This window comes from Heteronotia binoei, chromosome 13, assembly GCF_032191835.1.
Source record: "Heteronotia binoei isolate CCM8104 ecotype False Entrance Well chromosome 13, APGP_CSIRO_Hbin_v1, whole genome shotgun sequence".
In the NCBI taxonomy this organism is placed as follows: Eukaryota; Metazoa; Chordata; class Lepidosauria; order Squamata; family Gekkonidae; genus Heteronotia; species Heteronotia binoei.
The window spans coordinates 44,937,105-45,009,193 of record NC_083235.1 but is presented as its reverse complement, the minus strand read 5'-3'; the positions used below and the strand labels follow the sequence as shown (position 1 = coordinate 45,009,193).

The 72,089-nt window shown below is 42.3% G+C and overlaps 1 protein-coding gene across 1 annotated transcript; it reads right to left on the bottom strand.

Moving 5' to 3' along the window:
• Nucleotides 1–13,549: 13,549 nt before the first annotated feature.
• Nucleotides 13,550–61,125, bottom strand: RACGAP1 (Rac GTPase activating protein 1). Its single transcript, XM_060253555.1, has 17 exons — nt 61,002–61,125; nt 47,265–47,367; nt 45,834–46,036; nt 35,829–35,959; nt 32,894–32,963; nt 32,277–32,330; nt 31,402–31,479; nt 29,857–29,974; nt 25,299–25,426; nt 24,772–24,936; nt 21,215–21,310; nt 20,833–21,031; nt 19,813–19,918; nt 19,526–19,658; nt 19,245–19,380; nt 18,070–18,178; nt 13,550–14,745 (listed from the first exon to the last, which is right to left on the bottom strand). The coding sequence occupies exons 1-17, from the start codon at nt 61,098–61,100 to the stop codon at nt 14,670–14,672; spliced, it is 2,004 nt and encodes a 667-aa protein (XP_060109538.1). The 5' UTR covers nt 61,101–61,125; the 3' UTR covers nt 13,550–14,669.
• Between the last annotated feature and the right edge of the window lie 10,964 nt (nt 61,126–72,089).

The window sequence follows — 72,089 nt, the reverse complement described above, 5'->3', positions numbered from 1 at the left end:
ATAACATGTGCATAGCCAAAGATCTCCAGGCACTAATTATGACAGCCAGATTTGCCTTTCTCCCCCACACCTTCCAAGCGTCTCTGTTTCTTGTTGGTTACTCCTGCTCACCATTGGATTTCTTGTCTTGATGCTGGCTTTGGGGGGAAATGCCTCTGTTAATTCAGACTTTCTTGTTTGCTTCACGTGAGCAAGAGAAATTGGTTCCCTTTTGTGTCCTGAGAGGACTGGTGGTGCAGGGCTCTTAATAAACAGTCTGCCAAAACACTCTGCCCTCTGCCTCTTCAGCACAAGTCTCCATTATCACAATTTTTTCTTTTCATCTTGTTTCCCACTCTCTCTGACCTTGCAGTTTCTCACGATTACTGCTGATTTGAGGCCAAGAGCATTAAATAAGATGTATTTCAGCAATAACAGATCCTATGTTTTAAAAAAAAAAAGCCAGGCAAGAAGATACTGAAACGATAAAGGCAAAGAGAGAACATTTCTGTCTCGGCAATAATAACCTTGTCAATCTTTTTGTCTGGAGCTCAACAGATGGGAAAAATCCCTTCTGTTCACAGCTCTAATGGGCAAGATTTTATTAAAGACATATTTGCAAGGGCTTTCTTTCTCTGTGTGTGTGTTTGCTGGGTTTTTTTTTTTTAAAGAGGGATTTATGAACACCAGATTGGAGCAGAATCAGAGGGTTTATTACAAATGGCTTGAATTTGGTGTTGCATATCCTACTTTTATCCCCAGATCTCATTCCACTGATGGATGAGCTGCAGAGATTAAAAAGAGATTGTTGAGGCAATTATAAGAAAAAAGGCTATGCTGCTGAAAGGAAAGTACCAAGACTTGTGGGATTCCGGCATTTAATTTGAGTCAGGATTCACCTGTGTCATGTCTCATAGATCAGTCTTGGGAAATGTGATGCAGTTCTAAAGAAGAAAATGTGTCCCCAAGCATGTGTCAAGTATCTTTCATTCACTATTGAGTAAGTACAAGACAGGTTGTTTCAGATCCTCAGCTCAGAATGCTATCCACATACATGGACTTGCTGGCCTAGGGGCACAATTCTCACTAGAGCCAGTGTAGTGTACTAGTTAAGTGTGCTGGGCTAGGAGGTTCTGAGTGACCCCAGTTTGAATTCCCGTTCTGCTGTGGTAGCTCACTGGGTGATTTTAGGCCATTCATTCTGAGCTTAACCTGCTTCTCAGGGCTGTTGTGAGGACAGAAACAGAATGATGGGGAAATGACACTGGAAGTCACTTTGAGATCCCCATTGTGGAGAAAAATGGGGTATAAATATGTAAATAAAAAAAAAATAGAAGCCTTGTGTTCAAATTCCCTGAGGTCAGGGAAGATGTTAGGAGCTGTAGCTCAGTGGTAGAACATGAGTTTTGCATCCCATAGATGACAGTCCTTACACCAAGATCCTCCTGTGACACTTAAGAGGAGAAAGCATCCCTGCTTTAAAACACACTGAAATCTTACCTTACAGAGCAGGCTTCAATATGATTTTTTTTTTAAAAAAAATCTCTATCCTTTTTGAGCCATTGAGGTCAATGTAGGTGGGAGATGAGGTTCTACTTCTGAACAGAAACTGTAAAAGGGCACTAAATCCTATACCAACTAGCTTCATTTCAGCAGGTGTCTCCCAGCCAGGGTTTAACTATTTACTTTGTTCTGCCCATCAAGGTACCAGGGTGCTAACTTGGAGAAAATTAAATACTTCAACTGTGAGATAAACTGGGGGAGGGTGCAGTCTTTCTCTCTCTTCATCTGCATGCATGCTCGGGTTTTATAAAAAATATATACCCATCCCCAAATGACATGGGAAGTGGTGGAATAGTGTGAAATTCCCTCCCCCTCTACCCAATAATGGGAATGACTCAGGCAAGCTGTGTGTGAACCTGATTATATAATATGAGAACATTCCCCAAGTCAGTGAGTCAGCATGGTGATTGGACAACACACTGTGCCCAGGAACACCAATCAAGTATGACACCAATCAAGGCTTGGTGGGGAGATGGACTACATGTTCTGGTTGGCTGGTGTTCCTCTCAGGCACATAACTGCTGAGTCACTCTTTCCCTTTGCTGCCTCAGGAAAGAAAAATTTCTGTACACAACAAATTTCATTACACAAGATAAGAAACTTGAATCGGGTTGGGGATTCTCCCAACCTGACTTGAGTTTCAGCTCTGACCATAACCCACCTTCAAAATAACAGTGCGGGGGGGGGGGGGGGGTCGACTGCAGAGCACGGTGTGGCAGAAGGAGGGGACTGAGCCTTCCCTTCCTCACATCCCATGCCACTTTCAACACCATAAAACCCAGGAGTCATGTTTTCAGCTCTGAATTAGCCATTAAGCAAAATAAACACATGCATAGGACACCAAGAGAAGAGGGGCACCACAGAGTCCCCCCCCCCCCCCCCCCGTAGCTATCATGCCATTAACTATTTCACTGCCACACTCAACTTTAGTCAATTTTGTCAAGACTGGATCATGAGGGTATAAATACTGTGAAAAAGAGGAGGGGAGTAGAGTTGCACCCTGGAGAGCCCTGGCATAACAGCCCAACAAAACTAACTCTCTCTTTCCCCCCCCCCCCTCTGTAGCAAAGCTTAAACTTTGAATAAAACTTTGTTTGTCTTAAAGGTCCTTTGTCTCTCTCCCGTGTGATTGAGGAAACTGGGCAAAGTAAGGTCTCACTCTTTTTCTCCCTCCTCAGGGGATGAGGAGAGGGAGGAACCTCAGACAATGGAGGGCAGAGAAGCTTGGCTCAGTAGCTCTGCTGTGCAATTGAGAGAGTCTGGTAAAGCAATTTCTTGATCAATAAATCCTGTGTGATTGCAAGGGGAATCCAAACTTAGGTCTTAAAGGTGCCACTGGACTAAAACTTTGTTCCATTGCTGTAATAGAGCAATGTAGAGTTACTCTGGAGTTACTTTCAGGCATCTGGTTTGTGGCTGTGATGAGAGGTAATAGGTAGGTACAGTCTGTGTCCTCCCCATTTTCTTGTTTACCCCCTTTTTATTATTGTTGAAGCCTGTAGTCCAGCTTAGATTGACATCTCGGAATTCAGCACCATCATTTGCCCTTGAAGCCCCCTGATAAGTACTTAGAGAACCCTTAACACTGACCCACTATGTAGAATTTTGGCAAACCAAATTATTTAGAACTAGGTGGCTTGCTGGGTTTGGAGCAACAACACCAAAACCAGAGGTTAAAGTGATTGCTAAAATCATTCTAAATCAGTTTTGAAACTCACTTCTCCCACGTCTGGCTGAGTTTTCCTATGTTATGGAGCTTAGAGAGACACCTGCTGGTGGGGGATCATATAGCTCCACCAATTGGGAGTGCTCCCTTTTGTTTTCAGAGAAATGGGGTGGGTAAATGGGGCATCTAATCCCCCCCCCCCAGTATTTCCTCTTTTAATTTCCTGAAAGTCCTCACTTTATCCCCCCTTCAGCTTTTCCCTTGGGAGTCTTTCTCTGGGAAAACTCTGTTTCCAGCTACCAGGCTAGGCTGAGCTCAGTTGCATAGAGGGGATCTCCTATGGACTTATGGGAAGAATCTCACTTTCTCCTGTATTCCCCTACACTAATTCCTCTTTGCCTCCTCCTGGCAGTCCCCCATATTCTCACCTTTATCTGCTTCCTTCTCTCCTGCTTATTCACTTACCAACTTACCTTTTATCTGCACCCAATCTGCAGCTTTGTATATTATTTATTTGCTTCATCTATACCCTTCCTCTCCCCACAATCGAGACAGAAAGCAGCTTACATGAGTCTCCTCTCCTCTTTTTTATCTTCACAGCAACCCTATGAGGTAGGCTAGGGTAAGAGTGTTAAACTGTCCTGAGGTTACCCCCTGAGCACTGTGGCAGACTGGGGATCCACACCTGGGTCTCTCATATCCTTCTCTGGAATTCTAACTTCTATACAACATTGACTTTCTTGGAGTGGCTGCTGTTGAACAGTAGCAAGGAGCTGGGCCTAGTTGAGTCATGCAAGTCATGTGATATTGCCCAGTGGTTGCTGCTAGCCCTGGTACTGATGAATCCTTCCTCAAAGACCAAAACAGCTCCAGAAAGGGCCCTTCCCCCTCCCCCTGCTTTTTACTGACAGCAACCAAAGCTTGAAGGCAGGCAATATTGTTGCCGTTGCCTAACTGTAGCTTATGGGGGCAATCGATTTTTTTTTTAACCTTCTGGTGCTACTTGTATTTTTGGAGTTTACCTGCCTTTTTATAGAGTTCAGATGTTTTGGCAAGCCTCACTTTTCTCAAATTTGTAGAAAGATCTGTCTTGTCTGTTCATGGCTTCAGTCTCCAGATGTAAGTAGCTGCAGATGGGGCCATGTTGAAAATTATATATATTGATATGAGTTTGGAACTCTGAGAGCGGAAATAGGTTGCAAATCCTACCTCCTGCCAGATTCTCAGGAGCTTGAGCATACTGACTTTCCCACTGACTCCCATCTGCTCTTGACAATCTAAGTACCCTAGGGCAGTGTTTCTTAACCTGTGGCTGAGGACCCAAAAGTGGGTCACATAGCCTCTGGAAGTGGTTTGCAAGGCAGTCCTAGTGACAGCTCCTGTCCTTTCCATCATCTTCCTTTTCTTCTTGCCACCTTCTCATCTCTCCCATCTTTATGACATGGGGGGGGGGAGCCAACAGTAATGACATTACATTACATTCTTCACTGCCATTGTGGAAGATGTACTGCACCTAGAGCTGCCAATCCTCAGTTGGGGACAGGGGATGCCCTGGTTTGGAGGCCCTCCCCCTGCTTCAGGGTTATCAGACAGCTGGGGGGAAATGTCTGCTGGGCACCCCATTATACCCTATGGAGACCAGTTCCCATAGGTTATAATAGAGAATTGATCTGTGAGTATCAGAGCTCTGGGGTTTTGTTCTGGGTTATTTTTCGATAGAGACACCACATTTTCAGTATAGCATCTGGTGCCTCTCATCAACCCCCCCCCAACCATGTTTCAAGAAAATTGGACCAGAGGGTCCAATTCTATGAGCCTCAAAAGAAGGTGCTTGCATCCTCCATGATTTCCAATGAAGGGAAGGCATTTAAAAGATGCATGGTCTCTTTAAATGTGATGTCCAAAACTCCCTTTGGAGTTCATTTGTGCTTGTCACAACCTTGCTGCTGTCTCCACCCCAGTCTCCTGGCTGCACCCTGAAAGTCCCCAAATATTTCTTGAGTTGGACCTGGCAACCAACCCAAGCTGTTCTGAGCCCTTTGTCCCCTGCAATCTTTGTGTATCTCTTCAACCCAGCACCCTCAAGCATGTATCCTCAAACTCTGACCCTGGCTCAGCTGGCAGAGTAGGAGGAGGCTGGGTTTCACAGTGGGGGAAGCTGGAGCCTTTGTTTGTGGCTTTTCAGAAACATCTGGTTGGGTGCTGTAGAACAGTGGCCCCCAACCTTTTTGGCATTAGGAACCGGTTTCATGGAAGACAATCTTTCCACGGACTGGTGGGGGAGGCGGCACTGGGGTTTTTGTCACCCCGGGCTACCCGCCCCCCCATCCACGCCACATCCCTGTTCCCCATGGGAGGTCTTTAAATGGGGGGGAGACTGGGGCTGTTTCTGCCTCCCCCTCCCATTTAAAGACCCCTGCCAATCAGCTGATAGTCTATAAATGAGGGGTAGGTTAAGATCACAGCAGTGCTGCCCCTTCTGCTGGTCCAGGACCAGGGTGGTTGAATGAGGCAGTTTGGCCTCACTCCGAGGCTGCCTCTTTAGTCCGGGGCTGCTCTGCCTCGCTCCGCGGCCCGTTTGCTAGCAGGTCATGGCCCGGTGGTTGGGGACCCCTGCTGTAGAAAACAGAATGCTGGAATAGATGAATGCCAAGGTCATAGTTTACTTACAGCACCTCCAAAACCTTTGCCAACTCTGGATGGGTCACCATACAAAGAAGGTTGGGAACCTCTGGCCTAGAGCTCTTCAATTCTCATCATATCGGGAAGGGGGGAAGTACTTTGGTTACTTTACGTTTTTTGTATACTTGGAAAGTTCCCCAAGTGTGTATAGACCTTTACCTTGTCTGTGGGTGACCTGCTTCTGCTGTTTATGGTATGGGACCAACCAGTGTACTACTAGATATACTGACTGGCTAGCTTCCCTGCATCAAGAGGGGGAAAGAACTGTGGAAATCTGAGGCTGGTTCTGCAAATACAGTACATGACTAACACAGTAGCTGACACAAGAATAAATTCACCTGCAGTTAAGTATTGTCTCTTTGCCTTAAAAAGAACTGTCCTATTTAGTCCCATCTGTTCTCATAACCTTTTATTTCATCTAAGGCTGGACTCATACAGTACATCTTTTGCATGGAGGCCACCTTCACAAAGATGCTGTAGACACTCTGGGACATATCCTACCAATGGCCAGAGGAACATCCTCCTCTTTAAAGTGTTTTCTTCAATGGCAGGAGGCTAGAAGGTGTCAAACTTCGCTCAATATTGTGATAGGATACAGGCCTCTCTTGAGTTCTTTGTGGTGCCACAGGGAAGATCTCCCAATCTGTGCAGTAAACTGTAATACACAAGCAGCTCATCAGATACTTTGTGGAACAGATTAAACTTTTGGGGGAGAGGAGGGGCCATATCAAGGATGGAGTGAAAAAAGGAACAAGGTGCAAGGCAGGCCCGTAGCTAACCAGGGGCCCATGGGGACCTGGCCCCCTGACAGGGGTTTTGGGGGGCCCTCACCTCCATCCCAGCGCTGCCCCTCTCCCTCCCATTCCTGTGCAATTTAATTTAATTGCACAGGATGGGCACTCAAGAGCAGCCGTTGCCTTGCCTGTCCCACACCATTTAAAGGGCAAGCCAATCATCATATTGGCTGGCTCTAAATAGAAGATATTGAATTTATATCCCATCCTATACTCTGAATCTCAGAGCAGCTCACAATCTCCTTTACCTTCTCCCCCCCCAACAGACACCATGAGGTGGGTGGGGCTGAGAGAGCTCTCCCAGAAGCTGCCCTTTCAAGGACAACTCTGCCAGAGCTATGGCTGATCCAAGGCCACTCCAGCAGCTGCAAGTGGAGGAGTGGTGAATCAAACCTGGTTCTCCCAGATAAGAGTCCACACACTTAACCACTACACCAAACTGGCTCTCACACATGGGGGAGGAAGAGGGGTGGTCCCCAGCTTCCTGCTCTCACCTCCATGGCCTGCTTCCCCCATGGCACCTAGCTATGGGGCTGGTGCAAGGTGATCACATGGCTTAAGATATGTTGATATCTGCATATCTGGATCTAGGACAAGGGTATAGTTACCTTTGAAAGGATCCTTTAGGACTGGTGTGGATTACTTAAGGCAACTGGGCAGGAAAGATTACCAGTTGTTATTGTTTAACAGTTGCTAATTGGGCATTTAGCCTTTGTTCTTGATGAGACAATGGGCTTGAGAAAGCCCCCGTCCCCAGGCACATTTCCTGGTTATTGAAGTATGACTAATCCATGGCATATTTTCAATGCAACCTTGCATTCTGTCTGAAAGGATGTTCTCTAGCAACAGTATACAGCAAAGAATACATGGAAGCAGCAGAGGTTTTCAAGGAACTGACCAGTGAATCCTAATCACATATCCAACTGGGAAATCTCCTTTAATAAGCCTCCTAGAGTATAAGTATCTCCTAGAGGAATTTGAGAATGTGCCAAGGCTGGGACTATTCCTAGAAACTGTATAGGTGTTCCCTGGATGGCAGTGCATCAGTCTCTCACTCCTGGATGGTACACTTCTTGATCAATCAAATCAGTTAGATTCCCCTCCTAGTGAAAGCACCCCTGGAGCTATAGAGGAAAAAGACAGCTTTCCACACCTGCTTGCAGAAGAGAAGAGGAGGAGGAAGAGACTAGATTTATACTCTGCCCTTCACTTGGGAGTCTCAGAGTGGCTTACAATCTCCTTTCCCTTTCCCTCTCCACAACAGACACCCTGTGAGATAGGTGGGGCTGAGAGAGCTCTTTCAAGAACTGCTCTTGAGAGAACAGCTCTGCTGAGAACTTGCGGCTGACCCAAGGTCACACCATCTGTCTGCATATGGAGGAGTGGGGAATCAAACCTGGTTCTCCCAGATTAGAGTCTGCATACTTAACCACTTCACCAAACTGGCTCCTAGGCTCTGACCAATCACTGTGAGGCAATAGTAAGGCATGACTGCTCGCATCTCTGGGACAGCCTCTGCAGGACTATAGACATACAATAGCTGCAACAAGGACATTTTAATTCCAACATGAGGGCCTTCGCTCAGCAAGCATTGTTTATGTGCAATGACTTATTGTATAGCTGTAAGACTAAGTACTTGCCCCCATTTAGGGGGTGAAAATCTCCCAAACAGGAAAGGAAAGGTTCCACGTGCAAGCACCAGTCATTTCCGACTCTGGGGTGACGTTGCTTTCATGTTTTCACAGCAGACTTTTTACAGGGTGGTTTGCCATTGCCTTTCCCAGTCATCTATACTTTCCTCTCAGCAAGCTGGGTACTCATTTTACCGACCTCGGAAGGATGGAAGGCTGAGTCAACCCTGAGCCGGCTACCTGAAAACCCAGCTTCCCACAGAAGGCAAGCCCTAATGGCTTTTTGCCTTGCCCTTAAAAGCCAGCCACTCAAGGGCACCACTTTAAATAGCCCTACTCTTGAGTGGCCATTTCATAGGTACCAGTTTTCAGTAAACAAGTGTTCCAGTATGCCAACTGGACAGCCATCACTGTATCACTAGCATTTTGCTCCCTGTTTTGGAATAGAAACAAATCTGGTACAAAAGCACTAATCTGACATTAGAAGGCTATGCTGATCTTTAAGCCTCAGTTACATAAAACAGCTGGTAAACTTTGCTCTTTTGGTTAAGTAGCTGCCACTTGCTTAGCCACCTAAGGTATTAAACCTAGTAATCTACTACACCAAGAAAGGAGATCACAACCAGCAAGTTATCTTTTGAAGAAGCAAATGTGCATAAAACACGCTGAAGCAGGGTTAGTAACAGAGATCACACCAGCTGTAGCAGAAGCATGTTGGCTGGGTCCAACCTTAGTATTAAATCACCATTCCCTTTTGTGTTTTTATGTAAAGCCAAACTTGCAAATCCTCCAGCTTTGATAAAGCTACAGTCTTTGCAATTAGAGTTGCTCCATTGGCTCTGAAAGCTGTTAGGTATTACTCTTGAAATCTGTGTTCTGACAGGCCTGACATCCTCTTGGAGATTCTGTTGCGTTTGTAGTATTTGAGGACTGCAAAATGCAAGTCAAAATTTGTTACTTATTCATCCAACCCCAGTAAATTAGGTCAAGCTGAGTTTTTGTATAAATTCCTATCTGTAAAGCAGTACAAATTAAAGTTGAAAAGAGATTCTTACAGCTGTAAGGACAGAAATTTCTCCTGTGCTATTTAGCAAGTGTGTTAGGTCACAAAGAAATTCTGTGGATCTTCCTAGCAGCTAAGCCTTAATATCTCCCTGAACATACAGGGATGTCATGTACTCTTACTGTTCACAAGGTGGTGCTAGAAAACAGTATCTGCTTCCTCAAAAACACAGCTTTGCTCAACGACATCAATTTTTTATTCTAGTGAGCCATTTTGGAGGATGGCCTTTTGGTACTCACAGTGTTGGGGAATAAAGAAGCTAGGCAGCCTCTGCTTGCCTTCAGCATCTGTTAGTGTTCTCAGAAGTCTGTTGCTAGTCAACATTTCTTACAGCCACTGACATACTTTCATGAATTTCTCTATACAAGTTATTGCCTGTCACTATATTTTGTGATTAATTCCACAAGTAAATTATACTATGCGAAACAGCACAACTGCACTTTGTCCTGAACCCAGTTGTTCACCCAGTGGCAGATCTACCAAGATGTTTTAAGTGAAAATGTCCCATTTTGGTTTGCAGCATTCATCACCTGAAACATTCTTTGCCATTGGTTTTCTTTCCTGAACACCAACATCCAGTGTGTTACCTAAAAAGGTCTAGTCATGCATTTTTAGTTGTCACGTGTAGACCTTTTACAGCATTTGGTTTTGTTATAAAGCTTTCAGCATTGCAGAACATTCTTAATTTACCATCCCTGTGGGATTATATATCCACATAAATCACCTCCGGGATAGACTACTGTAATTCGCTGTGCTGGCCTACCTTTGCACCTGACCCAGAAGCTCCAACTGATCCAGAATGTGGCTGTGCAAGGTCCTCAGTGCGACCCCTCAACCTGCACATATTCAACCAGAGCTGCACTGGCTTCCATTGGAGCACTATATCTGGTCCAAGGTTCTGACCTTTAAGGTCATTAGCAGTCAGGGACCTACATAACTTCAGGACCGCCTCATTCAAGAACATTGTGCTACAGTAATAAGAAAGTTTTGATGGTCCCCGGCCCACGAGAAACACGGCTATCCTCATCTAGGGTCAGGGCTTTTTCAGCCCTGGCTTCCACCTGGTGAAACTCTCTGCCAGGGAACTGTGCTCTATGGGATTTATTACCTTTCTGTAGGACTGGCATTCTCACTCTTACCTCCTTCCTTTTTCTTATGCCCCCTCTATCCAGGGAGCTGAAAGTATCCACCATCTTGGATATAATACTGTAATGTTAATGAATTGTTTTAATTTTTACTATGAATTGTATTCATTCCTGATGTAAGCTGTGAGCCCTGCCTGCAGGGAAGGGCGGCCTAGTAAATCAGATGTAATAAATAAATCTCTATATAAAAACAAGTGTCCTGACAGATCAACGTCCAGTCCAAACCTCTGGACCTGGAAACCCAAAGTTTAGGGAGTGCATTCCTTCCATGACATCAACACCTCAGGGGAGGGATGGTGGCTCAGTGGTAGAGCATCTGCTTGGTAAGCAGGTCCCAGGTTCAATTCCCGGCATCTCCAACTAAAAGGGTCCAGGCAAATAGGTGTGAAAAACCTTAGCTTGAGACCCTGGAGAGCCGCTGCCAGTCTGAGTAGACAATACTGACTTTGATGGACCGAGGGTCTGATTCAGTATAAGGCAGCTTCATATGTACGAAGGGATTTTTTTTAGAGCGGCAGTCTCAATATGAACAAAGCAATCATGAAACACAAGTACAGAGGCGATTACTTCCTTGGAAGGTCAAGGCTTACTCAGGCATGGGATATGATCTTGATGCAGTTTATGAGGCAGATGGCACTCAAGTTCCAGGTACCGTGACACACAAATGCAAGTATTCCGATGCTCTCAAGAGGGAGGAGCCTGTCAGCATGTGTTGCAGCAATGGTAAGGTGTAGCTCCCCACCCCCCTTCAAACCTCTGCCTGAGTCTCTCTACAGCCTGCTACTGGGCATTCACTCTGAGCATGCCCATTTCTTGGACCATGTTTGTAAGTACAACAGATGCTTCAACATGACATTATTCATGGTCAAGTAGGTTCTACAAGATGGCTTCATACCCACCTTCAAAGTTGAGGGACAGGTGTATCATTTGGAAGTCGGCTGCCAGCACCTCAACACAAAGCCCAATTCCTGCAAATCTATTTCGTTGGCGAGGATGAAAAGGAACTGCACTTGAAGTGCAACAATGTTCCTGACATCAAGCAGGGAGCCAGGGACTGATCAAACAACTGCAGAGGATGCTACACAATGTCAACAGCTACATAAAGGACCTGAAGACTGCCTTGGACATGGTACCTCCATGGGCTCCAGTGATGCTGCTACAGAACCTCAACCCACTCAAACTGCAATGGCACCAGACTGCGAGTGAAGGCATTCTACAAGAACGTCATCGAGGCCACATTGCTCAGCGGCAGTGCTCGGTGGGAGTTGGTGTTCATACCGCTCATATCATAGGATAACCCCTTTGAGTTCAGGAGGCTGCAGTTTCCCCTCAAGGTCTGCTTTGCTATGGCCACCAACAAGTTCCAGGGGTAGATTCTGAAGGTGGCAGGAATTGATGTGGCCTGCTCCAGTGAGCTCATCCAGCAGCCTGGTGATCCTGGCACCTGAGAGCAGAACCACCAATGTGGTCTACAAAGAGGTCCTTCAGTAGAGGGGAAAAAAGGGCTGTATGTATTTTTCACTGCATTTTTAAAACTACAACCTTCTGTTTATATTCAATAAATGTTACATTTAAAAATTAACTTCATGTTTTCTCCATCAACATCCTTTGCAAAAGTTGACCACTATGCTATTGTATTACAAAGTCAATTCCAAAAACAAAACATCCTTACTACAACACAAAAACATTTTATATAGATATAAGTATTATAACTGGACTAAATATTGTCTAAGTAGTGGACTAAGTAGTTAAATGTTGTAGTGAAGCACAGGTTTGATAGTAATAAATAATATAATGGGTACTATACTTGCTCTTTTAATCTTCAGTGCTTTCTAGTACTTCTTTATGGTACCAAAGTTGATATTTTCAATGTGGTCTCTGTAACTTTTAGCTATAGAGCCTGAGTATGTGAAGTTCAGATTTATTTTTTTCTCCTTGTTTAAGCAGCTTGATAGCCCAGCCTAGCCTGATTTTATAAGAGCCTGGAAGCAAAGAGTAGGCCCTGGTTAGTACTTGGATGGAAGACCACCAAGAAAGACTGATGCTTCTGTGCAGCAATGGCAACCCACCTCTGCTCATCTGTTGCCTGGAGCCAGGGCATCACGTTATCTTCTACCCCCGGAAGTTCATCTGCCCTTTTATTGGCTATGCATCAAATTTCAGTAGATTGTTCTAGTATTCAGTAATTTCCTTTCATTTACAAACTTGGTCCCACTGTTCACTATATAGAAATTAATGAATAAGTAATATAAATCCCGGAGTACTATTAGACTGTAATCCTCTCCATTCTGGAAGCTGTCAGTTTCTTTCTACCTTTGGCTGATCCTTCTCAAGTAAACTTAAGGAAATAAAGTTTCACCTTCACTGGTATCACAAGTGAAACCAGAGAACCTCAAGCTCAAAGTAAAATGAAGCATTGTTTATATAAACTAAGAACATATCCCTTTGAATAGGCCTCAAAAAGTCACACTTCACCTTTCTGCATTCTAACTCTCTGCACTTGAAAGTCAGGCTGGATGCTAGATTAATCCTTTGATTTTACATAGTGGTCAGTGTTGGCTAAAGTCCCTTCTCACACCTGAGAGCCACTTTGGTATAGTAGTTAAGAGCAGCAGACTCTAATCTGGAAAGCTGGATTTGATTCCCCACACCTCTGCAAGCAGGTGCTGGGTGGCCTTGGTCAGTCACAGTTCTCTCAAGAGCAGCTCAGAGTTCTCTTAAGCCCCACCTACCTTGCAGGGTGTCTGTTGTGGGGAAGGAAGGGAAGGAGATTGTAAGCCGCTCTGAGACTTCAAGTGAAGGGCAAGGTATAAATCCAAACCTCCTCCTTCTGCTGTGGTACCAATCCAAATCAAGGCCTTGTATGCTTGGGAAATGATTCTAAGCAGTACAATGTATGACTGATGGTACAACATGCAGGTCATGGAAACTCAGTCCTGATTCTTTAAAAAAAATTGCCAAGGTTAGACCCCAGCTTCAAGTATTCTCCATTACCTGCTCCAAAGAAAATAGCACAAAACTGCAGATTTCTTACACCACAGGTGGCTAATATTGCAGTATTAAAAGATTAGGGAAGGATCAAATCATACAGATTAACCAAGAAGTACTACAATATATAGGAAACATTTTAACAAACCATAAACCAACACATATCATGTTAAGATTTACTCTTACAACAAGCCATGTGTTCCAATCTTTAAAAAACTTGTTTTGCGAAATATTGGCAAGGGGCAGCGTTATGGGAAGAATCACTCAGGATGAGTCAGACCATTGTATTTTAAATGTAGTACATTCAACTTTACCAATTAAGAATCCATGTTAAGAACACGCCTATAAAATATAAATTATAAATACAAGAAAAGGTATGATAAGTTTGCTATGGATATAACATTAAGAGCACTTCTACCACAGAACATATTTTTACCAAAATCTAGTTACGTAAGTTCAAAACAACCCAAACTAGGTTCCCAAAAGCTGTAGGTGATGATCATACAAATAAAACACTCTATTTGGTATCATATTTACTCAGTGCCCTCCCGTGCTGCACAAGGGAGAACCTCAGATGTACAGCAATGTGTGCCCGTACGATGGAACACTGGATTTCAATTTTTCACATGATTGAGTTCTGAGTGTACTCACTTTAAAAAGAAATACGTCACTGGTTTCACTAAAAATAGGCTAGCCAAAGCAGTACAAGTGTTGTTTCAGCACGCGCCATTTCCTTGTACCATGGATCGGCACTCATTCCCCCCAGGATTACGGCTGTTGTTTGAAATGAGATTACTGCCAGTGCAAAATGCATCCTATCCTTTCTAACCACAACCCACAAATGAAACAATAATGGGGTGCTTTGAACAGATGGTGGCAGCTTTTCAGCTACAGAAAACAATTTTCAAAACAACTTCTTGCAGTTTTCCTACTAACATGCTGAGTGGGTTCTGCCAATTATTCCCCTACAATAAATGTGATATGGCATTAGATACTTTACAGTGCACAGTAAAATTCAAATAAAAACATTTAAACTGAAAACAGAAGTATACAGTTGATCGCAGTACACAGTGCAGCTGGGATAGTGAAGGAGTAACTTAGGATTTTATTGTAGCTCTGCATAACTGAACAAAGTTCACATTCAGAACTGCAGCATATTCATTTCAGCATTGGAGAAGCAAAAAAGTTGCCCTGCCTTCCTAGGCTGGTCACAGACTTGCTTTTGCTTGAAAATCTGAAGGGAATAAAAGGAAAGACTCAGTAGGATGTTAAGCGCATACTTTGTAAAACATCAAAAAAGCAATAAAAAGTTGCCCTGTCATCCTAGGCTGGACATGGACATGTTTTTTTTAAATTTAAATTTTTTAATAAGGAAAAAGTATTAGATTTAATCAGCAGTTTAATCAGAAAACCATCTGACTAAAATGAAATAATCCAGTAATTTATACAATACTCCAACCCAATTAAAATTTCTATGCTGCACCAATATACTGACCAGAAGCGACAACTCTCTTGTCCACAAGATACTGTATAGTTAGTTCCCAGGTTTCCTCATAATCAAAATGTTCCCACACCAAGGGAGAGTCAGAAGAAAAAGGATTATTCATAATCTTCCTCATAATATATTGCTCCCACAAATTTACTTGCCAGTTGTGGAGTGTGAGACCTAAAGGGGACTTCCATTTCTTTGCAATGGCTAATCTAGCCGCAGCCATTAATGTTGAAATTTTTAAAAGCCCGTTGTTTTGAAAGTTGTAAGCCTGCCCAAAAATCTAGCAGGAGAAATTTTGGATAATATGGAAGAGAAAAATTCACAAGACCACAGATAGTTTTACGAACTTCTTTCCAAAAAGTTTGAACAACATTACACTACCACCAATTATGAAAACGAGTCCCTACTTGATTACATTGCTTCCAATATTTTGGGTTGAAAGTTTTATTCATCAGATGAATTTTGTGAGGTGATATAAGCCAATCTGAAAGCAATTTGTAAAACTGAAGTCGAATTTTACACATTCTAGATTTATCTGACGGGGAATTCCAAATTTGTATCAGTTAGATTCAGTAAGATTTATCCCCAAGACTGAATTCCATTTTATTTGATATGGTAAAATGCCTGTATTGTATAGACATAACAAGAGACAGTATTTTTTTGAAAATTTTTTGCTTACTAACCATAATTTCAAAAGCAATATATCGAAAACCACAGAGGTTCCTGATTTAAAGATATTTATATCAAGAAATCTTGCCACCCAATTTTTGTTATGCAATCTGCTTTTTTATAACCTCCCCCTTTTTATCCAAGAAAAAGGGGATAATAAACCTGCTGCAAGCCATCCATGGAAAGCCTGTCTATCATTTCCTGGGAGAAACCACTTTTGGTACATAGATGTGGACACTGGTGAGATATCTGGGGCCATCACTTTTCTCCAAGAACCCCAAATTTTGAGTGTGTAATATAAAAAGAATTGTGAAAGATAGATTGGGATCTATCTTCTGACTTAAGACGGATCACTCCTTGAATTGACAAGGGAGCAGAGTATGAGTCTTCAATGGAGATCCACTCCTCTTCTGGTTTAGGATTAAGCATTTTCACTAATTGGGCTAAAGTAGAAGCTATATAGTACCACTTGAAGTCTGGCATATTCAGCCCCCCAGACTTAATGGGCATACTCAAAATCTTATGACCCACCCTAGCTTTCTCATTTGCCAACATTTAAATAGTTTTGCCATAATTTTAGTTTTTTTCCTGGGATAGCCACTGGGATAGATTGAAATAAAATAGTAAATTTAGGTAAAAGAAAGGATTTAACAATCGAAGTTCTTTCAGAGCAAGTTAACTTTTATTTATGCAATTTTGACAACTGAACCATAATTGACTTTTGATTCTCATCAAAAAAAATTTGAATTATGTATTTAAGTTGTAAGGAGATCTTCATCCCTAATTATCTCCATTTGGTTTAACCCAATGGAAGTTAAAATTAGCTTTTATTTTTGCTGAGGCTTTAATTAATAAGTTAATAGGATGTAATTCTGGCCTGGCCTGGTTGACATGGAGGGCTTAGAAACATAAATCAGGAGATCATCTGCATATAATGACATTTTATGCTCAAGAGTACCAATTAAAACCCCCTTAATTTCTGGATTTTGTCTAATAGCCTCCACCAGGGGCTATATCACCTAAGCAAAGAGCAATGGCAACAACAGGCAACCCTGGTAGGTACCTCTACTAATTTTAAAGGAATTTGACCGTAAATTATTCACCTTCACTCAAGCATGAGTTTCAGCATAGAGTACCTGGATTGTTCTAAGGAAAGCAGGGCCAAATTCCATGTGTCTAAATAATGAAAACATTTTAAATCCCATGTGTCTAAATGAAAACATTTTTTCCCTCTACCGAGTCAAATGCCTTCTCTGTATCTAACCTGTGTTCATGTGGGTACAATAATGTATTATATTTTCTGTTCTCCTGATATTGTCTGAAAAATTTCTATTAAGTATAAATCCAGTCTGATCTGGACAAACCAATTTCCCTACAATGTTCTTCAGTCAGTTGGCTAAAAATCTTATAATCTGTGTTCAGAAGGGCTACTGGGTGATATGAGGCAGGGTTAGTTGCATCTTTACCATACTTTGATATGGGAACTATAGAAACAAGTTGGGGGACTTTCCCCTCTAAAGAGAATTCCATTACAGGTTTCAATAAGGGGACTGGACCAACTAATCTGGCATGAAATGTGTTGCTTTTACTTTGTAAAACAGCAACCTTCTTGCATATTTGCCAACATTTGTCAAATTTATGTCCCCACAATTTTGCTTCAGTTGACCATCTCACTTCCTTTGCTATTTCAGCTACTCACAGTCCAGTAAGATAGTTCTATGTGGATAGCCACGTTGGGCTGAAGCAACAGAATAAATTTAGAGTGGCATCTTTAAGACCAACGAACAGTTGGGAAAAAATGAATAAAACCTTTTGGTCTTAAAGGTGCCACTGGGCTCTAACTTTTACAGTCCAGTAAGACATTGAGGAGAGTGTAATTAAACATGATTTTTACGCAGACACAATTTTCCCCACAACCAGGGGTGCTTTAATGCCTAAATGCACAGCAGGCTCCTTCCAGACTTATCTTTTGGTATAGCTGCAATATATAGGGCTGTGCACAGCAGTTACACAGCAATAGTGATACACTACCTTTTCCTAGCTACAATATTGGATAGAAGTAGACCCACGTTACTATGCATCCCATGAAGACCTACATCCAAACTAATATCAGTCTCTTTATGAGCACGTTGTGTCTAAAGGGCCGCAAGGAAACTTTATGACTCTTACAACAGGAAGCAAATTGGTGATTTTCTGTTTTGGAATGTTTACAGTCTCTAAATTGCACCCACATTGAACAAGTCACTGAATACCTCAGTAGCAAGGAAGTTACTATCACCAACTAGCTAATGTGATTTGCTGCAGTGAGTGCTAAAATACCGGAGGTCCTTGGTTGAGGAGTTTCAGTGGATGAAGACAAGAAAAAAAGAAATTCACTGGCCAAGAAGCCCAACTTACTTGGGTGTGGTCTTGCTAAATGTGGAGCGGACCTTCTGAGACAGGGAACTGCTTGAAGGAGTCTTCATCATTTGCTGTTCTGGAGTGGTAACTGGTCCCAACATGCTCACTTTGCAACAAGACAACAGAAGCATGGCATTGTCAGTAGTATTTTTAGCCCAGTGTATCAATTACTTCCAGCACTAGAGGAATAATTATGAAGTGGCTCAAGGAGTATGTAAGGATTTAATACATATATGGATACAGAGACTAGAAAGTGACATTTGCTACACAATACATGTTGTTAATATTCATGTGTTGATAAAACATCTTCCTCTGGGTTGAGGTGCAGAAGGCCTAGCACACACATCCTACTGACCAGACTTAACACTAAGAAATGTGCTTCTAGTAACTTTTCCCCAACTGAACAAAATGTGCAAGTCTTCTGCCAAAATTCAAACCCAGCAACAAGGAAAGCTGTTTATGTATACTCATAGCAGCTTCATGTCAAATTGTCCTTCCTCAGTACTTAGCACATAGTGCCTCATCATTGCATCTGCATTCTGGCAGTAAAGATCACTTGCTTCCACTTGGCAAGGAAACTTGCAGAATGGTAACATGCATTTCTATGGTTACATGAGTCCACATTCTTTGGCATGTTCTGACACCACCTTGTGGTTTCTTTTGGTCCTAGAAATATGCATGTGAGATTGTGCAAGAAGAGAGGCATCACAAGATAAGAACTAAATGGAGAAACATTAAGTAAAGGTAGTCCCCTGTGCAAGCACCAGTTGATTCTGACTCTGGGGTGACGTTGCTTTCACAACGTTTTCATGGCATACTTTCTACGGGGTGGTTTACCATTGCCTTTCCCAGTCATCTACACTTTCCCCCCAGCAAGCTGGGTACTCATTTTACCAACCATGGAAAGATGGAAGGCTGAGTCAACCCCAAGCTGGCTACCTGCACCCAGCTTCCAATGGGATCGAACTCAGGTCGTGAGCAGAGCTTAGGACTGCAGTACTGCAGCTTTACTACTCTGCACCACAGGGCTCTTGAAACATTTAGTACAAGTATCTAATTAGTAGAACTAGCAGCTGTAGCAAGACCCTGGTGTGTAAACATTAGATGTTTGTTGGAATTTCAGTTAGCACAGCTGCTGGATTTTGGCCAGCAATTCAACACAGCATGATTACCTTTAAAATCTGGGGTGCAAGGTGTGGAGTAGGCATTAGAGTTTTCAATTATATGATCTGGATCAATATTTTCTTGTTCCACCATCATAAACTGGTTCCAATACTCCAAAGGCAGACAAATCAGCCGCTCCACAACCTGCAAAAGACATGTGATTAATCATTCCCTCTTACACAAGGAGGCAGAGCAGGCAAAATAAAGAAAAATGCATACTACATTATACCACATTTGAATGAGCCCCAATTTCACATTCTACCCCAATTCATGCATATAGGTGTCATACCTTGGATTGTTTTTTTGTGTCTTCGAATATTGTCATGGGGTCAGGATCTGGCACAGCATGTCCAACTATTGTTGGCCCAAAGACTTTGGACAAGTTGCCAACATCCATTTTGGTATCTGGACTTTGAGCCACTCTAGATAAGAGAAGAGGGATATTTAAGCAGAGCACATCTATAATGAGAAACTCTCTGAAAATTGCGCAATGGAAAGTCAGCCACCCTATAAATGCATATTATAGCCAGCAGCGGAAAAAATTATAGCATGCCAGGATAGCCCAACTAAACTCACCTCTGGAGATGTATCATAAGGAAAGCCAGAGTGTCTCTGTTTGCCTGAGGGAGCTCCCCAACAGTTTGGTACATAGCCGCAACACTGTTATCCTCATCCACGATTTCTTTGAACAAAACAAAAACCCAGCATTTTTCTGACCATTTTTGATATATCAATAAGTCTTTATTAGGGATGGGGGGTGGCCTTGCCTCATATCCCATGCATTAGTTTGTTTGGCACAGAAGTCTACATTTTGAGTCTAGCCGCAGGAGTTACTAATATTATAGTATGAAACTTTCACCCAGTATAAATCTTTTAGTATCAGTGATAGAACTAGGAATGATACCCATGTAGACTAACTGAATTTGCACATTATGGTGTTACATGAGCAGATGTTAGGCTCACATGTTTCCTTTTCCCTTCATGTGCTGCCATTTCCATTCTTTTGTAGTGAAGCATAGCTGCCTTTACACTCAAACTGGCACACTGCCCTCCACACCATCCCTAGAAGCCACTGTTCCATTGTGGTTTCCAGTTTTGGTTTGAAGGACATGCAGAAACCATATCTTGTTGGGTCAGATGTAACAGCAATCATGGTTGGCTGCAAAACAGCACACATGAGATCAGAAGGACCATGTGATCCCAAGTATGGCATGAACAGGACTGTAAAAGAGAAGATCCACAAAACAGACACATAAGAGAGTAAAGAAAGATAGTAAGGGACATGGAGTTCTTTTATAGTCATTGGTTCTATATTCCATGTTGAGAGATTTAAACTCTTTTGTATGGCATTTTTTAATATGCTGTTTGAGTTTACTGAGGATGTTAGGGAAATAGTGAAGCGATCATTGTTGGAGTTCCTGCTGTAGGTCTTTAGTAGCTTGCACCAGGTCAGGGATGAAGACACTGACATCTTTGTCTTTTCATTTGTCTTCTACAGGATTAAGTAGTAATTTTCCTTGTCATAAGAAAAGGCTACATATGTTTACATATGACATGTTCTAGACCGGGGGAGGGCACTTTTTACATTATTTTTACCTGCAACCTCCATGAAAGCCTTGTTAAGACGGAAGGTGAGAAGGGGCTCCTTAAGGTTGTGAAGAAAATCTTTAAGAAGCCCACATATGGCATGGATATCTTCCACTTTGCTAAGTAGGGGTACAGTCTTCCCTCGAAGGAACTTCTCCTTCAGCTCTTTTATTGTTCGCTTACAGCCGGAAATTCGGTAGAGGCCTGTCTGATGAAACAACAATCCATAAAGCATTATCACAACCAAGTCACATAAACTTTAGTGGAATTCACTTCCTGGAGTACAAGATGGTTTCTGTGATCACTGCAAAAGTTCCTTTGATGGAATTTATTTTTTGTTCATTCCAATAATTCCATAAATGAGGTCTAAATCTTTCAAGCTCATTCTTACCTCATGAAGCCCACGCTGTTCAATTTCATTTACACAATGAACTACAATGGAAGGGATCATGGGAGGAGTCAGAGATACAAAATCCGCAAGAGTTCCCTAAAAAGAAGAATACAGTGATTTTTTTCCCCATCAGCACAGATCTTATACAACTTCCACAGCAGAAACTTCTGAGAAATACCAGTTGCACTGGAGACCTTAGCAATAACACTAGCTAACCAGAGTCCTTGAGGCAAACCACCACAAAGCTTCAGCCTAGAAAAACAGGGAGCAAATAGGTTTTAACTGAATTTTGTGGTCAAATCCTAAAGCTCAAGAGTCTGATTCTAATACTGAACTTTGCACCATATACCAGATAAGCAGGAATATGTACCATTAACAATACTGTGAGCCAATACAGTCGGCATTAGAACTCCCTGAACAAATTTCACACATTCTCTGGCTGGTGTAAAATATGTGCTTGCCAATTATCTAAGCGTAGCAAGGCAGGCTGCAATCATTCTATCACAGACATTGCCTTCTTCTCACTGCACCCCAAACAGCATAAGAATATTTCAGGGTCCCTCTGAAAAGCCTTTTGGCATACAAGGTAAATGGCAAGACTCAATTCAGCAGTTGTTTCTCCTGTTTTTTTCTAGCAAACACCAGGCATTATTACTGCCTGCTTCTTGCATGGCATACCCTTCCAGTTTATACCTGGCTACAAACAACATGCTAAGGATGCGTGTGTGTGTTAAGTGCCATCAAGTAACTTCTGTCTCAAGGTCACCCATATGAATTAACAACCTCCAAAAGGCCCTTTTGTTTACCAGTCTTACTCAGGTCTTGTAAACTGAAGGCCCTGGCTTCCTTGACAGAATCAATCCATCTCATGTTGGGTCTTCCTCTTTCCTGCTGCCCAACTTTTACTAGCACTATCGTTTCTTTTTTCTCCTCTGGCTTCGCATAATGTGACCAAAGTACAATAGCCTCAGTTTAGTCATTTTAGCTTCTAGTGAAAAGTTCAGGTTTCATTTTATCTACAACACATTTATTTGTTTTTTGGCAGTACCTGGAAACCTCTCCAACATCACATTTCAAAAGAATCGATTTTCTTCCAGTCAGCTTTCTTCACTACCCAACTTTCATATGGTCACCAGTGAAATATCCTTACAATGCATAATCTTTTCCAATTCCTTCACAGCTACCCAGTCTCAATCTCTTGATTTCTCGATTGCAGTCTTCCTTTTGGTTGATGATTGAACCAGAAACAGAACATCTTTTAACATTTCAATTTTTTCATTGTCAGCTTTTAAGTTGTGTAATTCCCCTGCAGGCATTATTTGTCGTCTGGACATGCAGCTGTAATCCTGCTTTGGCACTTTCAGTTTTAACCTTCATCAGTAGTTGTTTCAAGTCTTCAATATTTTCTACCAGAAATGTGCTATCATCTGATTATCTCAAACTGTTAACTTTCCTTCCACCAATTTTCATTCCACCATCTAAATCTCATTCAGCTTTCCTTATGGTGTGTTTTGCATACAAAATGAACATACAGGGAACTTGTCTGACACCTTTGCCAGTTGGAAGATATTCTCTTTCTCCTAACAGTAGATTCTTGTTCTGAGTATAGGATGCATATCAAAGCAATCAGAGGTTGTGGTACTGACATTTCTTTTAAAACCAACCATAGCTTTTCATGAGCCACACAGTCAGAAAGCTTCACTGTTATCTGCATAACACAAGTTCATTTTTTCTGAAATGCTCTCGAATGCTTCAATAACAATGTAATTTGCAATGTGATTTCTACAACCTCTTCGTTTTTTTAATCCGACTTGACAATCACATTTTTCATTTCACATAGAGTAATAGATCTGGTTGTAAGATTTTAAACATCACTTTACTTGTGTGAGAAATTAAGGCAATGGTTTGATAGTTGCTGCAGTTTTTGCTGTCCCTTTTTTCAGAATTGAAATTTAGATTGAACATTTTGTTTTCCACATTTGTTGGCACCTTCTTGCTAACATATTAACTGATTCCATTTCTATGGCTCAAAATAGTCCTACTGATATCCATCTACTCCTGGTGATTTGTTTTTCCCAACTTCTATCAGTGCAGCTTTCACTTCACTTTCTAAAACTGCAGGTTCTTCTTCAAAAGATTCTTTTGGGAAGGAATCTGTCATCCCTTCATCTCTTCTGTATAGCTCTTTGGTGTATTGTTCCCATTTCTTCTTTATTTTGTCCTGTTCAGTTAACGTATTTCTGTGTTGCTTTTTCAGCAGGCCTACTCATGTTTTAAATTTCCCTTTGATTTTTTGGAACTTGTGGAAATGTTCTCATTCTTCCTTTTTAATTGTTGTTTTATACTGGTTGTTATAATGGGTCTTTTTGTCTCCACATGCAAGTTGCTGGAACACTGCATGTCAGCTTCTGATTCTATTTCTTTTACTTCTGCTTCTCATCTATCTTTAGCCATTTTAAGTTTCACCAGTCAGCCAGCAAGGCTCTCCTTTCTTTTGGCTACAGGAATTCTCTTTGCACATTCTTTCTTAATATCTGTAATTTCAACCCACAGTTCTTCTGGTTCCCATTTACTTGATGTTAGTAATGCAAAATTGTTCTTTGCATGGTTTTTAAATTCCTCAGGACTGTTTAGAATGTATTTTGATGCTATGGCACTATGAATATTTTGGTGTTTTCTTTCAGCTTTGTTTTTCAATAGTAACATTTAAGGTCTGTCTACAACTATCTCCTGGTCTTGTTTTAGCAGAGAGAAAAGAGGTTGTCCTTCTTCTGCTTCTGTAATCTATTTGATATTGGCCATCCACCTACAGAATTATCTCTACAGTTGCCTGAAACATGTCTTCATACTAAACACATTGTTGGTCTTCACAAAATTCCACGAGTAACTCTCCTGCTTCATTTCATGCTCCCAGCCCACATCTTCCAATAATGTTTGATTCTACTTTATTTCCTACTTTTGCGTTCCACCTAAATAAGATATGCTGTGATTATCAGCATATCTTATTTAGGTGGCGTGATCAATATTTTCCTGGACACTTGCATAAAAGCTTTCAATTTCTTCCTCTTCACCATCTACAGTTGGGAGAAACTTGAATGATGGTAAGGCTTTCAATTAAGTCTGATAGATACTATTTGTTCAGACTTTGCATCATAGCCCCTGATTGCTTGTGCTACATCTCAGTTCACTATTGCAGGAACTCCACTTCTTCTATATCATTTCCAGAGTAAAACACTTTGTTTTTTGGCCTGGGTCCAACAGCATCCCCTAATTCCAGACCTGCTCCTTCAATAGGAACTTCAGACCTGTTCCTTCAATAGGAGTGCAACAAAAAAGAAAAAGAGCCACTTCATCCAAACAGGTGACACCTTAAGACCCAGGTGAGACTTTCCATTCACCAATAGCACTTCATCATGTCAGGATTAATACCTCAAGAGAATCTGCATATACATGCCTCACACTTCACCCACTTAAATTTCAGTCCTTTCTTTACCAGATCCAACACAAAATTATGCAACTGTAAGGCTGCATAAGGCATCATTAATATAGAAACATACCTCCCCAATTCTCACAGGGGTTCCTGCCAAGGTAGGGATGCAGGGCAGGGGGCAGCGGTCTCGACATTCTGGATGAGTCACTACCCGACAGTCTCTACACTTGAGGGACAGTTTCCCAAACTTTATTCGCTTGCCACATGGAACACATGACTCTGGTTTGATAACCTAGGGGGAGAGAGAAGAGAGCAAGCACACATGTAAAGAGCAAAGTATTCCATTTGGCCAGAGAGCACCATTAACAGAAGTCCTGCTCCTCATTGCCTTACTTTCAAAAAGATGGTAGTACCAAGAGCAAAGTTTCAGCTAACACTCAAGAGTCTGGGGGCAGTAAATTCAAAGAAGGTGGCGTTCCTTGAGATGTCATGGGCTCAAAATGTTGTGGTTTTTTGCCGGGGGGGAGGGGTAGGAGAGAAAAATCAAGACCTGGACTTTGTCCTGGAAAAAGGTACATTTCTTAGCACCAGTAAACCCATCAAAACCATTAAAAAGGTAATCGCAGAGAGTCAGTCTTTTGCCTGCTCACTCACCGTTTTTGATACGAATTCATGTAGTCTTATCCCAGTGCTCCCAGTACTGCCAGATCCATCTGTTACAGATTTGGTTTCCAGTTTCCTGCTTCCCAGGCTTGAGTCACTCATCCAGGGCTGTAGAATGGCTTAGTTGAATGCAAAAGAAAAAAAGAGCCATTTCCCACATTTCGTTTTTGACATTGGACTAAAACTGGCAGAATGAATCTTCAATTTAACCCACAGAGCATGCCATTTCTCAGCAAGTAAAATGTGACTGCTCTTTGCAGTGGTTGGCTAATGCAGCCAGAAAGGGGAGTTCCAAGAACATCCAATTTTGTGTTCTTCAATTCCTATTTTTAGTACTGAAATAATTAGGGCCTCATTTTTTCCCCCAGAAGAAAGATTTTAGAGCCTTTTTCCAGCAGAGGCTCAGACAGGAGGAAGGGATATTTAGTGGGCTGCTTTTAGTGCAACTCTTTAATCCTTATCAGAGCAGATATAGAACAAACGTGTGGTATGGATTTAAGGAGAACAAGAAAATATATTAGTGTATGTCTCTGCGGTATATTATAAAATAAAGTGACACTTAAAAAGGGAACTAAGCTACACAACATAAGGATGGTCGAGCAAATCTGTTCTTAGTATACTCGTGACAAATCTGAAACATAAATTTAAATATGAGCTGGTCTACTGTGTTTACTCTTGGTAACAACTCTGATCTGGACGGCCCAGGCTAACCTGATCTTGTTAGGTCTTGGAAGCTAAGTAGGGTAAGCCCTGGTTAATTCTTAAATGGAAGACCTCCAAGGAAGTCTAGGGTTGCTATGCAGAGGCAGGGAACAGGAAACCACCTCCAAATGCCTCTTACCTTGAAAGTCCTATGGCATAGCCATAAGTTCACTGCAACTGGATGGCATGTTTCACCAGCAGCAGCACTGGAGTATCTTATAACAGAAAGCCATTATCATTTGCATCTACGTCTACACCTGAACCTATGACCAAAACAGCTATAAAATAGGGATATGGTCAATGTTTCCAGAAATTTGAGGGAATCCTACCATTTGCTGAAAAATCTGGAAACAAAAAGGGACAGGAGGAAACTGTGAAGTAGTAAAAAGTAACATATTTGGATTGTTATAGCTATCCATAAATGGCACCTACATTGTACAGACCCCCCACTAGGAAGTGAATGGTCCAGAAATAGAGGAATGTGAAGGGAAAGCAATGGCTGAGGGAGAGGAGAAAAATAGCAAAAACTAGATTAGGTAGGTTGGAGGGAAGAAAGGAAGCAGAGAAAGGAAAAGAAAGGTAAACAGAGAGCGAGAGAGTATTAGGAAAGCAGGAACATAGAATCATAAGAGTTGGAAGGGAATTCTAGGGTCATCTAGTCCAACCCCCTACACAATGAAGGAAACTCACAAACACCTCCCCCTAAATTCACAGGATCTTAATTGCTGTCAGATGGCCATCTAGCCTCAGTTTAAAAACCTCCAAGGAAGGAGAGCCCACCACCTCCCGAGAAAGCCTGTTCCACTGAGGAATCGCTCTAATGGTCAGGAAGTTCTTCCTAATGTTGAGCCGGAAACTCTTTTGATCTAATTTCAACCAACTGGTTCTAGTCCTACCTTCTGGGGCCACAGAAAACAATTCCACACCATCCTCTACATGTCAACCCTTCAAGTACTTGAAGATGGTGATCATATCACCTCTCAGCCGCCTCCTCTCCAGGCTAAACATTCCCAACTCCTTCAACCTTCCCTCATAGGACTTGGTCTCCAAACCCTTCACCATCTTCGTCGCTCCTCTGGACCCGTTCCAGCTTGTCTATATCCTTCTTAAACTCTGGTGCCCAAAACTGAACACAAAACTGTGGTGCCCAAAACTGAACACAATGAGGTCTTACCAGAGCAGAGTAAAGCGATACCATCACATAACGTGATCTGGACTCTATACTTCTGTTGATACAGCCCAAAACTGCATTTGCCTTTTCAGCCACCACATCACACTGTTGACTCATGTTCAGCGTATGATCCACTAAGACCCCTAGATCCTTTTCGCACATACTACTGCTAAGTCTCCCCCATTCTATAACCATGTATTGGATTTTTCCTACCTAAATGCAAAACTTTACATTTATCCCTATTAAAATTCATTTCATTGGTTTTAGCCCAGTTTTCCAGCCTGTCAAGGTCATCCTGTATCTTGTTTGTCTTCTTTTGTGTTTGCAACCCCTCCCAATTTAGTATCATCTGCAAATTTAATAAGCATTCCCTCTATTCCTTCATCCAAATCATTGATAAAGATGTTGAACAAAACAGGTCCCAGGACAGATCCCTGAGGCACTCCACTTGTCACTCCTCTCCAAGAGGATGAGGAACCATTCACAAGCACTCTTTGGGTGCGATCTGTCAACCGGTTACAGATCCACCTAATGCTAACAGGATCCAAACCACATTTTACCAACTTGTCAACAAGGATAGTATGTGGAACCTTAGTGAAATCAAGATAAACAATGTCTACAGCATTCCCCCGATCCAGCAAGGTAGTCACTTTCTCAAAAAAAGAGATCAGGTTAGTCTGACATGACTTGTTCTTGAGAAAACCATGCTGGCTCTTAGTAATCACATCCATTCTTTCTAAATATTCCAGGACCGACTGTTTGATGATTTGTTCTAAAACTTTTCCAGGTATAGACGTCAAGCTGACGGGTCGGTAGTTACCTGGATCCTCATTGTTCCCCTTCTTGAAGATGGGGACAACATTCGCCCGCCTCCAATCTTCCGGCACCTCTCCTGTTCTCCAAGAAGTTTTAAAAATAGTCAGAGGCTCAGAAATTACATCCGCAAGCTCTTTTAGAACCCTTGGATGCAATTCATCTGGCCCTGAGGACTTAGTTTCATTTAAAGAAACTAGGTGTTTATATACTACCCCTATGCTGATCCTAGGTTGGAACTTCATACCCCCGATATGTTCTGCTTTTGCCATGCTGAGCACCGTTCCCCTCAGAAGAGAAGACTGAGGAAAAGTAGGAATTGAGCAGTTCTGCCCTCTCTTCATTACCTGTTACAATTTCACTTTCTTGGCCTCACAATGGGCCTACCATGTCCTTGCTCTTTTTCTTACTCTGAACATAAGAAAAGAACTCTTTTTTTTGTTGTTTTTAGCATCTTTGGCCAGCCTAAGCTCATACTGAACTTTACTTTCCTAACTTTTTCTCTACAAGCACTGGTGATTTCTTTATATTCATCCTTGGTTATAAGGCCCTTCTTCCAATTCCTAAAGGAGTCTTTTTTATTTCTCAAGTCTTTAGAGAGCTGTTTATGGAGCCACTTCGGCTTCTTTAGGATTTTTCCATTTTTTCTTCTCATAGGAATTGTCTGTGATTGAGCTTTCAGTATTTCGCTTTTAAGAAACTCCCACCCCTCCTGAACCCCCTTCCTCCTAAATATTTCTGACCATGGGATTTTACCCAGCATAGTTCTAAGTTTACCAAAGTTTGCCTTTCTGAAGTCCAACCTATAAGTCTGACTACGTATAGCTTTTCCCTTCCCTAAGAATGTAAATTCCAAAATCACATGGTCACTACTGCCAGGGTGCCCACTATTTCCACTTCAATCAATTCTTTCTTGTTGGTGAAAATCAAATTCAAAATAGCGGATCCCCTCGTTTCCTTTTTCACTTTCTGGAAAAGGAAGTTGTCAGCAAGACAAGTCAGGAATCTATTTGACTTTTCATTTTTAGCAGAGTTGGACTTCCAACAGATGTCCGGGTAACTGAAATCTCTCATGACCACTGTATCCCTTCTCTTGGAGAACTTTGCAATCTGCTGTAGAAGTATCTCATCCAAGTCCTCTGCCTGACTTGGTGGTCTATAGCAGACCCCCACAATAATATCACTGTTGTTTCTTACTCCTTTTATTTCTATCCAGAGACTCTCAACTGAGCTGCAATGCTCCGATTCACATATTTCCTCACAAGTATATACCTCCTTCACATATACTGCCACGCCTCCGCTCTTTCTCATTTGCCTGTCCCTTTTAAATAAGTTGTACCCCTGAATCCTAATATTCCAGTTGTGAGTGTCATCCCACCACGTTTCAGTAAGGCCTATTATGTCATAGTCTCCTTCCTTTATTAGAACTTCCAGTTCCTCCTGTTTGTTTCCCATACTCTGCATTAGTGTAGAGACATCGGAATCCATGTTTTATGCATCCCAAGGGTTTGGTTTCCGTAGAAGCCTGCAAGTTAACATTACCTAGTGTATGCGCCACTCTCTGCAAATCTTTAATGTTCTTATCACCAGTTTCTGGCATCATACGAGACTTTGAATTATTGTCTCGCTCCCCCATACAATTTAGTTTAAAGCCCTCCTTATTAGGTTAGCAAGGCTGTTACCAAACACCCTTTTCCCTACCGCTGTAAGGTGCAAACCATCTCCCGATAGAAGACCACCATCTCGAAAGCGTAAGTGAAAGCAAATAAAGAAGAAAGAACAGCAGCAGCAGACACACAACATGAAAGGTGACCAGCACAGTGGGGATGGAAGAGATGTGACAATCTGGAAACAGACACTTACCTGCCTTTCTACGACTTCCAGCATAGCAAGGTATAGTTTCAATAGTGGAGACTGCTTCAATTGGGCCTCCATCATTAGGTACCATGAGGGTTGTTCTTGCAACTATTGATTCGTTTCCCTGAAATGAGACATCCGAGAGATTAACTGTAGCAAGATGCAGTCAAGGGAGATATATAAGAGGCTCTCTCTTCCTGAGCATACAGAATCTGCAATCCATTCCAAGTTAGTGCAGCCTCAGGCACTTAACTTGACATATTGCACAGCACAGGAACTGTGGCTTCCAAAATGAAAGCCTTCATGGTGAAAATGAGGAGATAGCAAGAGACTTGGATTCTAGAACAGAAGGGCACTTCTGTCAATGGATTGGAGGGCATTCCCACCCCCTCCACCTGTAGACTGTGACTGTGTCCCTTATGCGATCCCCTGAGTTCCAGGAACACAAGGGGGGAGGGTTGTAGCATGAGAAAGAATGGGAAAGCCTCACTCCGTGAGTTCTGCTTACACATCTTTTGCAGCATAATTACTATGGTTCTCAATTAAACCTCAGAGTAAAGGAAATAAAGGAACTTCTAGTACAGGACAGTAACTGTGTCTTAATAGAGACTTGGTGAGATGACTCCCAGGATTAAAATAAAGCAGATGAAGTGGTTCAAAAGGAACAGATACAAGAGAAAATAGCACTATATGTCAGAAACTGTAAGTAAAAAATGTGTACCTCTGTCCAAGGGGTTTTGTTTATTTCTACAATTGGCAGCCTTATGTTATATATTGAAAAAGCCACAGGAGATTAGGAAATGCCACTATGAATTTTTCAAAAACAAATTCTATCAGGCTGAGAACGAACTTAGTGGATCATGGGAATACTGTGGACGTAAAGTCCAGCAAAGCATTTTACAAAGTTTCCCATGACATTTTGGTAAATTAACTGGTTAAATGTATGTACTAGGTGATATTATTATCCTTTGGATCTACAGTGTGCTGGCAAAGAGTAAGGAGAGTTCATCAATGGCACTTCATCAGTCTGATTCACTGTATTCTTTTTTTTTAATGCCCTTTCTGGGTTGAGGTATGCAATAAGCACCTCATTTAACAGACCCCTGCCATGTCCCAAGAGACCATTAAGTGCTTGAATCTTCTCTACTATCAGGAGTTTCAATAGCCCAATAAAAAGCCCCATTTTACTTTCCTCAGGGAGTTCCAACAGGGTTGAGGCATTTCTAAGATTTTCTGGGAGATCATTCCAAAGGGCTGGGGCAGCCATGAAAAGCCCATGAACAGGCCTCCAAGAAGAGGGGTGTGTGAGCTAATGAACAAACATTGCTTTGCTGAACAAAGTTGCCACAAAGACTCTTACTGAAAGAGACAGGCCTTCAAATGCATGGGCCCTAGGTATAACTAGCAGGGCTGCCTGCTACAAATGGGAAGGAATCCATGTGCACCACCCTAAGTGCCTTTTGAAGGAGAATAGGATAAAAAAGTAGTAATTTTTTTGTAGGTTAACAGTCACATCAAAAAGCAAGCAAAAATCTTTTGCAAACCACATACCTGGTCTACTGTAGAACCAATGGAACGAGCTTTCTTTAAAGGATCAGGTGGGCCTTCTATAAACTGCCTGGATGAACGCTGTGAAAAAGATATTTGCAACAGAGTTCAGATCAAACAATTCCTGAGATAAATGAAATTAAGTTCTATCAGGGTACTAAAATACTTCCAAAGGATTTGATACTCTTGTTGTATTCTAGAGAAATTGGTCACTGTAAATTTTGCTTGGGCTGGGCTGTGCATAAATTACTTACTGAATGAGTAAAAGTAAGAAATAGTAAGTGGGAAAGTAGAGAGAAAGGAAGGTCTTTATCTTGGGGATGTTCCTCTAAATATAACAAATAGAATTTGGGAAGGTAGGGAGAAAGGAAGGTCTTTATCTTGGGAATGTTCCTCTAAATATAAGAAATAAAATAAACTTTTCAGTTATATTAACCTGCAAGACAAAATTATGCCTTCTTCTTGGATTCTACGAAACTGAACTGGCAAAATTGCTGTATTCATAAGCATTAGAAACTTGAACAAAATTTCAGTTTGAAACAAGCAAACTGAATATAGCTGTACATATAGCACAAACCAAGTGGCATAGCAGATATGCAGGTTTGGCAAGGCAAACGTTCTGTTGACAGAATGGAACTCATCTCTCACTGGAAGCCAGAATGGAACTTACTGGAAGCCTATCTCACAATGAAATGGGGGAGTGAGAGAACATTGCTGTTCCATGAAATACATTGTCATACACTTTGATGGCCAAGTTCAAGTGAGAGATTTGTCAGTTTGATCTAAGTGATGAATCAGTGTAAAAATTCAGTAGTGTGAGAAAACTCTACTTTATATCAGATCATAGATATCAATAAACGGTAAAAGGAAGTACACACCCTTTTCTCTCTCTTTTTCAATCTGACAGTCTTTACTAATGTCGAATCCCAGTCCTGGAGTTGAGAGAAGAATCCCATTAGCATCCTGTAGCTTGAAACTTCATGCATGCTCTTTGTTTAATTTCATATCTATCATTTAAAAACTACTCGGCAGATCAGAGTGCAAAACTGATCTTGTATGTGCACCACATGTGGAAACTGGAAGCAAAAAGTTAAATAATGAACGTAAGGGAAACTCACATGTACAGGACAAAACCAATTATTCAGAGTTATGTTTTCATAAGATCATTTTAAGTCAAAACCACACAGGATTAGATTCAAAAGGATGCTAAATGGCACTCTGTCTGTTGAATGGATAATTTCTGCCTTCTTCCTACCCAACGTAGCCCCTACACACTACAAAAAAAAAGACTCTCATGGCCCGGGAGGGGTGGAGACCTTGGTATCAGTGTGCAATATAACAGGTGGGTCTGCAGTGGGAAGGCTGAAATTGGCAATAACCCATCTGCTACTCAGAACCCATATTGAAAGAAGTGTCTTTCTGCTTATATAAGATAGATTTGGATTTAAACAATTTTGAAAAAACAACACAAGTGAAGAAAAATCAGTTATATTACCAGTGATTCATCAGTCTGGTCAAAGCTAATGTCAGCCAGAACTGAACCAGATTCGTCAATTGTTGACAGTCTACAAAATGAAAACATACATATACATCATTCACAGAGAATACTCTTATTTGCAGGCTATACCTTTATCAAATCTTTATCATTACTAACCAACTGGTCAGCCTTTGAACACAAGCTGTTAACAAATACCACATCCTAAACAGAGCTATATGCATTGTGTGCACCTGCAAATTTGCTGCACAAGTACAGAACTGGATGTCTGCAGCAGAAGTTGGAACACTGAGATTCGCAACTTTCCTTTCCTTGTTATAAAAAAAAAACAAACCCTCAAAAAAGTTCCGGAAAATAAATAATGCAAAGAGCTGTGCTAATTTGTGTCATGTGTTTTCAGGATTTAAGTGCCCTGGATGTAGAACATTCCCATGCTTCAGGGTATACACAAGGTTACATGCCACGCTATCTTAAGAGACCTAGGGAAGCAAAGGGAATGAGCTCCTCTAGTTCTCCAATAGGACTGCCAAATGACCAAGCTGGTGGGTGATGGCTTCAAAAATGAAAAATTACCACTTTCAAAACATGCTGGATTTGTCTACCAAAGGTTCAGAAATTAAACTGGACCTTTAGGATGAACTTGCAATGCTCTGCCCAGCTGCCAGTCAACAGGCTTACTGAGACTCTGGTGACTTTGCCCTGCCACACCCTCTCCCCCATTCACTTTTTTTTTTGACACTCCAATATTTGCTGACGATACCAAGTCATAAAAAAACCTAGATGTTGGAGGCATTATTGCTAGCTGCATAATCTACTCTTGTCACACACCCAAGGTTTGGAGGATGCAGAAAGAGGTAGGGCTTCATTCAAAGGATGCACATAACCTAGGATTAGGGCTGTCAATTCGGTATAGGGTCTAACAAATATTTACCAAAAACTGCCTTTTTGGTAAAATTCAAAATTAGGGAATTCCGGATAGACATCTGAGCCTATTTCCGGAATTCCGAATAGTTGAATTCCAGATAATATTAGTGGTATTTGGAAATTTTCGGTAAAGCCCTGTTGTCCATAGAAAGCAATGGGGGCAAAGCAAAAGGCAGTCTGTGATTGCCTTTTCTGCCATTCCCTTGGCTTTTCCCACCTCTGGCTGGGGTGAGGGGAGGGGGGGGGAGGCCCCTGATCCAATCACAGCATTGCATTTTGCAGATTGCAAAATGCAATGCTCAGGGATTTTCCTGCATCTGTCTGGGGAGAGGAGGAGGCCCCTGAACCAATCACAACCATGCATTTTGCAAATGGCTCAGGGCTATTGTGTGCTCCAGCAAGAAAGCTGCTGCTGTGTTGCCAACTTACCATAGACAGTGAGTGAGCTTCTGTGCCCTTCGCTGTGCTTTGCTCTCTGTGGCCTGACCTTGAGTTTTCCTCCTGCTTTGGGTGGTTGGTTTTGTTGGGGGCTCGGTTGCTTGGGGGGTGGGATGGCTCTGGCATCACCTGGCTTAAAGTGTTATTTAATCTGTGTTATTTTTATAATCCTTTCTGGGGATCTTAAAAATGTTTTGGAATTGCCTGTTAATTTTTTTTGTTGTTTTTTGGAGTTGCCTGTTAAAATTATGCCAGGCTTTGGTTGACTTGGTCGTGTGTGGTCTGATTTCTTCCTCCGTTTTCCGTTGGCCAGGCTGTGGTGGCTTACTGATCTGTTGAACTGCTGGTGGTGTTTTACTGTTTTTCTGGTTGTGCTGGGGATGTGTGTGCCTTTTGGGGCGCCCATAGTATGGTCCAGCCTTTTTGGGCCTTGGGAGAGAATCGCCTGCAGCTGCCCTGCCATTTGGATATATCCAGATACTACTATTTGAAAATATCCGGAATACCGAAAAAATTATTACCGAATATTTCCGGAACTGGATATTACTGAATTTTTTTTTATTGACGGCCCTACCTAGGTTATATTTATATGTATTTTCCTCAACCTCTCCATGAAATAGGACAGCACAAACTTCGCACGTGCTCCAAAATTTTGGATTACTTTTTCTAATCTCTCTGAATGTAATTTTCTTCTGAACAATGAGTAAAAAAAATGCCAAGTTTATTTTGTATTATTTCACCATTGCATTATTTCATCATGCACCATTATTTCAACAAAAATGGTTACAAGATGTAATATGTCCCCAACTATCCCTTTACTATTTAAATCGGAGCACTAATCCCAGCTCCAGCTCAAAGCAGCATTCCCAGAGCGACCATATAAATGTTATATTCTCTTTAATGTACTATATACATTCTGATCTATTTATAATATTTTATAGCATCTTTAGTGTTCTTCGGTCACTTATTATAACTTTTGTTACCCTCTTTGACAGCTTGTGCACAGAATAGAACTCCATGCTTATTTGTATAAAAATAACCCTCCCACTATCCATTTAAGTCGGATCCAGATCAAGTAGCCTCTTACCTAACAAGAAAAATGACTAGTTTGATCAGTTGCTGGAAAAAGTACTACTGAGCTGGCGTTACCACCCATAGGCTTATTACTATTGTAGAGGCAGGATTATTGACATGAAGGTTAGTACTTCTACATTAAAAGAAATTTTTTTTAAGAGTTTGAGTTGTAGGCATAATGGAACCGATTCTACACCACAAACAATTATTTCAGCAAATCAATGCTGCACAGGACTTGCAGCATAATTATGGAATTCCTCATGCCCCAGTGTAAAACTGGTTTCCAACACAGAACTCGAACTGGAATTTTGTGAATCAAGAAACTTTAAAGTTGAAAATATGTCATACAAAGTGCTGGATAAAAACAGCTAAGTCTAGGTGCATTTAAGCTTTTCCAAATACATTTAAAATTTCTTGTACTGACTCTAACATGACATTTATTATATTTGCAACCTACATCTAGGTCAACCTACATCCTGGTAATACCTGACTAGCCTACCTTTTGTCTCCGGCAGTGGAAGTTTGAGGCCTGTTTAGGAAGGCCAGTGCCGACTTCTGTTCTTCACTCAGCTGAATGCTGCCTGATGAATCACACATGAGCAGCTCTCTGATCAGCTGGATCTGCCGCTCCTACAAGTTAGAAAACATCAAAAGTAGTTTTGCTTTACATTTGTGAGACAGACAACCCATAATACACATAGCTTTCTAAGGAAAGTCGCTACATCAACTGCATATAAATATCTATGAAGAGATATGCACCTGTCTCTCAAGTGATAGCATCAACTTAGTTTAAAGCAGCAGCAAAGAGATTTTGCTGGATCAAATTGCTACCTAGTGTAAAAAGATAAGGTACTCCAAATACATTTCGCTGAGCCATAAAGCAATTTGCCGGTATCTTACAGACTCCATTTGCAAATCACAATAGTTTCCACCATATTAGCATGGCAAGAAAATAGCATTTTTGAATTCAAAAGTGGCCAACAATGTATTCCCATCCACTAAGGGAGGCAATAAAGCACACACAAATGCGTCAAGATGGACTGAATAGACATATACAGTTTAACTTGATTCTTTGTTTTTTGCACCATGGAAGAGATCAATTAGCAAGAGTAAGGTCTCTTATACGTTACAGTAAACAGAGGTTAAGTTTAGCCCCATGAGAAACAATCCCCCAAACATGAAGCAAAGCCAAATGAATTGCATAGTGCCAAATAAAACAGAACAATTAGAAAAGAAACCTGGAATAATGAATAGCAGAATGAACTAAGGGTGCAGTCTTTATGGAATGGTCTAAACAAAAAATGAAAAACTCCCTAAACTGGAAAAATAAACAGGAGCCTTATGGTACCCTCAGAGCTAAGGTTTGTTGTCATTTTTTTAATTCTAGCATAAGTTTCCATGGGCTAGAATGGTATTGGATACTTACTGTGAAGGGTCCTTCTCCTCTGAGGAAAGGAGGACATCTTGGTGGGTAATTCCCACTGTCCTATCAGGGAGGCAGGAACTAGAGTTTTCCTCTTCCTGTCTTCCATGGAAGTCACCCACCTCTTCTGGTAACTCCAAAAAGCAGTAACTTACTAAACTCCTACTCTACATGCAACCAAATAATAATAACAGGTAACCATGAGAACTTAGGCAAGTGGAGAAAACTCATTAAAAAGTCATAGGGTACACAAGGGGTACACAAAATGGGTAGCTTATGTTTGACAATGACTTTGAGAGGGGCAAGATGTCCTCCTTTCTTTGATGGAAGACTCTTCACAGTAAGTGTCCAATGGTCCATTCCACCTCTGAGGTGGAGGTCATCTTAGTGGGCCCTCCCAAAATAATGTCACTTGGGTGAGTGATTGTCTTCAACAGTTATTACATGGTGCAGAATTCTTCTGTTGAAGGAAGCATCAGCTGAATCGTATGGGTTCAGCTTATAGTGTCTCACAAAGGTGGATATAGATGACCATGTTGCCGCCTTTCACACTTTTTCTACTGATGCATGTTTGGCAAACAGAGTGAACTGTGATTCCAAATGAGATTTCTAGCTTGACAGACTTATAAGCCACAATGATACAGATCTTGAGTGTAGCACTGATGGTTGGTTTTGACATCTTCCTTCCCATATTAGGAGGGGATATGTTTATGAATATTGGATCAGTTCTCCTGATATGTTTGGTCCTGCATAGAAAGGTTTTGAGTCCTCTTGTAATGTCTAATGTATGCCATGGTTTTTCTTTAGGATGTTTATGCTCTGGACAAAAGGAAAACAGATTTTCTGACATCTATGGAAGGTAAAATTAACCTTTGGTTGGAATATCAGACCCAGTCTTAGTGTGACTTTGTCTTTATGAAAAATGCATGACTCAGGCTTGTTGGACAAAGTACCTAACTTCAAAACTCTGCTAGCTGAAGTCACTACTATGATTAAAAGCACCATCCTTATCCATTGTAAAGTTATCACCCTATCTGGTTTGAAGGGAAGTCTGGGAATCGCTGATAAGACCATCTACAATTTCCATGTAGGAATTTTATGCATCTGAGCAGAGCTTTTGAGAGTTGCCCCTATGAGGAAACAGTGTACATGAGGATGGTTGGAGAGATTACTACCTCCAAACTGGGGCAAGACTGATGATAGTGCAACTACTTGTCTTTTGAGAGTGGGTGGTCTGAGTCCTGTAGAAGGCCAGTATGGCTTCCATTGGAGGGTTAAGTAGTAGATCGACACTTTTTCTCATGCTCCATATGATGAATGCTTTCAAGGAAATATTGTATATTCTAATTGTTGATAGTGTCTCCATCACACCCTGGAAGTATCCGAAGCATAGAAAGTCGTCCCACTCAACCTCCAAGCAATCATCCGTAGCCACTCTGGATAATGGTGCCAGATGGGTCCCTATTGAAGCATGTCTGGGAATACTAGTAGGGATAGAAGTGGAGAGATCGCCATTTCCTGGAGTGCTGAGAATGGGCAGTGAGGCTATAGTAGTGCTATCAAGATAATATACACCTTTATTTCCTTGATCTTTAGATGGCTGGAATGGGAAGAAAGGTGAAGAGAAGACCTGATGGCTATGGGTGAAGAGAAAACCTGAAGGTGAAGAGAAGACCTGAAGAAGTCAACATCTGCAGCTTCAGCTCGTGGATGGAGGAACCTGGTGAAGTATCACAGTAGCTGATGAGTGGTGGGTTATGCCAACAGGTCCACCAATAGGAGGTTGAAGTGGGATGTGATTAAGTAGAACAGATCCTTCTTGACAGATCATTCCTCTTCCTTAATGATGTCCCTGCTGAGCAAATCTGCCTGAACATCTACTGATCCCCTGATGTGCTCTGCTCATGCTGAAGCTAGTTTTTCCTCTGACTATGCTACATTTTAATTGCCTCTTTGACGAGCTCTGATTATTTGGAAACACACACCCATTTGTTGAGGTAAACTTTGGCTGAGATATTGTCTGTTTGCACCAAGACATAGTAGTCTGCTGTCTGTATACTTAAGTGAAACAGAGTGAGACGGATTGCTTGAAGTTCCAACAGTTGATAGGGCGATGAGACTTATTCATAGACAGTGGTCTTGAACTGGTATCCCATCTAAGGTTGCCCCCCATCTCAAGAGACTGGCATCTGTAAAGATTTGTTTCACTGAAGGAGTGAAAAACTTTTTGAAATTAACATTAGTTTGGACATCATCAGAGAAGTTGATTTGCTTTTGATGATAGCTTCTGACATTTCTTTTGTCTTCCGTACTTTTCTCTTCGTAAAAAAAAATGGTTGTGGTAATCTATAATTATTCCCATATGTTCTAGTCTCTGGGTTCATTGCAAGGAGCTTTCCTGAAAGTTGACAAGGAATCTGTGAGCTTGCAGGCAATGAATGGTCTTCTGTGTGTGTTAATGGGATTTAGCTATGGAACTTGATGTGATCAGCAAATTATCCAGGACCATTCACTGCCTGCAAGTTAACAGATCCCTTGTCAACTTCCATAGCCAAATCCTGTTCCCTTAAATGATTTGGGTTGATGAGAATCTTGGAGAAGACTCTTGGGGCAGTGAAGAGGCACAAGGGGAGGACTCTGAATTGCAGATGTAGTCTTCCAACACAAAATCTCAGAAATCTGTGTAGAGGGAAGATTGGAATATGTAGTTAGGTCTCTGAGATTTAATTCTTCCAATTGAAGGGCTTCTGTTATCAATCTGAGAGTTTCTATCCTGAAGTGTGAATTTGTTTGGAAACTTGAGATCTAAGAAGGCACTCCAATTCCAATTTTTCTTTGGGACCATGAATATGGAATGAACTTCTCATCCCTTCTCCATCTGAGGTACAATTCTACTGCCTGAATGCTGAATAGGTGTTGGATTGCCTTGCTCCAGTGGAGTTCTGGCAAGCTCTATGGAGTAACCTTGCAAGACTACATCTGTTGCCCAGGGGTCTGCATGAGTGTTGATCCAGGCATCTCAAAAAAGTAGTCATCCTCCCACCAGAATGCTGTACCAGCCATGCCTTTGAGGACTTGCCATCATGAATTGGTCTATTAGCTGATTGTTTACTGAATCAAGGATTAAATGCTCCTTTTTGAAATGTTTGTTTGGAGGATCCCCAGACTGGCAGTTTGGCTTTCTAGTTGAAACTGGGCAGGGTGTGTGGCAAACAAAAGGACTGAGTGTTGAAGGGTCTCATATAAGAGCATCTTGGGCACTGTCTTCTTATCCCTGATCTCTATCAGAATTGTATCGACAACATCTCCAAAGTCTGTCGCCTTGGAATGGGTAGGCTGAAATGATATTTTTGGAGTAGAGGTCTGTTTACCACACTCATAGCCACAGCATCCAGAGCAGCATCTGATGTGAAGGTGTTGGCTTTCAGAATGTTGTTGGCCCCTTCTAGTAGTCTTTGATTGTCTGTCAGAAGAAGGTGGACCAGACTATTACTGGCCTGGACACAATGGATACTATAGCTGATGCCTTGATTGCCATGGCAGTGGCTTCACGTGCCTTTTAAAGGCAGTTTCTGCTCCCTTGTCTAAGGTGTCTCTGACTGACCTTGGCCCTCTTTGGAAAGTAGGCTGAACAACTGTAGAGCTGCAACAGGACCATCCATCAAGGGAACCTGCAAAATCTCATTTGTAAAGGCTGGTGACGATATAATTTTGAACAAAGCTCAGGAACTGACAGATAGCCATAGGGTTGGCTCATTCTGCCTTAAGCTGTCAAAGAAATACTCTCTCTGATGTAGAATATGTATGAAATAATTCCTTATTCCCTCCAGGTCTAGCTTTGGCATTTCACCTGGGAGAAGTAGGGTCATCATCTACAGGGAACTCTGAGATCAAAAGCTGACAGGGTCTTAACTAGTAAATATTGGTAATCCTTGGGTTTAAATAAATGAATAGATTTCTTGGGTACATTAATTTCCTCTTCCGCATCTGACAAGAATTTATTTATTTATTTATTTATTTATATTAATATTTATACCCCGCCCTTCTCACCTAGGTGTCTCAGGGCGGCTTACAACACAATAATTAAAACAATTTCAGTTTAAACAATTAAAATACCATTAAATCATAATTTAGTAAAAAAAGATAGAATAAAAACCGGCGGCCTATAGATACATTTTTCATCCAGGATATTTTACATTGTCAGTTAATATCATAGGCCTGCCGGAAGAGGACTGTCTTACAGGCCCTGCGGAATTGCCCTAGATCCCGCAGGGCCCGCACCTCCTCCGGCAGCTGGTTCCACCAATAAGGTGCCGTTATTGAATAGGCCCGGTCCCTGGTGGATTTTAGGCGGGCCTCCTTTGGCCCGGGGACTACCAACAGGTTTTGTGAACCTGAACGTAGTACTCTCTGGGGAACATGTGGGAAGAGACGGTCCCTAAGGTAGGCAGGTCCTAGGCCATATAGGGCTTTAAAGGTCATAACCAACACCTTGTACCGGACTCGGAATATTACTGGCAGCCAGTGCAGACCCTGGAGCCCCGGTCGAATGTGCTCCCATCTTGGGAGCCCTAATAACAGCCGGGCAGCAGCGTTCTGCACCAACTGCAGTTTCCGGGTTCGGCACAGGGGTAGCCCCATGTAGAGGGCATTACAGTAGTCCAGCCTCGAGGTGACCGTAGCATGGATCACTGTTGCCAGGTCGTCACGTTCCAGGAAGGGGGCCAACTGCCTCGCCCGCCTAAGAATTCTGCCTTCTCTCTTTCCTGTTGCTACCTGAAGAGGAGTCGCCCTCCCAGTGGCTCTTCCTACTACTTTTTCTGCTCAAGGATTGTTTCTGAGCTGCCTTTGTTGGCCACTGAGCACCCTTGTTGTAAGTGTCTCGGAGTAGGGCAGGGGGGAAGAGGAGTCTGAAGGAGCCCTACTGGAACTTAAGTCTCCTTAGTAGCAGAAATTGAAAACCTCCTCTTTCATGGTTTGCCTTATCATATTTATAAACTCTACAGAAACAGGCAGGGTCCCGGGAACATTACCCATCTGGTGGTGTTGAGCCAGAGCTGGTGTAGTTGGTGAACTGGAGAACCAATTTGGTGTAGTGGTTAAGTGTGCAGACTCTTATCTGGGAGAACCGGGTTTGATTCCCCACTCCTCCACTTGCACCTGCTGGAATGGCCTTGGGTTAGCCGAAGCTACTGAAGGAGTTGTCGTTGAAAGGGCAGCTGCTGTGAGAACCCTCTCAGCCCCACCCACCTCACAGGGTGTGTGTTGTGGGGGGAGAAGATATAGGAGATTATAAGCCGCTCTGAATCTTTGATTCAGAGAGAAGGGTGAGGTATAAATCTGCAATCGTCGTCTTCTTCATTTCTCTCAGGAAGAAGTTGGTTTCAGTTTCTCTATGCTCAGCATGGGTGCTATGAGTCTGCATAGCACCTCTGTCTGCCGAGTTGGGTATTTCAAAATGGTTGCCACTTGGAGCTGCATGGCTGGAGCAGGCCATAGATTATGAGGCAGGCTTCAGAAAGTGGCACTTTTTCATGTGCTTTTCTGAGCCACCAAGGTAGTTGGTTCGTCAAGCAAGCCAATTTCCAGGCATGCCAGCGCCCAAGGCATCCTGCTCAATAGCAGTGGTTGTGAATGGAGCATCTTGCTTTCCTTTGGAGAAGAATCTGTCCATGAGCTCGTTAGAGGCCATTTGGGAGATTGTGGCTGTGATTGTTTTGTAATCAGCAGAAATTGATGCAGCGCTCCACTGAGGCTCTACTACTGATCTGGGGGGGCGGGGTTGGAGAACGATTCAGAAAATAGATTAGGGATATAGGAATGAGAGGAGCAAAATATAGGTAATTGTAAAAAGACTGGAAGAGGAATATAAAAGCTCTACAGAAGCAAACAGGAGGTTTAGCCTGCTAAGGAACTGCTTTACCTATTGAGACAGCAAGAGAACTGAAGAGGTGGTTGACTCCCACAGCAGACAGGAAAAGGCAAAATCTAGTTCCTGTCTCCCTGATAGGATGGTGAGAATCACCCACTAAGATGTCCCCCACCTCAGAGATAGAACCCTCTTCTTAAAATTCAGTGAGTAGACCATCACTCACTTGAAGAAGTGGAGTCTAGTCCATAAAAACGTATGCTGGAATAAAATCTTGTTAAAGTGCTATGAGAGCCCTATTTATTCGGCTGTAAAGACTAACATGGCTAACCCTGCGGAACCCCATACCAGCACTGTCAGAGTCAAAGCAGATTAGATACTGGAAGACCCATGACCAGATATTTACAGCATTTTTAAATAGAAGTTAGACGGGGCACCAATCTGGACAGGAATTATGAGGCTGGGGTTTAACCTGTGTCCCTTCCACACACAATTCTGCTTTTGAATCAGACCTCCCCTCCCCCTTTTCCAATTCACCCATTTCAATCTAGCTCTAGATCTGGATTTTTGGACTGCAGCAGCTCAATTGCCTTTAGTTGATTATTGTTAGTTAAAATACGACAAAGGCAATTCATCACTGCTGATAGTTAGATCTTATCAACAACATTTAATATAGTTGACCATGATACACTGAAGCAGAAGCAACTGTGAAGGTCAAGGACCAGTTTTTTTGAGGACACAGTCAAGTGGCTGAGAGCAAACAAATGAAAGCTGAATCCAGACAAGACAGACAATGGAAGACATTGATTTATCAACCTCAGAAAAAGTTAAGTACTATTTAGCAGATTGAATTAAGAGTTTGTGAGTACCCCTGGATCCAGCCCTCTCAATGGATAATCAGATCAACATTACTACTATATATTAGTCTAAACATTTCTGTGTTGCCTAAGGTCTATCAGGCGGTGAACATTAAAAACATTAAACACATTAAAAAGTGTATGTGTGTATACACATATATGTATACATACACACATAAACACAATTAAAGAAAACAATATAAACATATAAAAACAAATGCAAACATAATCACACAGACAGGGAGGAAAGCTATGTTAGGAGGGGAAATCAAAATTTCTTCACACAAGGTAACGATAGAGGAAGATAGATTAAACTCTGTAGGGAGGGAGTTCAAAAGTTTCAATGCAACAACTGAGAGGATGCTTTCTTGTGTTGCCACCCTCCAGTCTTAGGACTGTCCATTGGCAACAGTCAGGTTGCAGGCTTTTTCTGCAGTAGTAGAAGTTCTTCAGAATGGCTTGCCAGAGTGGTTACAGAGTGCAGTTTCATTTTTTGCATTCAGGAAAGCACAATTTTATTTCAAAGAGCATTTAGCTGAGGGCCAGTTGTTTTGAAAGGCTTGCTGTGCTGTTTTCATGTTTCCACCCCGCCCCCCCCCCTTCCCCGTCCAAGACTAACAAAACCGCACTGGGAGAACAGGAGAGTATCCCTTCTTCCATACCTGACAAGATCAGTCTCCCTCCTTATCTGTCTTAAAATTACTGGAAAGATCTCTTCACAGATCTCCCAGCACCACATTAGATTTGGCCCTCAGCAAGAGGTCACTTTGCTGCAGAAGATGTACTGAACTGGCCTTTTGATGTGAAAAAGTATATAAAGAGTGCTTGAGTCAGAAAAAGGTCACAAAGGTAATGCCTGAACAAAACATTCTATGTATGCTTGCATTTAGGATCCTTTGAATGTTGAAGCAACCTCTGTACCCTCTGACCAGAAAACTGCTCCAGCAGAGACATATGAACTAATTTTTAACAATATGGAAAAAGAATGAAAATATTCACTGAGGACTACCAGAATCTGTCAGTAAGTGAAAGGCTTTGTACACAAGAAGGGTACTAGCCTTGGCAGCTCTATAACCTATACCAGTGGTCCCCAGCCTTTTTGGCACTAGGGGCCGGCCAGCCCGCCCACTGTGGCCCCAGAGCCAGCAGGGTGGGGGAACTGAATATGGCCACCCCGCACCACGCAGCCTTGTTGCCCTGCCCCCTTCCACGGCGCCTCCTTCTCCCTCTGTTTTTACAGGCTCTTTAAAAACTCACCCAATTGATCAGCTGACTGGAGGGGGAAACCACAGTGGCGAGCAACCCCCTGAACAAGCGGCACTGTCCTTGCCTCTGGAGGCAAGGGTAGTGTCGTTTGTTCAGCAGTCGCTCGCCGCTGCTGCCACGGGTGGGGGTGAGCTTTTAAAGAGTCTGGAAGTCACTTTCCCCAGCTTAACATCATAAAAACGGAGGGAGGAGGAGGCGCCACGAGGGGGGGAGGCTGCGGGGCACCACGGAGGGGGGGGGGGTAGTGAGACTGGCAGACCGGTTGCTGACGGGCCACGGACTGGTACTGGTCTGGGGTCCAGGGACCCCTGACCTATACTACTGCTTTGGGCCAGTATTGTCTGAAATTTTGCTCCTCAAGCTGCTGGGCATGACCTTTGTTTCCCTGTCAACTCTAGAATTGGGCCTATAGCAGGTGAACAGATACGTCTGTGAGGGGTAGTAACACACTCTTCAGCCTAACCTACCTCACAGGACTGTCATGAAGACAAAATGTAGGTGAGATCAATGTAAGCTGGGGACAAAGGAAAAGTATAAATTATGTAACCTAGCATGAGCTTAGGGGACTTGTGTCACCTGTATCAGTGATACAAGAATACCGCCTGTAGCTTTTAAGCAGTCTGATCACTCTGTTGTAGTATCAGAAAGTAAGAAATAATGAAACAATCATTATTTCAATGACAAAATGCAGTGTCTCAAAAGAACTTCCAGACTTCCTTAAAACAACAAACTTGAGTACCACAAAGGTGAACAGCAGGGCATTTGTTGTTCTTTATACAAGTTCCAGAAAGACCCTTCCTTTTTTTCAGGAAACAAAGCCTCCACATTTAGAGGCAGCAAACTGCATCATACAATACAGAAGATCTGTCATCATGTTCTGCTTTTAATTTCACTACATGCACTTAATTGACCACTGCTGAAAACAAGATATTGACAGACTCACGAGACCTGCTGCATATAATGAAATGAGTACTGAGAAGACATTAACATTTCCACATTAACATATAAAACATGTAAGATGGAAGACTAGTCTGACCCACAAAGCCACTATCAAGGAAAAACTAATTTAGGAAACAATACAGTACACACCAACTTTTCACAGTTGGCTTCAGCTCGCTGTCTTCTCTTGATCTCCACATCCACCTGATTTCGAGCATGTTTCAATTTCACATCCAAGGCATTACGTTCAGTTTCTGTTTTCATCAGAAGATCTTTGTATCTGGCAACCTCACGATCCATTTTCTCCCACCTTTTCCTGTACTCCTCAAAATTCTTTGCCAGTTGCATACACTCTGGAAAGAACACACATCATAATCCATTTACAATGGATTGATTCCTTAATATCCTTTTGCTCCCACATTTCCTCCTAAACGCACTTTCACTAAAAGTTTCCCATAACATGAAAACAGTGACAATGCAAAAGTGCTGGCAATCTTAATTGGAACACGGTAGCAAGAGCCTGAAATTAGTGCACATCAACTACATCACAAATCAGGCTTATTCCTCTCATCAGCAACATACTTTATTTCTATTCAGTCACTCAGTCTGATTCAATGTTAAGGATGACCAAGAGCATAACATGGCTGAAGGTCTGTGACTAAGGCAACCTAAATAAAAATGCAAAGTTGATGACAATTGTCATACCAGAGAATGGAGCTGCAGCTATAATTAACTTGAGAACAGATTATTTTATGGTCACAGATTAGCATACCAGAAAGATGTTCAACAGCAAAATATAAACGTAACTGCTGTAATATGCTTCAGCAGATGTAGATTAGTATTATAGATGTCTGGGCCAGAAACTCTATTCAGCTAGATAATTATACAAATATTGATTTGAAAGGAAAAAGCCAATTTCCTTTAGCTGCTTTAAGCTGCCCTGAAGGGAATACAAACGTTCCACTCAGCAAACCTACATCTACAGAAGATTGCACAAACCTGCCTCTAGCCAATGTCTCCCCCCACCATATTATTTACGGATGTCGTTACTGTGACACAGCATAGACTTCCCCAGGCTCTTCAAAGACCTGCAATGGTATACGGCAGGGGTGGCCAACGGTAGCTCTCCAGATGTTTTTTGCCTACAACTCCCATCAGCCCCAGCCATGCTGGCTGGGGCTGATGGGAGTTGTAGGCAAAAAACATCTGGAGAGCTACCGTTGGCCACCCCTGGTATACAGCAATGTAACATCACATCCCCGAGGCAACAGATAGAATAAGGTAACTACTGGAACTATAATGTTTTAACTCCACACTGTTGCCTAGAAACCACATTGCACAAAACCAAGTATACAGATCAGTTTTCTACAGGACAACAACCCCCACTCCCATCGATCCACTAAAGTTAATACACATTACCTGCTTGATGTAAAGGATCTGGAAAACTTTACCCTCCCTCTCATAAACCATTGAAGGTAGATTTTAAAGCACAGAGTAGAAAGGGGCTTCCAAATACAGTACTGATTTTTGCCTCTCTGACATTAGTAATCTGCACAGCATTCACTCAAGAAGGTGACTTACGATGATACTCATTGTTTTCATTTAGAATTTCTGCCTGGTGCGTGAGTTGGTCAAACAGATTTCGCATATTCAGCATTGCTGTCTCCATCTTCATGCCAGGAAACTGAAATAATTCAAAGATTAGTCTGTTCTTTCTACATTTCTCTTGCCAGATACAGCAATTCTTGCCAATGTGATTAAGTCTGAAACTCAAACACACACCACATTATGGAGGTTGCCATTTGCAAGCAAACAAGACAAGAAATGTATAAATCGATGTAATGACTGCAATGTTCATATTTCAGACAGACCAGACTTCCAAGTTTTCCACAGACATAAAATGGCTAAGGCAGCCTAGCACAAAATCAGTATCTCATCCCATCTTCCAGCCAATGCTTTAGACCAGGGGTGTCGAACTCATTTTGTTATGAGAGCCAAATCTGACCTTGTTGGGCTGGACCATGTCAGGCCTTGTGTGTAAATATTCAAGATTAGTAGCAAAGATATAAACTTTATAAAGGACACAAACACAATTAAAGAATTTTTTTTTAAAAAAACCTTATACTTAAAACTTTAGCACTCATTGGTCTTAAAGGTGCTTTCTTTGTATTTCTCCCATGGGATCCAGGGAACTGGGTAAAAGAAGCTCTGACACTTTTCCTTCCTTCTCCAGGGAACCAGAAGGGAGAGGAGCCTCCGAAAAGAGAAGGAAAAGAGGCTTGACTCAGTAGCTCTGCTGTGCGACTGAATGAGCCTGGCAAAGCAAACTCTGCCTCCCCCCCCACCTCGTTCCCAAAGGAGGGACCTCAGCCAATGGAAAAAATAAAGGTTTTGCTCTGCAGTTCCTGTGCAAATGAGCAAGCCTTGCAAAGCAAGCTGTTATGCAGAATGAAGCAAGAGAGAGGGAGAAGGAAGCAGATGACAGCTAGTCACTCAGGGCCTGATATCGCCCCCAGGCCGCATGTCTGACACCCCTACTTTAGAACATTTGAAACATTCTGGGCACTTTCACATGCATGAAATAATGTACTTTCAGTCTACTTCCAATGCACTTTGCAAATGGATTTTGCTGTGTGAATTGGCAAAATCCACTTGCAAACACTCACTGAAGTGGGCTGAAACTGCATTATTCAGCATGTGTGAAAGCACCATCCAATATATAAGTAGCACCATTAACTTACATAGTGTCTAAATCTTAAGCAAAAATAGACAGGTCCCTGCTACCAAGGAGCTTCCAATGTAAAGCAGCGTAAAAAGAGAACAAGAGATTAATTTAAGCAAATCCAGTCATGCTACAGATGCCAGCCTCCAGGTGGAACCCAGGGATCCCCTGAAACTAAAGCTCATCTACAGACTACAGAGATCAATTTCCGTGGAGAAAATGGATACTTTGGAGGGTGGACTCTATGGTACCATAACTCACTGAGGTCCCTGTCCTCCCCAGGCTCCATCCCCAAATCTCCAGGAGCTTCGCAACCTGGATCTGACAGTCCCTCCCCATCATCCCCTACTCGTGCAAACTCTGTCACACAAAAGGGGTGAAGCCAAAGCCCTCTACCAAAAAGTTTAAAGAAGGGATTTAGAATCATAGAGTTGGAAGGGACCTCCAGGGTCATCTAGTCCAACCCCCTGCACAATGCAGGAAACCCACAAATACCTCCCCCTAAATTCACAGGATCTTCATTGCTGTCAGATGGCCATCTAGCCTCTGTTTAAAAACCTCTAAGGAAGGAGAGCCCATCACTTCCTGAGGAAGCCTGCTCCACTGAGGAATCACTCTAATGGTCAGGAAGTTCTTCCTAATGTTGAGCCGGAAACTCTTTTGATTTAATTGCAACTCATTGGTTCTGGTCCTACCTTCTGGGGCCACAAAAAACAATTCCACACCATCCTCTATATGACAGCCCTTCATATCACCTCTCAGCCACCTCCTCTCCAGGCTAAACATTCCCAGCTCCTTTAACCTTTTCTCATAGGACTTGGTCTCCAGACCCCTCACCATCTCTCATAGGACCCCTCTCATAGGACTTGGTCTCCAGACCCTTCACCATCGCCCTCCTCTGGACCCATTCCAGCTTGTCTATATCCTTCTTAAAATGCGGTGCCCAAAACTGAACACAATACTCTAGGTGAGGTCTTACCAGAGCAGAGTAAAGTGATACCATCACATCACGTGATCTGGACACTATACTTCTGTTGATACCGCCCAAAATTGCATTTACCTTTTGAGCCACGGCATCACACTGTTGACTCACATTCAGTGTATTATCCACTAAGATCCCTAGATCCTTTTCACACATACTACTGCTAAGACAAGTCTCCCGCATCCTATAACCATGCACTGGAGTTTTCCTACCTAAATGCAGAATTTTACATTTATCCCTGTTAAAATTCATTTTACTGGTTTTAGCCCAGTTTTCCAGCCTGTCAAGGTCATCCTGTTTCTGTCTTCTTCTGTGTTTGCAACCCCTCCCAATTTAGTATCATCGGCAAATTTAATAAGTATTCCCTCTATTCCGTCATCCAAATCATTGATAAAGATGTTGAACAAAAGAGGTCCCAGGACAGATCCCTGAGGCACTCCACTTGTCACTCCTCTCCAACAGGATGAGGAACCATTCACAAGCACTCTTGTGATTAGAAAAACAAAGGTGACAATTTAGAATGGAGCAAAGTTGGTCATAAGTGACAGGCTTTTTAAAACAAAAATTGAATTCTTAACATTTAAAATAGCATTTTTAAACTGTCAATTATATATACACCTAGTCATCTAGTATAAAACACACCTGAAAATGAACAAGTTAAAATTATCTCAAAACTAGTTCCTTGACCCTGTCATATAAATGAACCTACTTTTCTATGTAAAAGAATAAAGCATGGGGAGATATCCAACTTGAAGCTAAGCACTAAAAATATGACCAAAAACTGTATATTGCATTTATTATTTTAAAAACTGAAAATTTAGCCAGGCTGTGCTTTGCTGGCATGAAGACTGCATTACAGAAAGGCTTCCATAATACTCTAACCCCATAGATTTCTTTTCTTGTTTTGAATAGAAAGCTCCCAGCACACAACAAGCTGCCTTGAAACTCTTCTCTGTATTAACAGCAATTTGCCATGTGGCACAGGGAACTGCTATTTGAGATAAAATGAACCTAAAGCTTCCTTTTGTTCCATGAGCCTGTTTCATGGTTCTTTGGATCCCAGCCTTAGTCCTTAAGTGAGGAGTTTGCAGAATGTCCTTGCATACAGAGGGAGCCAAACAGGAATCCATTGATTTCACAAATGTTCCCCTCCTCTCTGAGCAGAAATTCTGTAGAGCAAGAGGCACAATGGGATACATGGCCAATGTCTAAGATTATGCTCTCAAGTAGTATTTTAAAAGACTTTACCCAGTTGACATCAATATGATTCACTGTTCTAGCAAGCAGGTAGCAAGCATTCTTCTTCAGGAAGTGCGCAGGGAAGAAGGGAGCCTGATTTAGATCAGTCTTTCTCTTTCAGTTTTAAATTGCTCCATTCACCATGGACTGAAGTACAAATCAGGATTCCTTTTCAGATTCTCTGAAGGACTAAAAAAGTTTCCAACTAAGCCTAAAATTAGCATAACTCTTCAACACAAAATGAACATGAGAAAGCCAAAAGGTATATCTGGGAAAAGCGCAAGAGAAGTTTCAATTTTATTTTTGTAAGTTACTGCTCCTATGGCAAATGGCTTTTATCTATGTCATGGTCAGCATATTTCCCAAGCAGTAGAGCTGGTGACATCACAGGAGTGATTAAAAGAGAAACTGCTAGCTCAGCAGTATGGAAATTGCTTCTTCAAACCATGTAGCTGTTGGAAATGTATATGGGAATGATGGCTAATAAATTAATACCAAGTAGAGGGAGGATGCTTACATTGTATTATATTTTTGGCATCTATGCCAGACAATATACCACCTTCACAGCTAGAAGGGCATAGGAAAAAAATTAAGTGAATGATAAAAAAAAACCCCACTCTGAGCAAGCATGCTTTCATAGCTATTCAGCATAGAATACTTCAAAGGGCCGTATGAAACAAGGTTGCCACTGAAATTCCACAGGCCATTTTTCTTCCCCTATCTTCAGTTCCCACATATTAATTATGAGAAGTACTTGTAAAGAAAAGCAGCATCCATTTGGCTTGTCATTTAGTCTCCTCACAAACAGCAAAACACTCTTTCTGACAGATAATTCACACTGAATCCAGGAGCTGCATTTTCAAAACTTTTATATCTAGATATTGAAGAGGGATTTCTTCTCAAGGCCCACCATAGAGATGTCTTTCTACCAGATGGCTCAAATTGTTTTTCAGAGAAACAGTGGTTCCGAATCAATAAATCTGACATAACATTATTTTAAATGTAAAGCATAGCCATACTATCAGGCTTTATAAACGAGACTGCCACACAAACATTTTTGTTATCATTAGAATCACATAAGAGTGCAGATGTAAAATTTCTAGAAATCTTAAGCCATTGGTGGTGGCATCCAGTGGAATGCTGGTTTCAGAACAAAACAAATTTGGGGAAAAACTGAAATATACAATACTGATTTCCCTATCAAACCTTATTTTGCTACTTAATCACGCAAAATACATCAATTATAACTTGGATGGCATGCAAGGTTGTTTTATTTGACACACAAATAGAATTTTTAAAAATAAATGCATTTGTTTTCTACAAGCAAAATTATGACATAACCAAAGCTTGAGAAAGCTGCAAACTGCTGTACCAGATTACATATACCGTATTTTTCGCACCATAAGACGCACTCCCCCCCCCCAAAAAAAAAGTGAGGGGAAAAGTGTGTGCGTCTTATGGAGAGAAGGTACCATACGTACCTTCCTCAGGGTGGGGAATGGGAGGGGGGGTGATCCGCTGCTTCCGTCCCGGCGCTTCCCCATGCCTGCCTGGCTCCAGCTCTGACGCTTACAGCAAGCGCCAGGATCGCTCCCTCCGATCCCGGCGCTTGCTTTAAACATCAGCGCTGAAGCCATGCAAACAGGCAGGGAGAAAGCACGCCGCCCCCTCCACAGCCGGCGCTTGCGAAGCGTTGGGTTTGCGGAGGGGGGGGGGTGCTTCCTCTGTGCCTGTCTGCCTGGCTTCAGCTGCTGCTTATAGCAAGGGCTGGGATCGGAGGCAGCCAAGCCTCCGATCCCAGCCCTTGCTATAAGCAGCAGCTGAAGCCAGGCAGACAGGCACAGAGGAAGCACACACCCCCCCCCACAAACCCAGCACTTCGCGAAGCGCTGGGTTTGCGGAGGGGGCGGCATGCTTTTTCTGTGCCTGCGTGCCTGGCTGGGAGACAAGCGGCGAGGTCGCTCCCTCTGCCCCCACTACAAACCCAGCACTTCGCAGGGAGCGATCTCGCTGCTTGTCTCCCAGCCAGGCACGCAGGCGCGGGGGAAGCACGCCAGCGCCTGCGTGCCTGGCTGGGAGACAAGAGGCAAGATTGCTCCCTGCGAAGTGCTGGGTTTGCGGTGGGGGCAGAGGGAGCGATCTCGCCCTTGTCTGCCAGCCAGGCACCTGCGTCTTATGATCTGGAGCGTCCAATGGACCGAAAAATACGGTATATCTTAGTTTTTGCCATCTGAGAGAAAAACAAAAACACAAAAAAACAAAAAGATGCTTCCCTCATATTTCAAAAAATGTTACTGGAAAAAAATGCCCCCTGAAAAAGCAAATGGGGGAGAGTGGGGGGGAAGTAACCCAGAATTATCTTTCAAGTTTTTCCAGGCCTTCATGTCTCTACAAAAGAGTCAATAAAAACAATAGCTATATCACACTAAATTTAGGAGGCTCGGGAGCTTTAAGGAACAAGGTTTTCTAGAACACATTTTTCTGAAAGGAGACACTATTGCAGTTTTCAATGTTTGCGGAAAGTTTATTAATGAGTTGTATTGTATTTATTGTTGGCTTTTAATTTTTGTGATTTGTCTTGAGCCTTTAGGACAGGAGTAGGGAATTTCTGGCCCGAGGGCCGTTTACAGCCCTCGAGATCATTTGGTCTGGTCCTTGGGGATTGCTGGGCTGAGCCGAGCCATGGGGTGGCCTCCCTGGGGCCGGGGTGGCCGGTGAGGATCATGGGACCCAGCTGTGCTGCGCAGCAGGGCCTGGAAAAGACACTGTCACAGTTCAGGCAAATTTCCCCCTCATTTCTTTATTTCTCTTTCTTTCTATTTCTTCCCCCCATTTCTTTATTTCCCCCTTTCTTTATTTTCCTTTATTACCCTTTCTTCCCCCTTTCTTTATTTTCCTTTATTACCCTTTCTTCCCCCATGTCTTTATTTTCCTTTCTTCTCCCCTTTATTTCCCCCATTTCTTTATTTCCCTTTCTTCTCCCCTTTATTTCCCCCATTTCTTTATTTCCCTTTCTTTCTCTTTCTCCCTCCCTTTCTCCTTTTCTTCCTTCCTCTCTCTCTTTCTTTCTCTCTGTGGAGCCTGAATGATGGGCATTGTGAAGGACTGCTGCTAGGGTATGTGGGTGCCTTTAAAGGTCTGCTGGGAGCAGCCGTAGTTTCCACATGAAGAGAGGGAGGGAGGGGGGTGGGAGCCAGCTACCACCAGCTCAATTTGCACTTGATTATCCCAGATGGTGTGGCCTAATATGCTAATGAGTGTGTGACCTAATATGCTACTATTAGGGGATGTGGTCTATTATGCCAATGAGTTCCTGTTGGGCTTTTTCTACTAAAAAAAAGTGTGGGTGCCAAATTAGGCTCTCCCCACATGACTTCTAAAAGAAAAACAATTATTTACATTAATTTTGCTGGCCTGAATCATCCTCAGCGGAGCACTGTTTTTACAGTTGATAATTTTGTATGGCCCGCAAATGATGTTATAAACATCCAAATGGCCCTTGGCAGAAAAAAGGTTCCCCACCCCTGCTTTAGGAGAAAGGCGATCGGAAAAGAAATATATAAATACTTTAGGAAATGCAACAGACAAAAAGAAGCATTTCTGGACAGCTCTGGTTCAGCTGAGCAGAAGCAAAGAATGGAGATATAAAATTGTATAGTTTGTCAACATAATACAGTACCTTAATTTTTCTTCTGCCTTAGTGTCAAAGACTGTGCCTGTCTGAAGAACTTGTATTTTAACCTAATAAAAACAGAACAAAATCAAGAAGTTAAAGTTTCACATGTTAAAATGTGCAAGATGTATTACAGATAATTTGAGCAAAGCCTATTCATCCCTGTGACATCTGAGGTCACACACTCATTAGCATATTAGGCCACACCATCTGGGATAATCAAGTGTAAATTGAACTGGTGGTAGCTGGCTCCCACCCCCCTCCCTCCCTCTCTTCATGTGGAAACTACGGCTGCTCCCAGGAGACCTTTAAAGGCACCCACATACCCCAGCAGCAGTCCTTCACAATGCTGTAATTTTCAGGGCAGCAAGCATGTTTACTATATGGCCTCACAGTACTGTATAGCAAACATCTTTGTACTAATGCATCAAGGCTGACCTAAGATCCAACTCACATATAAGAATCTGCCCTCATGAAATGGCCCATGGCATGGCTACAGCTACATAGAGAAGAAAACACATAACTCAACAGGGCTATTCAGTTTCCTGATAACACTACATGAGATAGTATGCATTAAGAAACCATACAGTTCTGTTGGTTCATACATTACTTTCTCTGTATGACTGTGGCTAATCTGCATGTTGAATTTTGGCATGCAAGTGAAGAGGGACCCCTGAATAATAATAATAATAATAACAACAACAACAACAACAACTTTATTTTTATATCCCGCCCTCCCCCGCCGAGGCGGGCTCAGGGCGGCTAACAGACATGGAGATCCCATGATTCATGTAAAACAATGTAAACAATTTTAAATATATCAATTGCATAATAAATTATTTAAAATAGATAAAATGTATAAAATGGGTGCTAAAATACTGTAATCATAATATCCACAAGATGGCTAGATGTCCACACATAGATTAATCAGGTTCTATCTCGAAAGCAAGCTGGAAAAGAAATGTTTTGCAAGCCCTGCGGAATTGGTTCAGGTCCCGCAGGGCTCGCACCATCTCTGGAAAGTGGTTCCACCAACGTGGGGCCATCACTGAGAAGGCCTGCTCCCTAGTAGCCTTCAACCTAGCATCTCTTGGCCCAGGGATTGTTAGTAAGTTCTGAGAGCTAGATCTCTGAGCTGAGAGCTAGTAATTAATGAGTTGAGAGAGCTGAGAGCTAGTAATTAATGAATACCTCAATAATAATAATAATAATAGAAAATATGGTTGTGCCTTCAAAAGAAAATGCCTGATGCAACATTTAGAGTGACTGTTAAGAGGCCCCTCAGAGGAGCTTCTGCTAAACTGCTAAAACCAGACAGGCTAAGGGTATGAATCCAAGATAACAGGGGCCCCGCAGAGAAGGAGCTTCTTGCTGATAACATAGAGGGACAGAGCAGGGGAAAACTACAAGACATTACTGGAAGGAAAGCAGGAGGTGGAGCATTTGAGTTATATAAGAGGGGGCTTGTCTGCTTGTTTTGGGGATGAATAAAAATGGTCAGAAGGCTGATGATTTTAACTTAGTCATTTTGAGCTTATGCTGACAAGTTCTACTGTGATGTCAAAGTAAAATACCTCGCTTCAAACCAAGCAATGTGTGGGGCTTCGTTATTTACCTGCTACACAAGAACCATGCTCGAGAGTCTTTCTTGGAGGTAAAAAGCCAGAAAAAGTTCAGAAACCTATATTTAACACTATGACGAGTCACATACCAGATTCCACTGGAACCTATCATGAAAGTTAGCCACTTAAATAAGTTGGAATGGCTGCCTGCAGCCTACTTTATCAGAAGTCTGAATATCAGTATCTTAACATGTTGTACTAACAGAAATATAATTATGGGGAGTAAAAACAGGCCTGTTTTCAACTCAGCAGGAAAAGCAGCTTTTTTGAAAGACTATTTCCACTCAGTCCTACTCAAATAAAATAGCACAATTATACTTTTACGTGATAGATGAGTGCTACCAAGACTCTATCCACATCCCACATTACAAATACTGTGCACCAAGAAAAACAGTCTATTAATTATACCTACAGATTACAAGTTTAGATATATTTGCAGTATAATTAATAAGTGGTGACAGAGGCTTCAGACATGAACCATTTTTAGCATTTTGATACTTTAAGAGTAGTGGCAACTGTGCTAGCATGTTTTGTTCCTGCAATGATAGACTGGCCTTTTCCTTTGCACCACCCAAGATGAAAAGGCCATGTCCAGCTGTCATCTTCTCCTCCACTCCCTCCCCAGACAACCTGCCACTCTAAATGGCTCTCAAAATACATAGGCTGACCTGGCCAACTGTTTATTACATTATCTGAAGTCCAAGTTGGGGAGGGAGGGCTAAAACAAGACAGTTTTGCCTTCTCAGTTGTAGAACTGGACCAATGAGAATGTCTCCATAACCAATTGCAGTTTTCTGTCATTACAGCACAGGAAGACAAAGCAGTTCTCAATACAATAGGATTTCTGTTATATGTTCAGTATTCTATGCTTTTTTATAGCTAACAGCTATGTATGTTCCTTCAATGAGCAACAATGGCTTTCAGCACATAACACATGCTTTCTTGTACATGAGCAGATGCAATACAGACACAAGTCTGACTTAATTATTCCACCTGGCTGTCAAGTCACCTTAGGGAGTTGTAAAAGCACACTTGTTTTTGAGGGAAATGGAAACTGTTTTAATATCCAGCCATGTCCAACTGTTTATATCCTCCCCTGTGCTCAGATTATGTGTTCCAGGGCCATAGCCAGGATTTCATGTTTGGTGGGGCTGCAGCAGCATTTTTTGGTTTGGAGGGGGGGGGGGAGCAGAGGGCCAACCGGTTTGGCTCTAAACATTTTCTCAGTTCACAAGTAAAGCTACACACACACACCAATTTGTCTAACTCAGTAAACCTTCCAGAGAGATCCAGCCACAAGTAGGCTTCTTCCACCCACCCCACCCCCATTGTGCCAATATGAAGCCCCTACAGTAGCAATGCTGCATTTGTTCAGAGCTGTGGTGAGTGGTGGTGAGCAAAAGGGGCAGACTGGAGGTCCTCCAATGGAGGGACCATACAGATGGAAGGGGGGGTTTGAATTGAGTGGCCTGGCCCACCCACCCCTGTAGCTATGGGCTTGATGTGTTCAGACAGGTGGATATTACCAAAATAAACAGAGTCTCAGTATAGATTTAGTCTGCCTTTTTTTCAATCTGCATACCTCCCTAAGAATTCTCACACCCAGGCACTACCCACACAGAAACCTGGCACTTCCACAAGGTTGCTGCATCAAGTGCCTTCAGACCAAAATTATCTCAAGCTGTCTCCTCAACAAGGCAGTCAACCCTGTAAAAGGTTTACCTCTGGAACCTTGTGCCATTCAGGGAAGGAGGAAATGCAATACACTTCTATTGTTTCTTGTCTAGTATTAGAACACAATAGTGGCATTTTAAATCCATACCAGTAATAATCCATATTTTCATAGTAAATACTGATGGCTTACATTCTCCAAATATCTAGTGCTTTTAAACGTAGCACTACAAAGAAAAATTACGTGTTTTATGCACTGCAAGTAAAAACAACTGAAGAATAACTATACAGATAAAATGAAACAGAATGAAGCCAGTATGTGTACTCCACACACTCAGTGACTAAACATCTTTCTTTTGAAAACATGGCATTTACAAGACTTTCATGGATTTACAGAATGAAACCTTAAGAGAACAAAAGGTCACAGGATAAGGCACTTGAGAAAGTACAACAGATGAAAGGTAGTCTTCCTTAGTGAGGGTCAGAGCTACCCCATCAATCTTACACAGGATTATTTATACATAATTCTCACAATTACACAGGATACCAAAGACTTTAACCTTCACACAAGTTGACTGCCTCCTTGTTTCAACTTTTTCCCAATTACGATCATCTTTCAAGAATGCTTGAATTCAGGAACTCTACAGGTTTATGAGGTCATAAAGTAAGGGTTGGTTTGAACATGACTCTGAGTAGTTTTAAAAAATAAAACAATGAAGTTGTGCACAAAATCAGACATGTCATGTTATGGCTGTATTTGCATAGCCAATGATAGCCAAGTTAAGCATACAAGCATATGAAATATTATATTACTGATTGTTCTTAGATGCCCAGCATCACACTTAAGCCTGTCCTGAGAAAAGGATCTGGTTATCTTGTGAGAGAAACAGGAAAACCTTGTGTATAGCTACAAGCTCCTCAGATTCAAAAACTGAAGAACACTGTTCTGTGCAGGGGATTCTTCTGGAAATAAGGTTCCTCCAGTTACCAGTCCATTCATTCAGTTTCCAAGGCACCATCATTAAGTTTTAAGTTCCAGCATCAGTTGTCTGTTCATCAGCCTTGTGCAGATATGAAAAAAATTCCAAGCTTGTCAGCACCAGCACCAAATTTTATACCCCTGTACTAGAAGTTCTTAAATGCAGAACTTCTAGTAAGGCACACTGGCATCCAAATATGCAAACTGTTGCAATCTGAGGTTATCAACTAAAGTTGAACAAGATTCAGCCCAGTTAAAAGAACTGCCATAAGAAACCTGTTTCAGAGCAAAGAGTACATTATTGCTCTGTATTTAGTTTACTTTAAATTTTCTGGTTGTGAAGACCAAGATGTTAACACATTTCCTGAGCTAGACCAGAATGATTACCTTGATAGTACTGACAGAGGTCCCTTGCAAAAGACGTCACCAGCGACCAGGCATTTAAAAAGATTTCATCACAGAATGAATTCAAACTGGTAACTTTCATATTTTCTCAATACATCAACTCTTTAAATCACCTTATTTCTAACACTGTCACACCCAGTTCTTTTGCAATCTTGTGAAAACTGGATTGTTTTTTACTCGATCTCCTGATCCTCGAATCCTGCAGCCTTGGAGGCTCAGACAACAACAAGATAAAGACCTAAAGAATGAATCTCCAAGAGGCATAGAAAAGCAACAGTTATCAGATCAAAGAAGGCATATTTCCAAGCATGACTGTTGTCCTCAGGGCAAGGACATCAGCATAATGAAGAATGTCAAATTATTGTGCAGAGCGGGGAAGGAGACCAGCCCTATTTATAAGAGCTGACAACCCTACTGTCTTCGCCAAATACCTTTCCCATCACCTACTGTCTGGCTCTTTTTAACTGGAAATGCCAGGAACCTCACCAGCACCTATCCCACTATTACCCACCCACTCTGGCACACAATCAGGCATCTTATCACTCTGTTCTTGCTTTTCTACATTCCACATAACCATTCCTCAATATATCCTGATCACCCAACTACACTACAGCTCCCTTTCTACTATTTGCCATCCAGCTCTTGGAATATGCCTCTTTCTCCCAGTTTTCGTCTTTCAACTCCTTCCCTGATCCTCTACAATCTCATTTCTGCCATGAATATTCCACTGAAATGAGCATTCCATACCAAGAACAATCACCCCACTCTCAAGTTTAAAACTTTCCACAGACTCTTTGTTTGATGTAGTTGACTTTCTTTAACACCCCCCCTCATCCATCTTCCTATGAAGCTAGTACCTCATTTCCTCACCACCATTAAACCCCAAGTGTGAAATGAATTGAACCATGTTCATTTTATGTTTTCTTTCACTTCACTCCCACACTGTTGCTTTCCCTGTGTCAAACCACAGATCCTTGCCTTTCTGGACCATTAAAATCCATGGCATTTTCTGTCTTCTTGCTATTATCTTTGTAAATCATTGAGTGTAGTGATACAGGTAAGGTAGTTTCCTGTGCAAGCACCAATCGTTTCCGACTCTGGGGTAACGTCCATGACGATGTTTTCACAGCAGACTATTTATGGGGTGGTTTGCCATTGTCTTCCCCAGTCATCTACATCCCCCCCCCCCCCAGCAAGCTGGGTACTCATTTCACCAACCTCAGAAGGATGGAAGGCTGAGTCAACCTTGAGCCAGCTGCCTGAATCCAGCTTACACTGGGATCAAACTCAGGTCGTGAGCTCGGACTGCAGTACTGCAGCTTTACCACTCTATATTAATAACGAAATTAGAGAAAATGTTTGTCACCTGATAAATGGCACATGAACCCACACAGAACTGATATGGAAATGTTAACACCCTATCTCATGCCTCTCTAGTTGTCATTCAGGACAGAATGGGATGAAGGAATGACAACAGCTGAGGGAAATCATTCTTCAAACCCTTCCTCCCACAAGCACTTTTTTCTCAGACATAATGATGTAAGCACCTGAAAATGTGAAGGAAGCCAAAATGCATATAAAATCTTATTGTAAAGGATCCCTGCCCCACCCCCCGCATAACTCTCAACTGGTAACTCTACAACAGGGAATCATTTACTGCTCACACCCATCCCCCGCTCAGGTCGCCACCAAAAGACAACATAAGTGTCGCGACCCATTTTTAAGTGTTCCCTAAACTTTTGCGGACTTTTTGAGGGATTTCATGAAAGGAATAAGGCGATCCTCAGCTAAGTTTTCAAAACCTAAGACAAAAAGAAAACTCGTTAAGGTGTCTCAGAATCCTGTTTCCTTTGGTTGCAGCACAATATCACCATTGTCCCTGTAGAATGATCTAATCCCTCCACCCAAAAATTCTAATCCCTTCAAATAATTTTATAACCCCTAAAAAAAAAAAAGTCTAGACCCAGTTTAGAACGCTCCCCCCCCCTCCCGCTTCCTTTAGGGGTATCATCATTCGTCACTTACCGGGACCCATGCGCGGGGGTAAAGCTTTTCTTCCCCTCCCCGGAGCGGCGCGTAACGCTTCAGGGCCAAAGGCAACCTCTCCAGTACTAACGGCTTCATACACCCACTCAGGCCCGCCCTCCAGTTTGAATCGCCAAAGCCTAACGCCCCTTTTGATTCTGATTGGCTAAGAGGTACAGGCATGGTGAAGCTAAGATGACGACACCTTCTCACCGACTCGTCTTATTCGACTTCAGAGAGAGACTCTTCTAACGCCTTCTTTCTCAAGGGCAAAGCTGTCATTTCAGCGTGTGCCTACAGTCCATCGTTCGTATCAGGTGGTGTGCACCTGAGTGCTGTTTTTTCCCCCGAGCAAGTTGTAGTAATCGAGAAAGCCAAGGAGACAGGCTGGTGGGGGGAGCTAAAAGCGAAACGCGTTTCCCGATTGGGAGCCTCCAACCTCACCTTCGAAGATGTACTTCTGGCACTTTGGGAATGGTCGTTTCCCATCTTCTTTTGCCTTTCTTGCTGGAGAGGGAATAATTTACTTGCCTCGGCTGCTCTCAACATTCCGAGGGCAATGCCCGTCGTTCAGTTCATAGCTTATTTATTTCTTTGTTTTTGTTTATTTGGGGAGTTTGCACCATGGCGATTTCTGATAAACTAACCCCTACTGGGGGCCTGTAGAATATTCAGAGAGGTGGCTGAACAAAGCCTGTCTCTGCCCTCCCGACTGCCGGTAATTCCGAGAAGGTCTCCTATCCCAGTACTTGCCAGAGTCGACCCTGCTTAGCTTCCGAGATCTGACGAGATTGGATTTACCTGGGCTATCCATGTCAGGGCAGTTCTTAGCATTTTTTTTTTTAAATGGACATAGCTTGTGAGTCCCCAAAACATGCAGAAATCATAACCTTGTCTGTGGGCAAGTTTTGCTGCTTTTTCAATAAGCGGGCACACCATGCAGTTTGCTACTAGATGATACAAGTGTTGGCCTGTGAGATTCAGGCATGGGAGGGGGATCCTGTCTCCACCACACATACAACCACCAATGAACATGAAGGAAGCAGGTGTGCTTTCTGCGTTTGCACAGATATTTACATGTCTGCAGATGCGGGAGCACACTTCATTATTATACAGACAAGTGAGGGAATTGAGATATTGGGAGGAGAGATAATATTGGGAAAAGGGAGGAAGCATGTACCCTAATCTTCCAGGTGTTTAGTCACCAAACATTTTAGCGGGCCAATTTCATCATGTTTCTCCCCCCAGCACACACTGTTAACTGACACTAACCAGCTCTCAGAATTTCATGTTCTTTGGACATGCTCAGGTCACAGTGGGGTGCTTGGGCAGAGCAATTTTTCTTTTGGTTAATTTAAAAAAGTTAAAACTTTTCTGCATACTCAAAGAAGAAACCGTACTAAGTACACATCTGCTGCAAATGTGTAGAGATACATGAAATCTTGGGACAGCCTGGCCTTTATTTTATGAGTTATACCTAGGACAGCTTTTGAAAATATACACACCATCAGTGCAATCCAAGAGTTCATTTACAGCTATGGACCTAGAAGGGTGTAACTCTATTTTAGATTTCACTACAACTTATGAAACAATCTAACCTCTAAGGCCTTGAGCGCTTAGGGACTGAAATATCTACAGGACCGGCTCCTTCATTATGTCCCTGGGAGAGTGCTATGCTCTTCAGACAGCAACCTGTTCATGGTCTCCAGCCCCAAAAACATCTGGCTGCCTCAACCAGGATCAGAGCCTTTTCAGTCCTGGCCCCAGCCTAGTGAAACTCTACCAAATACCATCACGGCCCTAGGAGACCTTATGCAATTCCCAGGGCCTGCAAGCAGAGATGTTCTGCCAGATTTTTGGCTGAGAACAGCGACGGTTTCCATCTTGGCTGCCACCCTTCTTCTCCCTTGACATCTGTTTTACCTCTTCCACCTGCCTGTGAAGTAGCTGGCAGTCAGAAATAGGACCAATCAATACTTGTCATCTGTTTTTAAAATGTATTGTTATGTTCTAATTGTTTTATCTTGTGTATGTTTTTACCAATACTGTACATCGCCTAGAGCCCTGCAGTTAGAAGGGACTGGGCGATTCATAAAGTCAATAAATAATAACACAGAAACTTCTTGAAACCTGTACAAACCTGTTCATCTGTGATAACCGTTTAGTACATTTTTATCTTATTCTTCCTCTAAGGAGCAATGAAAGCTTAAAATCAGATACTATTGACCTTTCAAAAAATTGATTCTAATTAGAAGAAACTAGTATGTTGTCAAAGATGTTTTATTTATTGTTTAAATGGCGTGATGTGGGTTTCATGTGGCTAATTTTTTCTAAGCGTACGATGACATTCCCTGTGTATTACATTACTGAAGAGTTTGATGTTACAATAAATATCCAGATTTATTGATAGTTACTAATACTGTGATCTGATGGTCGCAAGGCACAAGTGGATTTTTCTATTTCAGAGAATTGGAAGCAGTATGAAAGGTGAATTGTTACTCATATACACTTATTCCACTTGTAAACAACAGTTGCCTTTGTATTCTGTTCTGCATAATGCTGAATGAATGGCAATGAAAAAAAATTGTACAGCCATATTGGTCGATGCAGAACCAAAAAATACTTTTATTATGCCCAACCAAATTGACACAAAATATTGTACAAGTTTTTGAGCTCACTAGAATTCTCTCTCTTCTATCTTTTTGTAGCATCCATCTTGATGAAAACTTCTGGAGAGCTCAAAAGCCGTCTGGAACAAAATCTGCATTAATTCAATTGGTCTTATTAAAAGGAATTACAGTTTTCATTCTTGTTTTTATATGGCAATAAGACTATTATAAGCGCAGCTAATTAAAAAAAATTCCATTACTTTACTGCAATGCAGAAGAGGACAAACTGGAGAAAAGATGGGAACAAGACACTAAAAAATTACACCAGAGGGGTGACAAGACGGTAGATTCCATCAAAGAGGAATATTTTGAAGAAGAACCTGCAGTTTTAGCAGGGCAGGTATTGCTGGTGTGCATTCCTTGTAGGTAGAAAGAGTCCAAATGCCAAAAGCCAAGTTGAGGGTTCAGTACCAGAGTCCAGAGCTGCGAAAGTCATTATCAAAGGGTTGGCCAATTTGCACGGTCAGGCAGTCCAAGGGGTTATTCATAAGCAGAGATCACAGCCCTGGGAAGCAAGGTCAAGAGCCCGTCTCGTGAGCAAGACAAGGTCTAGTGCAGTAGTCAGAGTCAGCAATAAAATGACTTGTTGCTTCCACACTTAACAGCCTCCCTTGACTGGTTTGTATGGGCATATGCCCAAGGGTCATATTTGCAGCCAACTGCTCAGGAGTGATCCTGCAGCTACTCAAGTAGTTGGTGTCAGGCCAGGAGGCAAGCATTTTGTTGTCTCTCCTGTAGCTCTACTTGTAGTCTGCGGCACTCAAAGGGGATTAACTCATTGTGGGGCAAAGATGATGCAGACAGATGAGCATGAGTTCTGTCTGTTCAGCTTGGGAGAGGGGCATAACATGGCTACTTTTGAGGCTTGACAACACTTCACAACTAAGACCAGAGGAGACTGGACATTGAAATTCAAAGCCATGCTTTGGAAGAAAGCCCTTAAGTCCCACAACCTAATATCCATTTTTTCCCCAAAGTTCTCTTGAGATTCCATCTCTCCCAAAAAATTATACTGCCAGTGCTCTTCCCATCTCCAGCTACTGAAAATGAAAGGGCCTTACACATTCTGGATCTAAGGAGAGCTTTATTATTCTGCTTAAAGAGGACTCTTGATTTTAGGAGAGATCAGGCTCTCCAAGACTATGGCCCTGTTCAGACGCACAGTGTAATCAGATGTCGCTGCTGTTTCCTTCCGGATTTAAAGTGGCTGATCAGACAGCAACATCTGCCTCCCAGTATTAACTCGTGGTAGCCCTCCCCCAATCCTTCTCAGAACCGGATTATTTTGTTACCTGCTCCTTTGCAGTGTTTTTTGAGTTCTCCAGTTTCACCTTATAGTTTTCTCCATCTGGATAGTTCTGCTGTGATATTAACCAACTTCCGGATGTCTGAAGGCTGTCCCAGAGCAAAAGGAGCCTCAGACATCCTGTTTACGGTCACCATTTTTTTTTACTACTTAGTGATATGTGCAGAACCACATAATGTTTAACCTATGTGCATAAGCGCATAATGCACATATGCGCACATGTGCATAATAGTGGAGGGGGGGAAAGAACTGCACGGTGCCATCATGTGGACAGCAGAAGATGGTTTCACCATGGAGTGATTTGAACTGCAGTATGGCAGTCTGATCGATAATATCCGGGACAAAGATATTCGGAACAGAACCAGTCAGTTTAACACGGACTCAACACGCTGTGTGAACAGGGCCTTTATCTAGATGGATTATCTCCACAATTAGGATGTATTGTGGTCAGGCTATGTCCATTGAGAGTGCATGCTTATTCCATCAGAGCAATTGCTTCCTCTGCTGCCTTTTTGGATGGAGTCCTCTTGTCAGAAATTTGCCAAGCTGTGACATAGTCATCTGTTGATATACACTGGACCTGCAGGCCAGAAGAGATGCCCAGGTTGGCAAAGTGATTCTCCAGTCATTGTTCAAGTGATAAGAATATCACCCACCGCCTGGTGAGTAGCTTGTTAGAATCCCCATGTGGGACTGCACAGATTGACGATAAAAACAGGGTTGCACTTATTTATAACTGTTATTCATCAAGGATGTTCTGTGCAGGCACACATACCCTCCTGCCTGCCCCACTGTATGCTCTCTTCGATCTTCAGCAGTGCTAGAGGAACTGAGGGTGGGGTGCTGGTATGCAGGAGCACATGACCGTTTGGGTAGAAGTGGCCCGTTCCAGCTTCCACACACAGCACCCCCTAGAAACTTTTAGTTTGAAAAACCTCTCTGTGGCAGGCCTGCTCATGCGCTGTCCGCACGTGTGCCTGCACTAAGAAATCCTCGATGAACAACAGTTACAGGTAAGTGCAATCATGTTATGTCAAAAGACCTATTCCAAGCCACAGAAATGGAATCCATCAAAATCTTTAACAATAATATGCCAACAGATATGAAAACAAAACAATGACCCACAGACTGAAAACATTCAATTTACATTCCAATTCCCAAAAAAGGAGACGTCAAAGATTGCTGCAGCTATCTGACCATCAGCTTAATTTCTCATGATGTGAGTAAAGTGATGCTCAAAATCTTACAAAGACTGTTACCATATGTGGAATGAGAAATTCCAGATGTTTAATCTGGATTCAGAAAAGGAAGAGGCATTAGAGACCATATTGCAACTTTAAATTGCTTACTGGCACATACAAGAGAATTTCAGAAGAAAATCAGTTTGTGTTTCATAGATTATAGCAAAGTTTTGATCATGAAAAACTATGATTGGTTTTAAAAGGAATGGGTTCCAAAGAGGTTGCTGTTAGGACAGAGTATGGAAAAACAGAATGAATTCCAACTGGCAAAGGTGTCAGACAAAGATGTAGTTTATCTTCCCATATGTTCAATCTATATGCAGAATATATCATAATGAAAGATGGATTAGATTTAGTTGAAGGTGGAGTGAAAATTGGTGGAAGGAACATTAACAATATGAGATATGCAGATGACACTACATTACTGACAGAAAATAATGAAGACTTGAAGTGGCTTCTGATGAAGGTTAAAGCAGAAAGCGCCAAAATGGGATTACAGCTGAATATCAAGAAGACAAAACTAATGATGACTGAAGAATTACACATATTTAAAGCTGATGATGTAGAAATTGAAATTGTTCAGGATTTTCTATTTCTTGGCTCAATCAAGGAAGCCATGGCCCTCAGTTTGCAAAACCTAAGCAAAGCTGTTAACAACAGAATACTTTACAGGTCATTAATTCATAGGGTTGCCATGAATTGGAAGTGACTCAATGGTATTTAACACACACTTGGCTTGCCAGTCCCTAGGTCTGAGCAGGGAATCCCCTGGTTTTGCAGGCTTCTCCCCACCGCCAGACAGCTGACCAGTAGGGGGAAACCCTGCCCCAACAGCCATGATGTGTCCTTAGATCTCAGGCAGGGTTAGAAGCTTGCAAACTGCTTCTGTTGTGGAAGGTGTGTGTGTGCCTTTAAATTTCTGTGAGACTGAAGCTACAGGTGGATGGGGTGAGGAGGCAGAGCCATGTGTGTGTGAAAGGAAGCAAGAGAGCCCAGTCCCTCTTTTCCTTTTGCATTCCTTTCACAAACTGTTTCGGATAAAGAAATAGTTTTTAAAAAATATATAGTAAAGAGTTAGCTAGAACCTGATTATGGGATAGAGGAAAACTCCGCCTCCTAGACCTCCCTCTCCTTAAGCTGGTTGAAATACAGCAGATTGTTACATTCTGCAACTTTGGTGAGTAAAGCTATCTACACAATTGCCCCAGGAAGATCAAAAAGTGTGGGCATGCAAACTGTTTATTTTGGCTGCTTTGTAAGTATGTGTGTTCACTTTCATTTAGCAGGGGCTGAGAAACTAAAGACCAAAAGAAAAAAAGAGGAGGAGGAGGAGGGGAAAAATGATATTTATTTATTTATTTGGAATGGGAAAGTCTCCTGCCTCCACCCCCAAAGTCCCCAGATATTTCCTGAGTTGGACTTGGCAACCCTAACTCACACAAGGCAATGCAGATGGCTCCTATTTTCAAGGTCCTCCCCCCCCACCGCAATTTTCCCAAATTGCAAAAACTAAGATTAAAGGTGTGGCAGCTTGTTATGTTATCTCAAACATAGGTTGTATTTCTAAGTATTTCTAAGTATTGTTCAAATAAAACTAAGACATGTATAGTCTTACATTTCATAACTATAATGGAGTACAGTTGAATGGTAGGGGTTATGTTATACATAATGCATTTATGTTCAAAAAGTGGTGAAGCAAGAGCAGATCTGTTGTAAGATGTTTCCATTGGGTCTTGAATTTCCTCTTTTATTTTTTCCCCTCCCAAGGCTTCAGAATTTCTGGAAATGTTACAACTCTGCTTGCCATACGGTTCTGTCTTAGGTCTTCTCATCCAGCCGTGTGTCCATGATAAAAAAGACAAGTTTCTTTTTACCAGAAGAGTCTTGTTGCCACTCCCTACTGCTTCCACTAATTAACTAATCATAGTCCTACTGCTCAGTAATGTTAACATCTGTAAAACTGCCTACTTTAATTTTACTTTTTGTTCTTCCCATCTGCTTTCATTCATTTCTTAATCCAAAGCAATTTTTAGACTGTCTGGACAGTTGTTGCTACAGTGCACAGTATCTCTTGGTTTCCTACATGATCCCACAGAAATTATTCTAGTTTCTTTGAATTCATGGGTTTACAACTCCCCAGGCACATAAAAATATAGGACCACTGATGAAATATGGCTGGTGTTTAAGAGACAATGGGTGGGGGGAAGCTCTGCAATAATGTAACTAGGTAGGGAAGATTATTAGGACTGGAAGCCTAAGGGCATTTAATAGGGAGAAAGTCCTCTTGAATGCAATGGGATTTACTCTGGAGTAGACCTGCTGAAGGTTGCATTAAGACATCTTAACCAGCTTGTTAGCAAAGGTTTATTCAGCAGTAAGACAATGAATGAGCAACATGCTACTCTGGCTTAACTTCAAATGAAGCTGCTTCCTTCCTTGCTCCCTAGCTCTTCAAGAAACATATGCAAATAATAGCTTATCCTCTATGCAAATAAAAAAGTTAAATTATCTATATTTTCTTTTTAGTGTAAACATTTTTCTAAATATAACAATTAGACACATTTTAAGAGTGATAAATGAAAACATAGAAATCTGTTAGCTAGGAGGCTTATATTGCAACTCTAAGCCCAATTTGTAAACTGCTGAAGGCAAAAATGTGAACATACCATTGTGTGTTGTGTTGTAGGTGTTCCAGTATCTCTGTTCCTCTTGCCCTGTGTGACAGACTGCAGTTTTAAAAAGCTTAGAAGTGCTATACATGGAAGAGCAGGTGTACATTGGTTAGATGTTTGGATTGATTGAATATGACTGGCATGGGAGCATTGTTGGCATGACGCTTCATGTCTGATGGGATTGGGTGGTGTCACTATGGAGTATTGTTGCTGTGTTTTCAGCTCCTTAAAGTTTGATTTTTTGGAGGGGAACAGAGAAGGATTTCAGTTCACTGCTGACAGAGGATAAGATACTGACTACCTGCCTTTTTGGTGCCTTTGTAAAATGTTCTTAGTGTGAGATGCCAGAGTTCTTCTGCCTTCAAACCTATCCTCAAGTTTTCTAGAAGTTCAATTTCTAAGTTGAGTGATGGTGGATGCATTTCAACTTCAAATGTGATTATATGCATGGTGCCTTAGAATGCATTCAAACATCTCAGTTAACTACAGTTAGGGGAAAACGCTTGTTGCTAGACTCTTGCACACTTTTTTTTCCTTAACTACAAGCAAATGTGATGTCTAGGTGTACTTGAGCACCCTCTAGTTTAGGTCACATTCTGCTTGCCAGTCACATTTTCTTAAAAAAAGAAAAAAAAGGTAAAGGTAGTCCCCTGTGCAAGCACCAGTCATTTCTAACTCTGGGGTGACGTCGCATCACGTTTTCATGGCAGACTTTTAAACGGGGTGGTTTGCCTTTGCCTTCCCAGTCATCTACACTTTCCCCCCAGCAAGCTGGGTATTCATTTTACCGACCTCGGAAGGCTGGAAGGCTGAGTCAACCTTGAGCTGGCTACCTGAACCCAGCTGCCACTGAGATCAAACTCCGGTCATGAGCAGAGCTTAGGTCTGCAGTACTGCAGCTTTTCCACTCTGTGCCATGGGGCTCTTCACAGTTACAGTTAGGGAGCCAATGTTATGATTTATTTATTTATTTAATATTTTTATTACTTTAGTTTTCTATCCCGCCCTCTCCGCAAGCAGACTCAAGGCAGCTAACAGTCATTAAAACACAATTTAAAGTTACAATTTAAAAAACAATTAAATTAACAATTAAAATACAATACATTCATGGTGCTACTTAGAGATTTTTGGTCTAAGCAGGATCACAAGTTGCTTCAATCGGCATTTAGTTCTTGTTCTGACAATGATCCTATAGTAGTTACAGTTGCTCAGCAGTATAAAGTGGCAGCCCTCTCCCATTAAGGTATTGTAGGCCTGTTGAAATAATTCAGTTTTACAGGCCCTGCAGAATTGGGAGAGATCCCACAGGGCTCTTATGGCCTCTGGGAGGGCATTCCACATCATTGGTGCTGCCACCGAGAAGGCCCTAGCCCATGTAGAGCACAATCTGGCCTCCCTTGACCCGGGGATTGATAACAGATTTTGTCCTCCTGAACACAATGCTCTCTGGGGAACATATGGGGAAAGGCAGGTCCTCAACCATATAGGGCTTTAAAGGTCAACTGTTTGGCTGTTCATAAGCAGCTTGAACCAGTTCATCATGTTATTTTTTTGTAAATAGTACAGTACAGTGTAATAAGTATTTCATGCATGTGCATTCTTACACAGACTGATGGGAGATGTGGTTTCCCCACTTTTCCTACAGATCTGTCATTGCTCCTCACTGAAGAGCTGTTAATTGTATAAATAAACAATTTTGTCTGTCAGCTAGTTACTATAAATAAAAACTGTTTTTTTTTTTTTTTTAAAAGCATCACAGTTTGGTGTTCATTTTAGTCCAGGCGGGGGGGAGGAGTGGCATTGCTCATACGAGAGGCTTACTCCTTCAGGGCACTCCCGGCCCCGGAGATCCCAGGCGTTGAATGTGCCGGCCTGATGTGGGATGTTGGGGAGGGGTGGGCGATCTGGCTGGTGTACCGACCGCCTAACGCACCGGCCAGCGCCTTACCATCCCTGGTGGAGGCGGCGGTGGGCTGGGCGTTGGAGTACCCTAGGCTATTGGTCTTGGGTGACTTCAACGTCCATGCCGACGACGCGGCTTCCAGTCAGGCTTTGGACCTAGTGTCATCCATGGCGACACTGGGACTCTCCCAGGTTGTTACAACGCCCACCCATCAGGCGGGACACATGTTAGACCTGGTCTTTGTGGCGGAAGTTTTAGTGGACGATATTGCTACTATAGCAGTGCCATGGTCGGATCACTATGCCCTTAAGGCTCGTGTGGATGTGTCACCCCAACCCTGTTTAGGCGGAGAGCGTATTTTAGCTCGCCCGCAGAGCCTGATGGACCCGGAACGGTTCCTAACGGCTCTACGGGATGTCTGGCCCACTGGCCACTCCCTGGATGACCTGGTAGAGTCCTGGAATGATGGACTCTTTAGGGCCATTGAGGAGGTCGCACCTAGGCGCCCTCTGCGCCCCCGTTCGAAGCCGTCACCCTGGTTTAACCAGGGGCTGCGGCAACAAAAACGGGGACTCAGACGACTAGAGAGACAATGGCGGCGTACTCGAGACGAAGCGACTCGAACATCCTATAGAGAGAGTTTGAAATCCTATGAGATGGCAATCAAAGCCGCAAAGAAAACATACTTTGCGACTAAGATTGCGTCCGCAACTTCGCGCCCGGCACAATTGTTTGATATAATTCGGAACCTTACGACACTGCCACAAGGCAGACCAAATTCTATTGAATTGGAGATTGGCTGTGAGGCTTTTGCAAAATTCTTTGCGGACAAGATCGCGTCACTCCACCCCGACCCCCCGGCCATATTTGAGACAGTTAGTGAAACCGAGGCTCCGGGCCTGTCTTCGGACTGTGTTCTGGATGGCTTCGGCCCTCTCAGCCTGGAGGAAGTTGACAGGATTCTCTTATCTGCACGTCCAACAACCTGTAATCTCGACCCTTGCCCCTCCTGGCTTATTAAATCTTGCCAGAGGGAGCTTAGATATCCTATATGGGATATCATAAATAGATCCCTGATGGAAGGGCATTTTCCAACGCCGCTCAAAGAGGCAGTGGTCTGCCCCCTCTTGAAAAAAACCAACTTTAGACCCGGCCCAATTGGCGCACTACCAGCCGGTCTCAAACTTGCCCTTCTTGGGCAAGCTTATCGAGAGGGCAGTGGCGATGCAGTTACAGACTTTCCTGGAGGATGCTTCCGTCCTCGACCCATTCCAGTCTGGCTTTCGCCCGGGTCATG

What these genes read in the sequence shown, in the direction of transcription:
- RACGAP1 (XM_060253555.1), bottom strand. Translation starts at nt 61,100, where the DNA reads ATGAAGCCGTTAGTACTGGAGAGGTTGCCTTTGGCCCTGAAGCGTTAC. An exon ending in ACCAGACTGATGAATCACTG is followed by an intron (nt 32,331 to 32,893) that starts GTAATATAACTG and finishes TCTCAACTCCAG; the next exon opens with GACTGGGATTCGACATTAGT. An exon ending in TTGGTTCTACAGTAGACCAG is followed by an intron (nt 29,975 to 31,401) that starts GTATGTGGTTTG and finishes GTCTCATTTCAG; the next exon opens with GGAAACGAATCAATAGTTGC.